At 38.2% G+C, this 72,089-nt stretch overlaps 2 protein-coding genes and 2 long non-coding RNA genes across 6 annotated transcripts; 2 read left to right on the top strand and 2 right to left on the bottom strand.

Annotated features, from left to right (window-relative positions):
- Positions 1 to 15,913: 15,913 nt before the first annotated feature.
- On the top strand, positions 15,914 to 42,656 carry LOC121328152 (interferon alpha/beta receptor 1a-like). Of its 2 annotated transcripts, none has more exons than XM_041272671.1 (7): positions 15,914 to 16,232; positions 18,289 to 18,406; positions 22,153 to 22,328; positions 22,904 to 23,058; positions 23,544 to 23,706; positions 24,585 to 24,733; positions 42,571 to 42,656. In XM_041272671.1, exons 1-7 carry the CDS (start codon positions 16,178 to 16,180, stop codon positions 42,589 to 42,591), a joined length of 837 nt encoding a protein of 278 aa, XP_041128605.1. In that variant the 5' UTR covers positions 15,914 to 16,177; the 3' UTR covers positions 42,592 to 42,656. The 2 variants fall into 2 exon arrangements, with proteins under 2 accessions (XP_041128605.1, XP_041128604.1); XM_041272670.1 differs by lacking the exon at positions 42,571 to 42,656 and adding an exon at positions 30,149 to 30,461 and having other exon boundaries at positions 15,919 to 16,232.
- Positions 34,781 to 44,822, bottom strand: LOC121328153 (transmembrane protein 50B). Of its 2 annotated transcripts, none has more exons than XM_041272672.1 (7): positions 44,734 to 44,822; positions 42,610 to 42,790; positions 40,153 to 40,265; positions 39,597 to 39,664; positions 38,884 to 38,976; positions 38,020 to 38,077; positions 34,781 to 35,278 (listed from the first exon to the last, which is right to left on the bottom strand). In XM_041272672.1, the coding sequence occupies exons 2-7, from the start codon at positions 42,706 to 42,708 to the stop codon at positions 35,233 to 35,235; spliced, it is 477 nt and encodes a 158-aa protein (XP_041128606.1). In that variant the 5' UTR covers positions 42,709 to 42,790; positions 44,734 to 44,822; the 3' UTR covers positions 34,781 to 35,232. The 2 variants fall into 2 exon arrangements, with proteins under 2 accessions (XP_041128606.1, XP_041128607.1); XM_041272673.1 differs by lacking the exon at positions 44,734 to 44,822 and adding an exon at positions 44,540 to 44,687.
- A 4,299-nt stretch (positions 44,823 to 49,121) lies between these two features.
- LOC121327556 lies at positions 49,122 to 52,309 on the top strand. The gene is made up of 3 exons (XR_005951578.1): positions 49,122 to 49,553; positions 50,615 to 50,707; positions 51,857 to 52,309. It is a non-coding gene; the product is annotated as an uncharacterized LOC121327556 (long non-coding RNA).
- Positions 52,310 to 57,943: 5,634 nt separating this feature from the next.
- On the bottom strand, positions 57,944 to 68,290 carry LOC121327653. Its single transcript, XR_005951588.1, has 3 exons — positions 68,041 to 68,290; positions 67,729 to 67,815; positions 57,944 to 58,391 (listed from the first exon to the last, which is right to left on the bottom strand). It is a non-coding gene; the product is annotated as an uncharacterized LOC121327653 (long non-coding RNA).
- Positions 68,291 to 72,089: the final 3,799 nt, after the last annotated feature.

The following is a 72,089-nucleotide window of genomic DNA, read 5'->3' as shown; positions in this document are numbered from 1 at the left end:
GTCAGTCAATCGGGGAAGCAGCTGATTGGTTATTGACAGAAGAAAGTGCAACGCTATCTGAAATATTTCTTTAATCATTTCCATATAATGAATGAAAGTGCACAGCAGCTATAATCACTTTAACCAAAGAACAATAGTCCCTAATACTAATTCCTGAAGAGAGCCCATGGCAATCAAATATTATTGGAATCTACACGTGCAAACGAAACTCCAGTCTTCACACATATCAAACAGGATGTGTGTTCTGCTGCTGGGAGATCCCCTAATGAACTATCGTGCCCTTACCAATTATTCTTCATTATTCCTCAATGGGAACTAAGGGAAGAAACACATCTTGACGTACACACTGTAAATTTAACCCAAGTTACTAAAATGTGGCACAGTGAGTCAGACTGGGTGGGAGAAATGGAAGCACGGTAATTTTTAGATTAATAAATGCATACAGCACAATAGTTTACTGTAGCTGTATTAGATAAAACTATAAAACTACACTGGGGCAAATGGTTTGCGTACAGGTCTTGGTAGGCCATAATGTATGAGCACTTAAACCCAAAATGGCTGCTATTAGATGTAAAGCAATTTGCGTGGGTTGCAGGTTAAAACGCAAAGATTAGGCATAAACAACAGCTCTTACACTTCTAAAGCCATTGTCTTGGATGAGTGCTTTTAAACTTATATCCCTGGGGTAAGCATAAACTGTAACAGGGGTGCATTCCACAATACGACCCTTTACCTGGATGGGACCTTCAAATGCCTTAATACCGCTGGTGTGCATTAAGGGATATTACAATAGGTTATAGAGTAAAACAATAACTCAATTAGGAGCGTTCATGAGGAAATTACGTGGAGTATGATTATAACATATGTGTGTGTTAAATGTGCTACAAACAGATGCTTTGTTTATTTGAAATGGAATAATGTCCCATGTTCGTACATAAATATATTTTAATTAATGACAGTTATCAATAGAGATGAAACAATAAATTGGAATATGTATTATTATTATTATTATTATTATTATTATTATTATTATTATTATTATTATTATTATCATTCAGCTGCCTTGGGGCCTCCTTCTAAAGTCAATGTTGAATCCAGGAATGGAGTTCTGAAAGTGAACATAACTGATCCATTGACTCATAAGAATGAGTCGTAGCGAAATCTATTGAAAATTTCTTACTAGATAGTTTACTGGAAAAACACACCCACAGCCGAGGTATGTCCTACATAGTGCATTCCTGTTTAGCCATCACTTGTAATTCTCTTTTGCTTTGTGCAGTCTATTGTGCTTTTCTCATAATTCTACCAGTTTGCCATGGTTTACTTTTATATGTGCTATACATGTACATTTTTTAAATGGATGGACTCTGCCTCTCAGTGCTTAATTTGTACAGGGAGGTGTCATGGTGCAAGCAATGACAATAATACTGTTCTCTACACATTCAAAATCATAACAAGTTTATTTGTATTGTATTTGTACTGTATTAGTGCTTACAAGTTTACAATCACGTATTCCGGATCATATATTATGCCTGAGTTAAAATGTTGAATTCTCAGACAGCATGCAAAACATAGTATGATGTGTTTAACTTAATAATGTAAGAGGTGCCAGGGCTGTGCCCCGTCAAGCCCCAGAGGTACCTGGGCTACGCCCCGGCAAGCCCCGGTGTACTGCCACAGTATGCCTCCCTGTCAGAAAAAGCCAAGCCACCTTTTCAGAAATTGCCACCCTTGTATGTTTTATAGGAAAGGAAGATAGTAAATGATGGTAAATCATACTGTAGTGTCATAAAATACCACCCTTCTATATTTTGTCTTTAAAAAAAAATAGATATTAAATTGTGGCAAGTTGTATTTTGGCATCAGAAAATGCCAATATTGTATATTCTGTAGGATAAAGAAGGTAGTGAATTGTCTATTTTTAGTTTCATTATGTGGTAGTTAATTGTGGCAAGTAACCAACATACTGCTAGACCAAACACCTTAATTTTACAATAACACAAATGGTTATTCAAAAGGATGTGTATAAGCCTGCCTACTTTTTACTATCCTGTTCTGAAATAAGTTTAGTTATGAACTATATTAAACAATTTTTTCTATCTAAAGAACAGACACAAATAAATTGTAAAACTTAACATTTATTGATGGTACTCTTGACAATAACAATTTTAATAAGTGGAGTCTTACAGGGTTCGGTACTAGTGCCATTATCTAATATACATAAACATAAAAAAATATATAGCCTGTTCTCATTTTTTATTTCTTATGTTCTAATAGGATAATAAAACAATGTTGAGGATAAATTTTGCAAACACTTAGCACATATAAACACATCAACGTTTTTAAGGTCCTTGGCTGACACAGTTGACATAGACCCATCTTGCACACCTGAAACACCATCTGTTTCAGGTGTGCAAACAACTTGCAAAGACAATGGAGTGTGGCAACGGTTGCAAAGACAGGCGGAGAGAGAGAGAGAGAGAGAGAGAGAGAGAGAGAGAGAGAGAGAGAGAGAGAGAGAGAGAGAGAGAGAGAGAGAGAGAGAGAGAGAGAGAGAGAGAGAGAGAGAGAGAGAGAGAGAGAGAGAGAGCTTTTACATTTTTTTAAGTTAATTTGTCAATGAATTGTACGCATTTCTTTTTACTTCTTCAAGACATGAGTGGACAGGACTTGTACTTAAAAATTTCTCAAGGAATCTGTGATTTCCTGCTTCCCCATTTCATGTGCACAAAGAGCAGATGTGCATTTTTAGGGTTTGTGTCAGCTGGTTTCAGTTCCAAAATCTAATCTTTGTACAGGATGTTTATCTATTGCAGTTCTATTTTAGATACATATGAAAAGACACTATTCAAGACATATTGCATTGTATGCAGTCCATACAAAGTAATGCCCAAAACAATTAATCTAACTGCTGGTTGGTGTGGAAGGGGTGTGGGTAATTCACTGACCAGGAGACAGACAGGTGTAATTGAAAACACTACACAGGTGCCCAGTTTTATTTCAGGGCGCATTGGGTTTCTTTAGCCCACAGAGGGCGCTGTTGGTCCGTGGTCTGCTTACCAACTATGGTAAACAGAACCACGGGAATACCAAGCAAGGGTAAACAATTCAGGTGCACTCGCAGGTGCTTCAAAACAATACTACAAAAATCGAAGGCACAAAGAAACAGGAAAAATAAAACAGTAACAAAACTACAAAGAAAAGGTGCTGCACTCTGCAGCAATATCCCGGTCGCCACTGCCCGTGCGACCCGGATCACCGTCCTACGCTGCCGGATACCTAGCCTGCTCGGCTATCCTTATTCAGGGATCTGCCCAAGGGTTCCCCTCCCTCACTGTCTAGCTCTGAACCTCCGTTCCGTTCCGTTCCGTTCGGTCGTGGACCAGCGTTTCAGCGCACTCTACGCGTTTAAAAGGGCAGACCTGAGGAAACAACAGATCGTTAATTTATAGGGCTAACAATCTCCCAAGATGCACCTCTCAGCCATTCAGAGAGGGGGAAAGTCCACACACCCACTTTCCCACCTCCCTGTGTCACTGCCATGACTCACAGGCAGTTGTTGGACGACTGCCGCCCTCTTCCTGCAGCCCGTGAACACGCCAGCAGAGTCAGCACAGATCTCTCCCTGTTACATATTCTTCCCCTCAGAATGACACCACCGGTTCATTCGAAAATCTTACACCCCCATGCCTTTCCGAGAGAAAAAGTCTGTGTTTTGATGCAGCTTTCCTGCTCGGTGGACTACCCTGAAGGCATAGGGCTGCAAGGCCAAGTACCACCGTGTGATTCTGGCGTTGCTGTCTTTCATCCGGTGAAGCCATGCTAAGGGGGCATGATCTGTAACCAGGGTGAAGTGTCGCCCCAGGAGGTAGTACCGGAGTGACTCGACGCCCATTTTACCGCGAGACACTCCTTCTCGATGGTGCTATAATTGTTCTCGTGGGGAAGGAGCTTCCTGCTGATATACAGGACTGGGTACTCACTTCCCCGAACCTCCTGCGACAACACTGCCCCGAGACCTGTCTCTGACGCATCCGTCTGCAGGGTAAACCTCTTACCAAAATCCGGGCTGCATAGTACTGGCTTACTACACAGCCTCCGCTTCAAGGCGAGAAAGGCCCTCTGGCACGACTCCGTCCACTGAACCGTATTTGGGGCAGCCTTCCGGGTGAGGTCTGTCAAGGGAGCAACGAGCATAGCGAAACTCGGGATGAACTTTCTATAATAACCCGCTAGTCCCAAGAAAGAGCACACCTGGGTTTTGGTTGTAGGAACCGACCAGTCAGCCAAGGCTTTCACCTTAGCAACTAGCGGTCTGATCTGGCCGCCCCCTACTCGATACCCCAAATACTCCAACTCACTCTTCCCAATGGCACACTTCTTTGGGTTAGCAGTGAGCCCCGCCTCCCGCAAGGATTGCAGCACCACCTCTACCTTACACAGATGACTCGGCCAATCCTCACTGTGGATAACCACGTCATCTATGTAAGCAGCGGCGTACTGCTGATGGGGCCGCAAGATGCGATCCATCATCCGCTGGAAAGTGCAGGGTCCAACACATACCGGACCGTATTGGTCGAATTGTCCTGCTGCTCCTCCCACATCTGACCAGATCGAGCAAGCCCCGGAGTCTCTGCCCATACAACAGCTTGAATGGTGAAAACCCCGTAGAAGCCTAGGGAACCTCTCTGATCACAAAGAGAAGGGGAGGAATCAGCTGGTCCCAGTAACGCACATCACTACGAATAAATCTGCGCAACATGTTCTTAAGGGTCTTATTAAAGCGTTCCACCAAACCGTTGGTCTGAGGATGAAACACCGAGGTCCTAATGGTCTTAATTCCCAAAAGCTTACATGTTCCGCGGATTAGCCGGGACATTAAATTGGTGCCTTGATCGGTTAATATCTCCTTGGGAATCCCCACCCGGGAGAAAACCTTCACAAACTCATTGGCAACAGACTTAGCGAACATAGATCGGAGAGGAATTGCCACTGGATAACGCGTAGCGTAATCCAGAATGACAAGTAGGTGGGTGTACCCTGCCGCACTCCTTTCTAGTGGCCCAACTATGTCCATCTCAATACGCTCAAACGGAGCTTCCACTAGGGGCAAAGGCACCAGTGGGGCTCGTGGAATGGCTCTAGGGCTGGCCTTCTGACATTCCCCACAACGCTCACAAAACCGCTTAACATCGCCATCCAGCCCCAGCCAGAAGAACCGTGACACAAGCCTTGCTTTAGTTTTATCCCTTCCCAAATGACCAGACAGGGGAATAGCATGAGCCAGCTGCAACAAATCCTCCTTAAAGGGCTGAGGAATGAACAACTGATGACGCACTTCACCGGTCTGGGGTAATTTATCAACATGGTACAGTAGGTCTCGATCAATTTCAAAGTGGGGGTAAGTGGCGGTGCATCTGGGCTCGACCATCCGACCATTAACCACCGCTGCTTGGTCAAAGAGCCTGCCCAGCATGTCGTCACGCCCTTGCTCGAGTCAGAAGTCACGGGACCGAGCTAAGAAATCAGCTCCCATGGCTTCCAACTCGGGGTCAGGTCGGTCCCGAGCAGAGGCAGCCGAGCCAGACCCCTGCGCTGGCTCCGCAACCTCCCCCCCAGACTCTTCACCAACCACCCCCACCTGAAACTTTTCTGACTCCCTCCATTGCCAGCCCTCATTCTTAGCGATCCGGCACTCCCGTTTAGTTTTACGGGGTTTAAATCTATGGCAAAACCACTCTGGATCGCGAAAGGGAAAAATCTTTCCAATTACTTCCTCTTTCTTAGCCAATAAAGAAGACGGGGCTGTCAGAGCAGCCAACCAATCTTCAAACTGCTCACAGTCCCATCCCAGAACTACTGGTACCGGCAATCGAGGACATAATCCTACCCACACCTGCGTCACCTGCTGGCCAATAGTCATACATTGATCTTGGGATAAGAGCGGACATCCTCATGAATACATTTAATATGCACCCGTCCCAATATGCGTTTATGCCCCGGTGAGAGTAGGCTCTCCTGTACCAGAGACTGACTACACCCTGAGTCCAGGAGAGCCTGTGTTTTTGTACCATCCACTGTCACAGGAATAACAAAACCCGGGTGCTGAAGTGACTGAGGAAATTGAACGCGCCTACCTGGTCGGCTGAGGTTACACTCCATCACGGGGCAGTCCCGGGAGAGGTGGACCACCTCCCTGCACGTCCAACACCTCGGCGGGCTGGTTTCTCTCCCCAAAGTTTTGGAAAGAGGGGGAAACACTGGAGCCATAAAAGGGGCTCGCCGATAAGGCGTCCGCGCGAGACCCCGGCCGACACTGCAGCAGCCCGTGGGTATCCCCACCCTGCCCCAGTATCCGGGCCGGGAGCTCCCGCCGACACCCCCCGACCAAATCCTGGACTGCCCCTTCCCCCCAGTCCCTTCGCCCTTTCCGGGGCCAGTTGAGGGGACGATCCAGAAGCTGCACTCCTCCCGGGCAGTTTCGCGGGCGTTGGTTCCGCTGCCTGGTACCGCTCGGCAAGTTCGACCGCCTGGTCCAGCGTGTCTACACTCCAGGAAGCGCTCCACCATGATCATCTCCACCACCCTGGCTTTGGTGTTCAGCTCCGGGTTCAACCAACCCAGGGCGTAATCCTTCAGACGGTGGGCGATGGCTCGTGGGTGCTCCCCTACCACAAACTGCTCCTCTCGGAATTTCTTCCGATACCCCTCCGGTGTGGCCCCCACGCGATTAAGGATGACGGTTTTCAGCGTGGGGTAATCCATCATCCGATCCGGGGACAGCGTTCTTGCTGCTGCTTGCGCCTCCCCCGTGAGCTGAGGAAGCAGGTAACTAGCCCGCTGGGCTGGATCCCACCCGGCCAAGGTCGCCATGGCCTCAAACACCTCTAAATAGGCGTCAGGTCGATCCTCGGCCGTCATTTTTGTGGGGCGTTGTAACTGGGCGTCTAGAGCTGCGGGTCTAGCTGCCCCCTGCACTGCTGCGGTGAGCATCTGGCGCAGGAGGTCCATCATCGCAGCAAACTGTGTAGCATCCATGGCTCGTCTGCTCCTTCCGTGGACGCACTGCTTGGGGCAATGCCAGTGAATCTCACTTCTCACACCATGTGTGGAAGGGGTGTGGGTAATTCACTGACCAGGAGACAGACAGGTGTAATCGAAAACACCACACAGGTGCCCAGTTTTATTTCAGGGGCGCATTGGGTTTCTTTAGCCCGCAGAGGGCGCTGTTGGTCCGTGGTCTGCTTACCAACTATGGTAAACAGAACCACGGGAATACCAAGCAAGGGTAAACAGTTCAGGCGCACTCGCAGGTGCTTCAAAACAATACTACAAAAATCGAAGGCACAAAGAAACAGGAAAAATAAAACAGTAACAAAACTACAAAGAAAAGGTGCTGCACTCTGCAACAATATCCTGGTCGCCGCTTCCCGTGCGACCCGGATCACCGTCCTACGCTGCCGGCTACCTAGCCTGCTCGGCTATCCTTATTCAGGGATCTGCCTAAGGGTTCCCCTCCCTCACTGTCTCACTCTGAACCTCCGTTCCGTTCCGTTCGGTCGTGGACCAGCGTTTCCACGCACTCTACGCGTTTAAAAGGGCAGATCTGAGGAAACAACAGAGCGTTAATTTATAGGGCTAACAATCTCCCAAGACGCACCTCTCAGCCATTCAGAGAGGGGAAAAGTCCACACACCCACTTTCCCACCTCCCCGTGTCACTGCCATGACTCACAGGCGGTTGTTGGACAACTGCCGCCCTCTTCCTGCAGCCCGTGAACATGCCAGCAGAGTCAACACAGATCTCTCCCTGTTACAGTTGGTATTATAGATTTATAGCTGGTAGTCGCTATAAACCCATATCAGTCTTTTGGCTGATAAACACAATCATATGTGGAAGCATTTAAGCAGCATTGGAGGAATGATAATCTTTATTAGAGTGTGATCTAGTGTACACATCCCTATAGTCTCTAATCAAGTCATTATTAGTGTACTACCAATTTGTATAAACATCTAATCCCCTTTCTTTGGTTAAACTTTTGAGCAAAAGTTATGAAAATCCCAAAGGTCTATCTGGATTTGCCCTAAAACCCAATATAGCTTCCTGGCTTAATAAATAATAAAATAAATAAAAATGAATCCCAAGCTTCTACAAACCCAAGTAGAATATATATATATATATATATATATATATATATATATATATATATATATATATATATATCAACTACCTCATTAACATGTTAACAAATGCTGTTCATGATTTATTAATTAGCAGTTACTTATATATCACTATCTTGCATAATACACTTTTAAAATATTCTCCATTGCAAAATATTATTAAAGCAAATCAGAAAAATACCTTTTTATTTTTTATTAGTTTATAAATAGGTTGCTATTTACAAAACAACCAGTTAATTACTTCATATTATCCTCCAGAATGGTTAAATATTGTTTTGTTAAAACTGAACAATTTGTATGTATTATTGTTTGAAATAGTGTAGTATTTACTACAGTATACCACTTTCCTGTTGAAACATACAGCACCCTAATGAACTATTTTAACAACAGTAAATACTGAATACTACACAAAGTATTAACAGCACAGAACTACAGAGGGGGCTACCTAAAAGCATATTTGGGCTTTACCAATGTACCAGTTTGGTAAAGTTTCAGCATACAAAGTAAAACATCTTCTAACTGCAGTGGTTGCATTATTATGCCAGGGATCTGTACAAACACACACCCTGTTCTGTGTATTGATGCCAACAGTTCCAAGAACTCACCTGTGGTCACATGAAATTATTATTAAACACACCTTGCCTTTGCCCTGTGTGCAGGTTTCCCGTTAACCACACCTCATTTGAGATTGTAACAAAAAGCCCAGGCATGTCTGCCTGATGAAATGTGCAAAAACTAATTACAAGGAAATGTGTTCTAAGCTCTTGTGAGTAGGTTATCTGTAAACTGAAGTCATGTGAAAAAAAAAAAAAAAAAGTTAAATGTGCCTCCAAAAGGTGGCATGGTTGCTTGATTCATGTTGTGGGTATGTAAGTATGGAGTCTGCCTATGTCACGCTAACATTTCTTTCCTCTATTCAGGGAATTAAATCTGCCAAGGACATTCTTTAGCACAGGTCATGTATTGTACATCTAAATGTCACGCTTACGTTTTTACATGTGCAAACATAAGATCCCTGATAGATCTGATTTTGTGCAGCATTTACAGCTCTGGCTGGGGATGAGTGTTACAGACATGCTTGATTAAGCTGCAGTGTGTAACACCTAGATAACCAGATTTGCATGTATAGTTTATTCTTACACAGTTTGGCATTCTGTGCACTACATTCAGAAAGCAGAGTAGTTGATTTGCATTCCTGTGTAAATGTGTTGATAATGCATTACCTGGCTGTACAGACATGTGGCTCCTCCTCTTTGAAACCAGCTTTCCGTTATGTCAATTCTGAGTCAAGTCAGGTATGTTGAGGATATAAACAGAGCCTCACTTCAAACCCCAGAGAGATGTACCTGCTTCAGATAGAATGCTTGATGCTTTATACTTTATTGAGTTATTTAAGACAGGCCTAATCATGTTCTATTACGTGTTGCTTACTTGCTAAATGTGTATTTACATTTAAAAGAGAAGCATTTGTTTAAAATGTGCTGTCAGGACACTGCCATGTCTGTATTTGCCAGTTTATGCCCTCCACCTTCTTTAAAAGCAGGGTTTTTCATTAACGCACATTTTACCACATTGTTTCATTGTGGGAGGATGTTACATCTACTAGATAACAAGCAACAGAAAACATATTTGGAAACCAGCTGCTGTGCACAGTATACTTTTCTTTCTCAAGCAGTGTCTAAAATACTTTCATGGAAAAAATAACCCTGTTTCATTATAATAAAATCCCACGTCATACAGCTTGCAGTGCCTCTACTTTCTCACATATTACTCAAACAGCACCGCAAACCAATGTGTCATGTAGTGGCCAACCAGCATGTGACCTGAAAGTAGGCAGGCTACAGGGGATTAGAAAAAAAACAATCCAGCTGATTGAAATTACTCACTTCCTTTTTTGTTTGTTTGTTTGTTTTTGGGTGCTGAATGAAGAATGAAGAATAAAACTCAAATAAAAAAAAAAAGTTCATTTCTTTATTTTTCTGTTGTATATGTTTTTCATGAAAATATCTTCTGTCTTTATGACTGAGTTGCTTTTCAACCCTGACATGTAAGCTGCAGTACTTGCATTTCTAATGTAAGCCTGTATCATATCGGTAAATCGCAGTAACAAAACTGGTTCAAAATTACAAGCTATTTTACTTGTTAAACTGGGGCATAACAAACTGGTCTGCTGGTCTGAGTTATTTTTTTTTTTTCTTAGCTCTGTGTAGAGGTCTGTAGTATTGAAAAAAGTTAAAAGCTAATAATCTCTGACATCATATGATCCTTGTAGCCAGAGTCTGATAGCCAGAACTACTAACCCAGTGATTGGCACGCTTTATATATAGTAGTGCAGGCTATAGTGGACCTTTTTACATATACAGGACTGGCTATCCAGGTAATGCTACAGACACTGCTTTTACATCTACAGCACTGCTTATCCAGTTAACACTAGGACTGCTTATCCAGGTAATGCTATAGACATTGCTTTTACACATGTTTTTCAGTGTATCAGAATCTGGAGATATAAAAAGCACCTATCAATTTGTCTGAACACAAGTATGTCCCACTTTTGCACACTGTCAAGAGAAGGGCTTGGCGATCTTCTTTCAAGATTTCTAGTTTACTTTTAAACACAATTTTACTGAACCGATGAAAAACTCACAACACCACGAGTTGCCTTGGTAAACCACAAAAACAAGTTAAAGTGTGCTAAGCTTACAGGAACACTGCTGATTGATCATACAGATTATTAATATAGGTCAGCTTCTGTCTGTACCTCACAGTCATTTGATGTATCTTTAATTTGCATTGACACACAAGCAAAGACATTATTTTAAAACAAAACTAGGATGAAGCTGTGATGGTCCACACACAAAAATTGAGCTGAAGGCACATGTTTTATCCCATGAAATATAAGGCATGAATATACTTTTTTAAAAAAAATTAAATACACTTTCTCTGTTTTCTACTATTGTCTCATTCTCACACTTTATTCACAGAGAAAGCCACTAACACATTAGACTACGAGACGCCCACAATGTGAAGTGATTTTGTTTAGAGTCAAATCAACACATGCAATGTTTGTTGCTACAAGATTAAACAAATCCTGATACTGTGTCACTAGAATAGCCCTGTCTTACACCAAGCTATTGAATGACACCCTTGCTTGTAAAGACAGTGGTCTAAGAAATTGATTTTTAAAATGTTGTCATTTCAATTATGACTGAAACCCCATGCAATTACTGGCAGGTCCTTGTCTTTTTTGACAGCCATGGGTAGATATTTTATTCAGGATTATGATACTTATAAAAAAAAAAAAAAATAATCATTTTTACTGTACTGTGAAAAATCCCCGAATGCTAAAACTGCAAGTGTGAGTAAAGATAAGATGTGTGACGGGTGCTTCAAACGCCCCCCACGTTTACTTCACTTTTAATCTGATAGGGATTTCCACACGAGGCAATACAGACTTTAGTTCAGAAGCAAACGTATAACACTAGTTCTGTTATATGAACACCACAGTTCCTGAGACTGTGAGTAAGGAATACCCAACCTGGCTGGTATTGATTTGCTGTTGGGCGCCCTGGCTTGAGACATTGGTTAAAGCAGGTGTCAGATTTCACATGAGAAGGCATACTGACAAGGTGGGTAGGATGTTACTGTTAGTACTATTGCAATGGTTAGACTGCCCCACATGGGAAACAAGCTGTTAGGATCCAATCTGAAATGGTCACATTCATTTTACACAGATTTAAATTATACTATTGAGGTTTATCGAAATGTAGCACGCTGATATATAATATACAGCTTCCACTTCATTCTCGATTTGATGGGATAATGATTATTTGCAGTACATGGCCTTTTTTTCTTCTAGAATGTGGTGGCAGATACTTTGTACTGTATTTCACCACTAATGCGGCTACACATAGCAAGCACTCTTTCCAGTATCAGTGGCAATATATATTGTTAGATAACATTTTCTAATACTGAATAATCCCTGCTTTAAAATGGTGTATTGATGAATTCACTCATCTTCTGTCAAGTAATTTGCCTTTCTTCACTAATACTGGTTTTAAGTTGGTCAGAGTTGGCAAATGCAGGGTTTTCATGTTGGAGGCTGGTTCAAAAGATGTATTCAAGAAAAAAAAAAAGTTTAGTTATTTAGACTGTAAACTTACTCTCTGAGGATCAGATTGAGGTTAAATAAAAAATATAAAAAACAGTTTTGGTAACTGCTGTAAAAATTAATAATTGTCAAGAAGCTTTTTTTTTTAAGTTGGTGATTTTGATTTCACACTATGACCTTCTTATATTCACCTTAATGGGGTCTGTATTACACGTCAAGCGACAATAATTACACAGTGTAACACATTTTTTATTTATTTTTGGTTCCTGGGTAGTAAGTGTCTTTAGTATCTTTTATTAACATTTTTGTTTTTGCCATTGACCTTGATGTATTTATGTATTTGGCTGAGCTACCTGGTTACATCACTGTTATTCAAATTGGTCATTAAAATTGTGGTCCATGGGCTAGATCTTAGAGAGACATTTTTTAGTTAACACCCCACCCCCCCCCCCACCCCCCTATAAAAGGATAACACTATGTAATACAATTTTTGTTCCTGGGTAGTAAGTGTTAGTAAGTGTTATTTCCTAATTGCTTATGCCTCAAAAGTATAGAAAATGGCTATTATTCCCCACAAACTTTGCTTTTGTGACCAGGATAGTGATATTTTGAAATTGATCTATTTTCCAGAACATTCCAGATAGATTCAGTGCTGAGTAAACTTGGAGTAACTTCTAGAACTTTCTAGAACTTTCCAGTAATATAAATAGTAGTATAAATACAGGGGCCTTAAGCCCACCAGTTCAGTTTAATACATATCTGCATTTTTCTGAGATGGCATCAAGATGCTGCAAGCATCCGGCAGACGCATTTTGCTACGTCTGCGGCCAATTTATCAAGACAAGAGCGAAAAAGTACTCCGTGGAAGCATCTGCTAAGATGTGTGAGGCCTACAAGGCATATTTCGGCTGCCTGTCGGGGATCAAGACAAACCCTGGGCACCTCATTTCATCTGCGAGCACTGCAAAAAACTCTGGAAGGTAAGATGGACAGTTGTTGCTTGGAATTTTGTGTTATAAAATGTGTTAAAATTTTTGAAGTTCGCTATCCCAAGAATTTGGCGGGAACCCACTGACCACTCAAGCAACTACTACTTCTGCATGGTGGACCCTTCCAAACGTCGGACTGGCAAGAATGCACCTGTTATCACGTATCCGGACCTTCCTTCATCCATCGCCCCGGTGCCACACTGCCATGAGCTCCCCGTACCCACTCCTCCGGAGAGAGAGCAGCTGTCTTTAGAAGAGAGCAGCAAGTCAGAGAGCGAGGAAGACGTTGTAGATCCAGATGACAATTTCAGAGGTGGAGCTGAGGAGAGAAACCCATACTACCCCAACCAAAAAGACCGCAACGACTTGATTAGAGATCTTGATATCACCAAGTCCAATGCCAAGCTTTTGACGTCTAGGCTCAAGCAGTGGAACTTGTTGGATGAAAGTGTGCAAGTCGCAGATCAGAGGAAGTGTCACCAACCTTTTTCCAGCTTCTTCACCCGTCAAGATGGGATCTGCTTCTGCCACAATGTGACCAGTCTGTTCGAGGCAATCAGAATCGCCTGTAACCAGAATGAGTGGCGCCTCTTCATTGACAGCTCATCCAGGAGCCTCAAAGCCGTGCTGCTCCATAATGGTAACAAGTACCCGTCTCTTCCCCTGGCTCACTCGGTGCACCTCAAAGAGGATTACAACAGCGTCAAGACCTTGCTGGATGCCTTGAAGTATGATGAGTATGGCTGGGACGTCATAGGAGACTTCAAAATGGTGGCATTCCTGATGGGTCTCCAAGGCGGTTTTACCAAGTTTCCCTGCTATCTTTGCCTTTGGGACAGCAGGGACACCAAGGCGCACTACCACAGGCGGAACTGGCCACAGTGGACCGAGTTCTCTGTGGGGAGGAACAACGTCAAATGGAAGCCACTGGTGGACCCCCGGAAGGTGCTGATGCCACCACTGCACATCAACTTGGGCCTTATGAAACAATTTGTCAGAGCTCTAGATAAGGAGTCGGCAGCCTTCAAGTACCTTCAAGACTTCTTCCCTAAGCTGTCTGAGGCAAAGGTCAAAGCCGGTGTCTTCGTCGGACCACAGATAAAGAAGATCCTGGAGTGCAATGAATTCCCCAAGAAGCTCACTAGTAAGGAGAAAGCGGCTTGGAACAGCTTTGTCGCAGTGGTTGGGGGCTTTCTGGGCAATCACAAGGCCGAAAACTATGTGGAGCTGGTTGAGACTCTGGTGAAGAACTACGGCACAGTGGGCTGCAGGATGTCCCTCAAAGTCCATATCCTTGACGCTAATCTTGATAAATTCAAAGAGAACATGGGAGCGTACTCGGAGGAGCAAGGCGAGCGCTTCCACCAGGATATACTGGACTTTGAACGCCGCTACCAAGGACAGTACAACGAGAACATGATGGGAGACTACATTTGGGGGCTGATTCGTGAAAGTGATTTACAGTATAATCGTAAATCTCGAAAAACTACTCACTTCTAAATCTTTTGTAGTCATTTTTGTATTACTTTAGTATAAATACATGTTAATTTGGATTCATATGTTGTTTTTTTCTGACTTTATGTGACCGAAAAGACACAAAATCGCCCGTTTTCTCATTGGAAATAGGTAAATTTCAAAATATCACTGTCCTGGTCACAAAAGCAAAGTTATTGGGGAATAATAGCCATTTTCTATACTTTTGAGGCATAAGCAATTAGGAAATAACACTTACTACCCAGGAACAAAAATTGTATTACATAGTGTTATCCTTTTATAGGGGGGTGGGGGGGGGGGTGGGGTGTTAACTAAAAAATGTCTCTCTAAGATCTAGCCCATGGACCACAATTTTAATAACCAATTTGAATAACAGTGATGTAACCAGGTAGCTCAGCCAAATACATAAATACATCAAGGTCAATGGCAAAAACAAAAATGTTAATAAAAGATACTAAAGACAGTCCTCCCATAATTCACAAAATAGAAAAAGCCTGAACTATACCCCTTCCAGCTGCCTGGTTCTTTTACCATATTTTAACAAACACTGTAGCCTACTGTATGCAGACATCAGCCTGTTTCACATGCTACATAAAAAAAAAAAAAAAAAAAAAAATGGTTTTAAAAGCATTAGCCTTCTCTGCACACAACGTATAATGTCTGGCATATTTCACGTTAACATTAAATATAATACTTTACAGCTAAAGATAAGACCTGGAGTGATGAGGTGGAATTCTGTTTTGTTAGAAATGAAGCCTATTCGTAGCCCTGACTGAAAGACAATTTGGACTAACATTTGTTTTCCAGCATTAACATTTTGATTTTCACAGAAAAAGGTGCATATTGCGTTTTAGTTTTAAAATTTTATAGGCTCCATTGCCTCCTGTATATATTCGTAAGTTTATATTTTTTGTAAATAAACACAAAATTGCTCACAAACATAAAAAGTGTTTATCTGCTCAAAAGAAATGTGATTTTTAAAGAAAAAAAAAGTTTTAAGTAAACTACCCTATAGCACTACTAATACTATACACTAACGCAAATGAAATATGAGAGTTCATAATTGACAGTAGCCTTTACGCAATTTCTTGTTACCAATAAAGATTCTACACATGCGCGCGCCCGCGCTGGGTAATATACCAGGCTTTAGTGTTTTTGGATTAATAATAATTAAGACGCATAATGTACAAACCACTGTTTTAACACTATCAAGCATTTTTTGTTTTACTTGCCTTAAACGGGGTTCAAAGCAAGACATTATGTTAAACAGGCCTGGCCGGCTCACCAGTGGTTAATCCTGAACTGAAGTGTGACTGGAAATAATAGGAGGAGACAGAAGTAGTTGGGACTGCTGAAACAAGATGGAGAGCGAAGACGCAAAGGGAGGCAGTTGAATATAACCAAGAATGATTTTACACGTTATTTGCACCGTGGTATTGCTATTAGCAGCAATACGTGAAGGTAAGGGAATTGTCATGTTCTTATTTTGACGTGTTCTGCTAGTGTCGGGATCGCAATAAGTGATTCACAGCCCGTATAGGGCATACAGTGCTGGCCTGATTCAAAACCTTGTTATTTGATGTAATATCGACATCCTGTTCTTTTTTTTTTAAATCACAATTGGTGTACTTGCTGTTAACTGTATATTTATGTAATGGTTTATTGTGGACTTAGATACGTGGCTAGGTAGAATTGCCTTTTGTAACGTTGAATAGTCAACTTCCGTTCTGGTTTGTGGTGCCTGGTGTAGGGTATTATTTAGGGTATTGCAAATTTTCCAAGAAAGTCATGATATCCCCTTCGGCTTGTCATTTAACGGCACGAGGCGTTCTTCTCAGACGGTAAAGCCGCCTTCTTTGGGTTCCATCTCTTGCTTAATGATTATAAGCCATTTTGTTATTGCCTCCTCTGTCTAATATTAATCTTTGACTAATATCTGTGCTGTATAATTGTTGTCAGTGGTGTAATGAGACATTACAACTGATTGAGATTACACAAACGTATGTATGACGCTAAATCCTATACTCTTTTTATAGTTTGCTGCAAATCTACACTAAATGTTTACCAGAACACACAAATATTTGCCAAAAGATTACCAAAAACAACTTTGCCAGAACATCACAAGTTTTCAGTAAACTTGCCACAACAGTTTGCCAGAACGGTGTACTGGATACGTTGGTTGGGGTATCTAAACCAGGTTTATAAAAGTCCTTATTTTAAAAGATAACCATTATCCATCAGACCAGTGTCAAACCATATGGATTAGTATACCAGTGAACAAAGTTATTTAGAACTTCTGCTTCAGAGGAGTAGGGCTTAATGCATGTTCATGGGTAACTAGAACGTGCGTGGGAGCAGAGAGTTTCCAGATTTCCTGGAAAATAAATGTTATGATTCAATTTCCTGTACATGGATCATATTGTACTTTATTTGGCTGATTGGTTGGTGGGATCTGAAACAAAATAACAAATTTGGTTACACAGGATAAATCGGTCCCGGCACTTGGCAGACTTACTGTAACGAACAATAGTAATTTTAAATTCAATTTCATTCAATAGGTATAACTGTGATTTAACCATGTAAATGCATAATGTGACCTTAAGTAGACCGCAGTGTGATTTTGTTTATTATATAAAACAAAGATTTACACGGGAAATGCGGGTAAAGGTGTGAAAATGAGATCACTCAATAAGGCAATCTCGATGCAATAACTGCATCTCCCTCAGAAGAACAAAACAAAACATACTGCTATGTGCTAGGCTTCAGAGGGGGGAGTCATGTAACAACCACATCACCACAATGCTGTATAAAGAAACATTCTAAATAAACAATACGTATTTCATGTTTTACAGGGGAAACCAACTCCTCTTTAGTACAGTACTGGCAGTTTCTAACACTTGCTCAGTTGAATAGAGAAATCACAAGCATGTCTGTGAAATCAAGTGATTTGAATTAAATCAAATCATTTCTAGTCACATGGGTCACTAATTAATTTGGGTGAATATGTAATCACTGTTGATACTCTAAATCTACATTTAGATGTATCAAAGTATAATGTTCCATTGTGTGTGGTTGTTTTGGCTTCAGTTTAAGACAGCACAACTATAGAATTATTTATCCCACGGCAGCCTTTATGTAAAGTTTATTCATAACTATAAAACACTTAATGGTGGTACTGTACATGTGGTACTGCTGAAAGAAAGTTATGGACGACATTCTGCCAAGTCTGTGGACACGTAGTCCTTCTGTAAATTTACTTTGTGCCAGGTGTTGCAGGGTGTCTCCCTGCTTGAAAAAACACATGGATGACAGGGCATCCCTTTAATACCATACGTACAGTAGCTGGGGGACAATCTTATATTTTTCACCTGACAGACTTGAAGAACAACTGAAGGATAGTACAGTAACTCAGAGCTCACTGTTTATGCTGATTTTGTTAGCATTGCTGAATCGGACAAGTGAAGTGATATGAATGTACCAGACTTTTTTTTTTTTTTTTTTTTTTTTTCACATGCAGGTGTTGCAGGGTTGCCAGAACCTCAGAATGTGAAAATTAAGTCGGTCAACTTTAGAAGTGTGCTGCACTGGGATCCTGTTAGCAGCGAAGCTACAGCTTATGATGTGGAATACAAACTGTAAGTTTATCAGTGTGTGTTGTTTATCAGTCGGGGTAAGTGTCACACCCAATCAAATGGTTTGTAAACATATGTGAAAAAAAAAACAACAACAAAAAAACTCTATGCCCAGTGATGTGTTTCATGAAATTCAGCATTAAATCCACCATGTGGCACTGAAATGGTTAATATTCACTGGGCACCACAGAACACAGACAGGATGGCCCCCGCCTTTATTAAGTGTCAAACATGAAAACCAGGTAGTAAATTATTTATCATTTGTTACCCTTCTGCACAATCATCAGGTAAGTGCAGGATAAACGAAAGGATTCATACGTATTCTTTCAACATGCTTGCTTCCAAAGTGTTGCCTTTCCTAACAGCATTAAATCCACCATGTACTGAAATGGTTAATATTCACTGGGCACCACAGAACACTGCTGTGTAGGCCTACCTGGGCGGAAATAATTCACAGTTTGTACTTTTGGTACCATCATTTAATAGATAAACAATGGGAAGACGTGTAGTCCCATTCACGTCCTATTCTTTAGAACATAAGAAAATAAGAAAGTTTACAAACGAAAGGAGGCCATTCAGCCCATCTTGCTTGTTTGGTTGTTAGTAGCTTATTGATCCCAGAATCTCATCAAGCAGCTTCTTGAAGGATCCCAGGGTGTCAGCTTCAACAACATTACTGGGGAGTTGATTCCAGACCATCACGATTCTCTGTGTAAAAAAGTGCCTCCTATTTTCTGTTCTGAATGCCCCTTTTTCTAAACTCCATTTGTGACCCCTGGTCCTTGTTTCTTTTTTCAGGCTGAAAAAGTCCCTTGGGTCGACACTGTCAATACCTTTTAGAATTTTGAATGCTTGAATTAGGTTGCCACGTAGTCTTCTTTGTTCAAGACTGAACAGATTCAATTCTTTTAGCCTGTCTGCATATGACATGCCTTTTAAGCCTGGAATAATTCTGGTCGCTCTTCTTTGCACTCTTTCTAGAGCAGCAATATCCTTTTTGTAGTGAGGTGACCAGAACTGAACACAATATTCAAGATGAGGTCTTACCAATGCATTGTACAGTTTTAACATTACTTCCCTTGATTTAAATTCAACACTTTTCACAATGTATCCGAGCATCTTGTTGGCCTTTTTTATAGCTTCCCCACATTGTCTAGATGAAAACATTTCTGAGTCAACAAAAACTCCTAGGTCTTTTTCATAGATTCCTTCTCCAATTTCAGTATCTCCCATATGATATTTAAAATGCACATTTTTATTTCCTGTTGGCAGTACCTTACATTTTTCTCTATACTGTTGCATGATCTTGGTTAGCAGTTTGTAAATAACTTCCTTCATTTCTTTGAGTACTATTGGGAGGATCTCATCTGGCCCAGGGGATTTGTTTATTTTAAGAGCTCCTAGTCCCTTTAACACTTCTGCCTCGATTATGCTGAAGTTATTTAAAACTGGATAGGAACTGGTTGACATGTGGGGCATGTTGTCCGTATCCTCCTTTGTAAAAACTTGTGAAAAGTAATCATTTAATATATTTGCTATTTTTTTCTTCATCTATGATTTTGCCATTTGTATCTCTTAGACATTTCTCTCAGACAAAGGCTCCAGTTTACACATGGAAAAATAGGGTGCTACTGTGATATAAATATGCTATAACATTTCATTTCTGTCTGAGTCAATATCATAAACTTTTTTTGTGTTTGTTTTATACATCTAAATGTTGTTTTTACAGTACATAAATATATCCGATATAAAGAATTAGGTGCTTGAATCACAAGGCAACTTTCAGGCAACAGTATTGGAAGAGGAACATTCAGATTTGAGCAACCTGATAGTAATTGCTTGAAATAGCCAGTGAAGTTGAACTCCTCACAGGTGGCAAAATGCTGGGAATGCCCCTACAACTGAGTGGTTGAAAAGTTTAAGCATTGATCCATCAATACATTCTATCGTTTGAACACTATCGATAGTCAAGTCTGTGCATTGTTTCTATGTAAAGGTTTTAAGCAAAGAGAGTATGTATTTATTTTTTTTTTAAATTTGGAATCAGCAATCATTTATTGGTCTACCAAATGCATTGTACGGTACGGTATCCCAAGTAAAATGTACTGTTCAGTACTGTTACTGAATGCTATGGACAGTGTTCACTTTCTGTAAATGTGTTCTGTTCTCTGGATTCGTTGTTAAACCTATTTGTTCTGGATTTAAACTTTTTGAAATTTTATTTTTTATTTATTTTTTTGGTTTGATCTCCCCAACTGGCACAAAAGGTATGACTAAATTGTTATATTAATCCTATACTCTTTTTATAGTTTGCTGCAAATCTACACTAAGTGTTTACCAGAACACACAAATATTTGCCAAAAGATTACCAAAAACAACTTTGCCAGAACATCACAAGTTTTCAGTAAACTTGCCACAACAGTTTGCCAGAACGGTGTACTGTATACATTGGTTGGGGTATCTAAACTAGGTTTATAAAAGTCCTTATTTTAAAAGATAACCATTATCCATCAGACCAGTGTCAAACCATATGGATTAGTATACCAGTGAACAAAGTTATTTAGAACTTCTGCTTCAGAGGAGTAGGGCTTAATGCATGTTCATGGGTAACTAGAACGTGCGTGGGAGCAGAGAGTTTCCAGATTTCCTGGAAAATAAATGTTTATGATTCAATTTCCTGTACATGGATCATATTGTACTTTATTTGGCTGATTGGTTGGTGGGATCTGAAACAAAATAAGAAATTTGGTTACAGAGGATAAATCGGTCCTGGTGCTTGGCAGACTTACTGTAATGAACAATAGTAATTTTAAATTCAATTTCATTCAATAGGTATAACTGTGATTTAACCATGTAAATGCATAATGTGACCTTAAGTAGACCGCAGTGTGATTTTTGTTTATTATATAAAACAAAGATTTACACGGGAAATGCGGGTAAAGGTGTGAAAATGAGATCACTCAATAGGGCACTATGAACACTATCGATAGTCAAGTCTGTGCATTATTTCTATGTAAAGGTTTTAAGCAAAGAGAGTATGTATTTATTTTTTTTAAAATTTGGAATTGGCAATCATTTATTGGTCTACCAAATGCATTGTATTTTTAGTTATGCATAAAGTGATAGGTGTAGTGAAATCCATATAATAGTTTTTAAACTTTTATTAGCAATGTTGCACAGTAACCCACAGCTTCACATGTATTACTCCTGTTTTTTTTTTGTTTTTTTTTTCCCTTTTATAGCGTTGATTTAGTTTGCTTTTTTATAGCCTTAGAAAAGTTGCCTAAAAAAAGTTGCATGAAAGTTGCTAGGTGTTTGACTGTTTGTTTTTTTTGGCTGTACAAAAAATAAGTAATATTGACTTGCTCAAAAACATACAATTTGTGATGCAGGTTTTGTTCCTCTTTTTCCAAAATATTGACAATGTGAGAACTTGATAAAATGTCACTATATGTGTTTGAACAGTGATACCAGGAATAAGGAAGAACCACTGCTTAACTGTAGCTGCTGAAAATATTAATGCACAAAACATTTGTTTGTGGACAAAACATTCACTATCTAACAGTAAACACAACATACCACAGATATGGTTCAAATTGAACAGTGTTTGTTTGTTTTTTATATTTTTCCCCCCATCCTTTCCTTAAAGGATGCTCAAAACAAGCGTGCCCTTTAAAACCTGACAACCCTTCTGAGATGTCGTGAAACTCCTGTCATCCATTCTAATGCTACTTTCTTTCTTGCATCAGTGTGAATGTTCATCAATGGAGTGCCATTAAAGAATGTGAATCCACAGACAAGACAGAGTGTGACTTCACAGGCATTATCGATCACTACAATGACGTGAAGCTGCGAGTGAGGGCGCGGAGTGGGAGCAACACCTCTGCATGGGTGGAGACTGAACATTTTAATCCCCTAAATAACAGTATGAAGCTTTTATATTTGCACAAAATAGCTACATCTTTCCACTAGAAACTGGGCTGAGACAGTAAGGTCCATATTTTCTAAAGTATAATTTGTACTGTTCCTTGTTAAAGGAAAATAAAACAACAAATAATCCCATTGTCTATTTAGTGCCATCAATATTAGGTGTACTTTTGGCTGAAAATCATCATAGTCCAGTGCAATGTGTTTTTGTGTTAGTCTTTACTGATTAAGCACTGCTAATTAATTTTGGATGGTTGTAAGGTCCAAAGGTCAGTCTTGCTGTGGTGAACAGACACATTTGTATTAAGTATGAACCAACCCATCATATAACATTAAACCTACCAGAGGGACAGGGTTTAAGAAATGTAAAAAATAAATAAATAAAAATAATAATAATAATAATTCTCATCAAGATCAATTCACTTTCAGTTGCAACAATGCATGAGCTAACGGCTGTCTTGCCTGTTAACAAAAATCATGCAAACAAATAAAGAAGGATCTGATTCATGTGTAAAAAGTGTGACAATGTAGCGACCGAACCATCAGCTCTCTTGTGTTTATTTTGTCTGTCAGCCGAGTTAGGACCTCCAAGCGTGAAGTTGGAAGTAGAGTCCGGTGTGCTGTATGTTTCCATCTCCGACCCCCTGGAAAACAGAACAAACCAATCAGTGAAGCACTATTATGCACAGCTCAAATATCAGGTTACCTACTGGAAGGAACATGAAAAAGTAAACTATTTTATTTTTACCATTTGTTGTAGATTTACTGCAAACACTGAGAAACTGAGTTATTAAAACAAAAACCTCAATTAGAACTTGGAATGCTAATAGTTTAGAGTTTAAACATTGAAACGATTTCCAAGTGTTAACCATTGTTTTATGCATGTCAGATAGAGACCAGCTCTAATGTGTATTGAGTAGGATGTGAACAGTGTAAGGTTATTTATTCACATAGCTTTTTTTTTTCTATGTACGCATAAATGTTGTGTGCATGTTGCAGTGCTCGAATGGAGGGCTTTCAGTTAAAAGGTTTAGGAATTAAACACAATCTAACTTCCCTAAATCAGAAAACACAGCATTAGCAACTTTAACCACTGTATCATGAGATGAGACTAACACTAAAATTGAAACTTGATTTTAGTCAAACACAGCAACCAGAAGAATCTTTGACTGTTACCATGTCTTTCTGTTTCTTTGTTTTATTTTGATGACAGATGATAGAGTTAGATCCTAGTCCAAGTACATCAATCAGACTGGAAGAGCTTGAACCCGGTGCGTTGTATTGTGTGGAGGTGAAAGCTGTTGAGGACTATTACCATATCAATAACCAAGTCGGCAAGCCAAGCAAAGTTGACTGCAAATACATTTATGATAATGGTATGAGTTTTGACATAGCTCTGTATCTACTGTTTTAGGTAAAAAACGTAATGTAAATATTTACCGGTAGCTTGTTAAAGAGTAAGTAGCAGGGTTCGAAAAAAATATAGCGTTATAAGTCCCCATGTGTTGCTACATTTAAATAATATACCTGTAATTTCTTTTCATTGTTAACATCCTGACTTTTTACACTTATAACTTTAAAGTATGTTTCAAAGCTCTTTTCAGAATGTCCACCGATAGTGTAAGAATTATTGGCAACATTGTCAAACAGGTAACACAGCAATAACGGTCCATGATGTGGTACGAAACAGAAAAGCCACACCAGTTTTTTTTTTTTTTTGTGTGTGTGTGTTGTGGCCTGTAAACAACAAATTACAGGTGTGTTATTTAAACAGTTGTAGCAACATGTGGGAGGTGTAATGCTATATTTTTCGAAACCCTGCTACTAACTTTATGCTAAGGGAAGCTTGTACTGCATACATTTGCAAATCCACCCCAGCCAGTACAACAGGTAATAGCTCATGAACCATATCACAGCAACTTCATATTTTCAAAATCTAACTGCGCCCTTAACTTCGAGCTGTGACAATATTGGGGGTCATTTTGGTTTCCAGACAATATAGACTTGGTACACAACTGTATTCTGTGATTCTATTGGTCACCGTGATCACGTTTTTTTTTTATTTTATATATTTATATATATATATATATATATATATATATTATATATATATATATATATATATATATATATATATATACGATACATGTGCACTGATAGGGTAGCTAGGCAATATATAATAACACTGTACCCACCTGGCAGCTGATGGCTCAGGAATCTTTATCTGTCAATTATGCTTCTTTTTTCCCTCTAGATCCAACAAAAGTGGTTGTCTTCGTGGTGCTGGGTGCAGTCGTTATCTGTCTTTTTGTAATTGGATGTGTCTTCCTCGTGCGCAACACCCCTGGATATGTCAAGGATTTGCTGCATCCAGCCTGGAATGTCCCTGGCCACATAGCAGAGGTAAAGAACACAGTTTTATTAATATTTACTTGTTATTTTCCCTCTGGGGAGGCTGTTTGACAGTCCACAGAATCATGCATTTCTAGATCGCATGCAAATATGATAAAACTCATTTAGGAAATTCTGTTACACCCATTTTAGACCAGTCACTTTTCCGAAATAGTAAACACATTATCATAAGAACATAAGAACATAAGAAAGTTTACAAACGAGAGGAGGCCATTCGGCCCATCTTGCTCGTTTGGTTGTTAGTAGCTTATTGATCCCAAAATCTCATCAAGCAGCTTCTTGAAGGATCCCAGGGTGTCAGCTTCAACAACATTACTGGGGAGTTGATTCCAGACCCTCACAATTGTCTGTGTAAAAAAGTGTCTCCTATTTTCTGTTCTGAATGCCCCTTTTTCTAAACTCCATTTGTGACCCCTGGTCCTTGTTTCTTTTTTCAGGCTGAAAAAGTCCCTTGGGTCGACACTGTCAATACCTTTTAGAATTTTGAATGCTTGAATTAGGTTGCCACGTAGTCTTCTTTGTTCAAGACTGAACAGATTCAATTCTTTTAGCCTGTCTGCATATGACATGCCTTTTAAGCCTGGAATAATTCTGGTCGCTCTTCTTTGCACTCTTTCTAGAGCAGCAATATCTTTTTTATAGCGAGGTGACCAGAACTGAACACAATATTCAAGATGAGGTCTTACTAGTGCATTGTACAGTTTTAACATTACTTCCCTTGATTTAAATTCAACACTTTTCACAATGTATCCGAGCATCTTGTTAGCCTTTTTTATAGCTTCCCCACATTGTCTAGATGAAGACATTTCTGAGTCAATAGTATTCATAGATTCCTTCTCCAATTTCAATATCTCCCATATGATATTTATAATGTACATTTTTATTTCCTGCGTGCAGTACCTTACACTTTTCTCTATTAAATGTCATTTGCCATGTGTCTGCCCAGTTCTGAATCTTGTCTAGATCATTTTGAATGACCTTTGCTGCTGCAACAGTGTTTGCCACTCCTCCTACTTTTGTGTCGTCTGCAAATTTAACAAGTTTGCTTACTATACCAGAATCTAAATCATTAATGTAGATTAGGAATAGCAGAGGACCTAATACTGATCCCTGTGGTACACCGCTGGTTACCACACTCCATTCTGAGGTTTTTCCTCTAATCAGTACTTTCTGTTTTCTACATGTTAACCACTCCCTAATCCATGTACATGCGTTTCCTTGAATCCCAACTGCGTTCAGTTTGAGAATTAATCTTTTGTGCGGGACTTTGTCAAAAGCTTTCTGGAAATCTAAATAAACCATGTCATATGCTTTGCAATTATCCATTATGGATGTTGCATCCTCAAAAAAATCAAGCAAGTTAGTTAGGCACGATCTCCCTTTCCTAAAACCATTTTTGACTGTCTCCCAGTACCCTGTTACCATATAGGTAATTTTCCATTTTGGATCTTATTATAGTTTCCATAAGTTTGCATATAATAGAAGTCAGGCTTGCTGGTCTGTAGTTACCTGGTTCAGTTTTGTTTCCCTTTTTGTGGATCGGTATTACGTTTGCAACTTTCTAACTTCCTTTTTGACTTGCGTTTGCAGTTCTGTGTACTCTTTCTGCGTACTTTCTTTTTGGTCCTTTTTTAATGCTCTGTAAAGTGCCTTTTTTCGCTGAATATTTTTTTTAATTGATCTAGTAAACCATTTTGGCAATTTAGTTTTACATTTAGATTTGTCTACTTTAGGGATATAATTGTTTTGTGCCTCTAGTACTACATTTTTGAAGAACAACCATCCTTTTTCTGTGGGTGTTTTCTCTATTTTACTCCAATCTACTTCTGTTAGTCTCTGTTTCATACCTTCATAGTTTGCTTTTCTAAAATTGTAAACCTTAGCTTTAGTCATTTCTTTTGGGGATTTAAAAAACACTTCAAATGAGACCATGTTGTGGTCTGAGTTTGCCAGTGGTTCTCTGACCTCTGTTTTAGTTATTCTATCTTCGTTATTTGAAAAGACTAAATCAAGGCATGCCTCCCCTCTAGTGGGTGCCTTCACAAATTGTGTTAGGAAGCAGTCATTTGTCATTTCCACCATTTCTATTTCATCCTTCGCGCTACCCACCGGGTTTTCCCATTTTATTTGGGGGAAGTTGAAATCCCCCATTAGTATGGCTTCTCCTTTGCTACACACATTTCTAATGTCATTGTATAACAGATTATTGTGCTCACCGTCTGAATCTGGCGGTCTATAGCATGCTCCTATTATTATGCCTTTTGAATTTTTGTCCGTTATTCTGACCCATATTGATTCGGTTTTATTTTCTTTGTCCAGGTTTAACACCTGGGCTTCAAGACTGTTTCTTATGTATAGCGCTACCCCTCCTCCTCTTCTGTCCTGCCTGTCTTTCCTATACAGTGTATACCCACAAATATTAAATTCGTCCCCATCACTCTCAGACAACTACGTTTCAGTAACACCTATCACATCATAGTTACCTGTTAGTGCAGTAGCTTCAAGTTCTAGAATTTTGTTTCTGATACTTCTAGCATTTAGATAAATACATTTAATGGTTGTCTTACCTGAGTTGTTGTTCTTGTTTTGATGCGGTCTCCCTTCTGTTTTTTTGTTGATTTCTCCCCCCTTCCTTTCTAGTTTAAATGCTTCCGAACCTGCTCGAGGATCTTTTCTCCGAGTAGACTAGTTCCCTTGTTATTTAAATGCTTGTTATCATGAATGCATATATTTTAAACAAACCACCTAATATTGTGCATTGTTAACTCAAGGAGGTCTAGTGAAAATTACAACTTGAAACAAAACTGCTAGTGCAGTCTGGGAGAAATAATGCAACTCAATGCAAGACTTGTGTATGCTCCTGCAGAATTTTTACATAACTTATTTCTGTATTATACATTGAAACTAAGGTAAAAAATTAGCTATAGTAAGGTTGTGTTTTTGCAGAGTTGCAGAGTTAATGCTGAAAAAAAAAAAAGACTGCATGAAGTAGAAGTAATGGAGATGGAAATAGTCTGTCCTTCTGAGGCTGGAAAGCCCCAATGTAAACAGTCTTCTGGTCTGTTTTTCTTATGGAAATTATTATAGTCCAGAATAATGTAGGACTGAAGTCTGTCCCCAAACAGTGTGAAGGGTACATCTTCCAATGTACATGGGTTAAAAAAGTAAAACAAAAAACAATGTGCATGTTATATGTTAATTACATGTTATTGGATAGGACATTAAATGACAATGTTTCGGTTATTTTAAAGGCCAAGGGAACTTGAATTGACTTGCAGTCGAACTCGCCAAGGTTTCTTCTTTATTGTGTAGGCTGTGCAACTCACAGAAAATAAAACTTGATCAGCACACTGTATTTGTAGTAAATCTACTAAATAATCTATATTCCATGTGCTAGTTCCATTTCCAACTAGCCTGAAAGGTGGTATTAATATAGATGGATACTCAGTAATACAGTGCAGTCCATTTATAAGAATCATATCCATCCCCAATGTTTTGATTCTTGTAAGTGGTTGATTCTTAAAAGCAGACCGATATGATTACTGTGGTGCAGAAACAAACTTAGTATGAGAATGATAAGAGCTTGTTGCCTGGCTGCAGTGTAATGGGTTGACCACTAGATGTCACGAGTTCCAGCATGTATGTTCGTCAACGCAAAATCCACAGCTGCTTTTCCTTAACGAATTATGGATAATAGTCAATTGATTAACTGTTTGTTAAAGCTAATGACGCCTCGATAGAAATGGCTTAGCCGGTAGCTTTGTGATGGGGGTATAGAGATGTAAGGAAGCAGAAGTAACAAAGAAACCAGAACTTGAGTAAGAGAGCTAGTTAGTTAGTGCTCCAGCTGAGAGCTAGGTTTATTTTGTTTGTTTATTTTTGTTTGTTTTATTTTGGTTGTTTCGCCACTGCAGTGTAAGAAAATAAAGCCAACAAAACTGTAAATCTAGACTGCAGCCTGATAATTTACATTCTCCTCAGCCACCCTGTCACATTACAATTAGCAAAAGCACGCCATCAGCAATTTAAATACAGTATACAGATGTCAATGGTGGTCAATCACTGAGGACAATACATCAAAACAAGTCCTTGTGGGTAAACAGCTTATTATATGATCACAATTATGTTTACTCAAGGTTGCAGAATCCTATTTTCCTACAGTATACTTGAGAATCGATCACCTCGTGAGGGTGCCTAGTTTAACTGCTGTGCAGTGTTACTTGCAGTGGCCTTTGAATTAAAATGACATTAGAGTACAGTATTTTACTGCATTTAAGCATTTATTGCTTACTTGTTTTATGTTGCGGTGCAAATCACAGTTCTTTCATTAAGCGGAAATGCAAAGCTCCGCAATCCCACCCCCAATGTGTCATCATAACAACGAAGTCCCATGTCCCATATGCAAGTTCATAACCCCTCAGCTCCAAGCTAGCGCCATTGGAAGCCCACATTTTTACTTTTTTCTCGCGGTCAATTCTCAGAGAATGTACAATTGAAGAAATAGCCAGTTTGGATAGAACTATGTTGTACTTTAACCTTACCAAAGTGGCCATAAGCAATGCTCGAATGCACGACAAATGCAACTTCAAAAATCCAAAATCCATGGATACCAAAACATTTTGCTTGATGCTTGTAGATCTCATTAACATCTAACCAAACATATCTTTGGGTGATTTTTTTGGAGTCCCCCCACGCAAGTTATTACGGCCTAAGCTTGGTAAAAATTTGCAACAATTCAAATTTCAAGGTGGTTTATTGACCATTGGTGGAACTTGAAACCAAATGTTTTTCACAGAATTTGGAAGACTGGTACCTAAGGGTCGTACAGCAATACTTACATTTTAGGAACCACATCCCCTACAGGGTAAAGGGTTAGGGTGAAGTTTGAATAAAACTTGTCAGTTACCCTTCAGAGTGCTCCTAGTATTATTTTTTTTTTTTTTTAAAGCCTTATTCAGAAGGAGTAGAACAAGTAGCTACACATGATGGTAGCATCTAAATTGTACCCAGGGTGATTTTTCTGGTCAATATCCCTTTCTCACTTTTAGGTTGATTTTTGCAATGTCACAGGTCGAAGGGGACATTTAAAAAATAATAATAATGGCTCTCATTTCTGAACTCTGCGTGTCTGTAAACCCCCAGGTGAATTTTTCTAGGAAAATCTGAGACGGGCGGGCAATGGCATTGGTTGAGTTGGCATGGAATGACCCATTGGTTGGTATAGGAATGATTTCGCCCCAGTGGTTTTGATCACTATATGCAGTTGATACTTATACCAGTGATTCTTATAAACAGACTGCACTGTATCTGGTTGATTTTAAATCTGCTTGAAACTCTTCTATATTAACACATTTAGATTACCCTCAACCTCACTGACCTTTGAACTTTTTTTTTTTCCCATCCCAGTTCCTCAGTAGATCCTCCGAGGGGCTGAATGTCAGAAGTATCTCCGAAGAAAAGTTTGACACTGTATCTGTCCTTTTGGATGACAGCAGCAGAAATACATCTGAACAAAGCAACATCTAAACAAACACTGAAGAATTAAAAAAAACAATTTGTATCTACCAATACTGTGACATTTGGGTCACCACAATAACTGGGGGGGTTGGCGGTTAGTGGTCAGCGTTTGTCAAGCGTGTCATATCCAATTTATTTTCACACGCACTGTTTAAAATAATTTCTTTTTCATGGTAAAACAGGTTTAAAAGGCACTGCAGAGCAAAGGACGCTCGGTGCTGCATCTCCAGCCAAGCCCCACCCCTTGTTCGCTGTATTTTTCACATACCTCTTCATAGTCATGCATACTGATAAATCCTCTCCTGATCAGTCGTTTTATCACCAAACTCCTCAATAATGCGATCCAAGTCATTATTTTATTACTATAATATCTCAAAAAGCTCTGCAAATGTCTGTGATATTCTTTGAGCGCTTGTGTTTGTGTTATCTCTGTGGTGCAGGGGCTATGTGATTTCTCATGTTTTTTCTCCGGAAAAAAAAAAACTAGAGACCTGTGCTTGACTTGAAAGGGAAAATTGTAATGTCGGACCTAGTCCGACGTAGGACCGCAAAGGGTTAAGTTTGGTGGTGTTTTGATATCAGCCCTGCTCACTTCCATTAGCCACAGGCTGACGTTGACCTGTGGAGAGACTCCTTCAGCTAGTTAAGATTACAGGCTGCCAGAAATCCCTCCAACTCTCTCTGAACAAGAGGAAAGACCTTTAGAATCTGACCCTGGCCTCTGTTGGAAAGGGTTTGTTTTGAATTTTTATCCCAAATAATGCACTAAAACATTTTTTTCTTTTTTGTTAATTTCTTTATGGACATTGAAAATGTGTCTTGCATTAGGTGTGTGGGGATTGATTTTAGAATATCTAACGCTGCACATTAAGAACAGAGTTTTACTTCAACCTCATCCCACTTTTAAAGGACTTTGTATTGGACCTAATGGTATTGGTTGGGTTGCCTTAAACTTGTAGAAAAGAACATGATATCACAGCAACCTACTGTCAAGCAAAATCATGACATAACTTGGAACTTGGTTCTTGGAAAATCTATATTGACAGGCATGGGAACTGTTAAAAGAAAGAAGTCACCACCAGATAGATGTGTGTCAATAAAGCACCCAAAATAATGAATATTGCTACTTATTGTGGATTTCACAACTATTCATACACCTTTTAAAAAATTGAGATGGATGTTTTTTAAAGTTGTACTATTTCTATTTAGGAATCAACACACACTCACAATTTTATTAATCCAGTCCTACACCCTCGATAAGCCAACCATGCATTCAGTGGCCTTTTCGGTGACATGCATGACAAAGCCACCTGACTGTTTTCCAGCATGACTGGTTTGGGAAGGAGCTCTTTGTCAAACTAGTTAGATTTTCCCACGCAAGAGAATAATTGAGACTTCCTTGATTTTTTTTTTTTTTTCTTACTTAAGCGGACGATTGTAATTGCTTTTCTAGAAAGGTCTCAGAAGCTGTTTGCCTTTGTTCCCCTTTGTTTACCATTTCTTTGACAAAATGTTTACCTAAATGAATTGTCTTCATCACCATACACTGAGCTGTGGCTTTCGGTAGTCTTAGTTTATTGAAATTAAATAGCTCTGTGCTAATGCATGCTGATTGTCCTTTGATTTTCAGTTTCACACCAATGCCACTTCTCTACCTGGTGTTCAGACTAATTTAAGATTCTGACTTAACTCAATCTACCAATTGACCATATCGTAGCACATGTAAGGAATGCTTCGTGCTGTAGGGGTAATCTTCTTATTACAATAGAACGTGTCACATGTGATTTAACTGATTCCAGGGGTCTATAAAAATATTGTTTCTCAGGGAGTAGTTATACTACACTGTAGTGGCTTTATATACAGCAGGGCATTCTAAATTAACAATGTCAGGTACATCAGTGTATCTAATACACCAAAGTCTAGTACTGCACTTAAGCTATACAATGAAAATTAATGTAAAACAAAGCACTGTAATCCAGTAGTTGGCAGTTTATAAAACAACACTTGCTGTGCTTTCTCTGCCCATATCAAACTAATCCGACAGGTCTGTTTTTTAAATTGTGCTTGTTAACCTGAGACAGAAACAACATGAAAGCATGCATACAAACACAAACTGGCTTTGGATTTTGCAAAAAAGATCTAGCTTAAGACTTTTAACAGTACAGTAACCTTGTTAATCCCTGGGCAGCAGCGTAAAGGGACAGCTAGTAAAAGGTGAAACTGAATTCCCAAACAGTCTTTTCTTTTTTATCTGCAGCTGTCCAGTCTGTCCTGCTAAGAGCTGTATTTACCGATTTAGACCCATAAAAGAAAAAGTGCATTGATCAGTACCATTCCGTTGGTAGAGTAACACACGCCAGCGGTCCATTGGTTAATAGGGGTATCATCTTACAGGATCGGATTCTGGATGACAGGTCCTACTGTATTTAAGATACTTATTTTGTAAGATTTGTTACGTTCTGTATCTAGCTACATTTGTACAACCATTGCTATTAAATGTATTAAACAGTTTAATACTTTATGCATTTGTTGTGGGGAAAAAAAATGTACACAGTAAAAACCGCTACCACCTTTGCCACATTTTCTGTGTTTTCAACACAATAACCAACAAAGGTTTCTTGGTTGATAGAGGTTTAAATCATCTGGTTAAAAAGCATATGTGCTGTTGTCTTTCATTGGAAAGACATCATTGAGCCTTTAAACTAAAATCAGAACTTAATGCACAGCACATTTCCCCCTCTTATGATGCACTTACCCACCTCGAGACCACAAGATATGTACTGTACATAAATCTTGAAATTGGTCATAAGAGAAAATTCCCTTCACTGGGTTTTTAAGTAAAGAAAGAAGAAGCTTAGCCCCAACCCTTGCTTGACTTATCAACTTATCCATTAATAAAATGGAGGTAAATGTATTTAATATTCACATCACACACCAAAATCAATTCCGATTTGGATAGTGATCCACCATGTATTACGGAATTGATCAATACTCCTTTTACAGAGATTGCAGGTATTATCAATGATATACTCTGAGGCATTCTTTGTTAAGTAGGTGCTATATGGTAATATTCACATTTAGTAAAAAGAAACAATCCCTAGACCTAGACCTACATGTTGGTTAACAGTTCTGTGTAGGGCTGTCTTCAAAGCTTTTATAGGCAGCAGTCCTTTCCCTGTTCACCAGCAGTTCTACATGGGCAAAATATTTGTTCTGCCTACTACCAAAATGATCTCCCTGACCCTAATTTTTCAGCATGCCTTTCACAATACAATTCTATCGTGTCGTAATAACCCAAACTTACTTCATATTATTTATTTATTCTCTTTATCTACACAGGAGTACAATATCTTTCTTAATAATGTACACAATAATCACAAACCCTTTTTTTTTTTTTGTTAATGGCATCCTATTTACAGCCGATTCTTTTCAACATAAAAGGAGGATAAGATACATATATTTCAAACATAAAAATAAAGCAGCTGAAGGGAAGTAGCACCTTTAACTACGGTGTTAAAAGCAATACATAAGGCAGGACAATATGGCAATTTGTTCCCTCTTAAAAAAAGAAAAAATACAACTTATAAAATGACCTGTTGGAAGAATATGAAACACTGGCTAAGGGATTGAGCTGTACAAGATAATATTGTTCTCAGTTTGGCAGTATTATTATTACCTGCCTTTCGGTGTCCTCACCAGGGTCCGGTTTTTCAAAACTTTGAATTTCTGCGTTTGATCTGGATTGTATTGCGCAACTGGGTTTTTGAAAACATCAAAATGCGATCAGGATTACTGTGATCCGGACTTTGTTTTGGTAATCCGATCGCATTTTTAATCACGATTAAATGTTGCAATTGGGTTTTTAAGAATTTAAAGAAGAGGTCAAAATTACTTTGATCCAAAATACCAGGACTATTGTGATCCTACTGCAGAGGTGGATTTAGCTTTTAAATTGTCATAGAACAGCGATATTTTGTTTGAATTGTCATAGCAAACACACACTACATGTCCAAATAGAGTGTTAGAATATAGTATTTACATATTAAGTATCCATGCAAGCAAAAATTAAAACACGTATTTAGTGGTATAGCTTTAATAAAAAAGCATACGCATGTGCTATATATATATATACATATATATATATATATATATATATATATATATATATATATATATATATATATATATATATATATATACACACACACACACACACACACACATAAATTCAAAATTAGCCTATTCAGAAACTGGATTTCGTAATCGTGATTATTTCTTATGTGGATAAATTTAATCCAGCAGTGACACTTTCTAAAAACCTGGATAAAAACGATCACAAAATATAGGACTACAAAATCCGGATCACTTTTAGCCAGATTACATGTTTTGAAAAACCAGCCCCATGGCGCTGAAGAGCGGGGGTCATTACCTTTTTTAATACCTGTATCCAGACTATAGTACAGTGCTGTCACCAAGATCCTAAAAGCACAGGGAGGTCCCAATAATTTTGCTATAATCTTGTACCCCTCCGTCCACTAAATAAGAAAGAGTGCCTCTGCTGCTTTTAAACGGCACCATCAATAATCTCCAGTAATATCCTCACTGACTCAGGTATATGCGACAGAATAACAAGCTTAATATTAGACACACTCCCCTGCAACTGATGGTATCATGCCACGGTGGAGTGGTTCAGTGGACAAAAGGGTAAATAAAACAGGTCTTGCAGCAATGCTAACTGCTGTTATTATTTTGTTCATTGAACTGCCCTCTAAGGATTGTGAAAAACGTGCTCACGGGCTTGCTTTCAATTAGTTCCATTTCGCTTTTTGCAAGGAATTGCAGGGCGTGATAGCATTTTGCTGGAAGTATTCCTGCAAGTCATTATATTGAACCGGGTTACCCTCTAGAGTTTTTTAGAATCTTGGTGAGAACACTGAAGAAAGGGTATCTTGGTGCTGACAGATAGGAAGGGGCTATCCCCACAGATCTTCTGTTCTTCCAAACTTGTAGATCAGTGTACTGTAAAACAGACAAAACACAATGTAAACAGGTTTCATTACTTTCACAGAGTCAACCCTTAAAAAAAGTAATAAAAAAGGAGCTGGTTGAAGATGTGAGGCGAACAGTAACACATTTGATGATGTACAGGAGATAATGAAGGTTCTGATTCTGTCAGCAAATTCAAAACCATAAAATAAAGGTGCAGCTTTTGTGACTATGGACTTTACCAATATGTGTGCTCTTGAATGTATCTTACAAGAGTTGCCCATGTTGTCTCACTGTAACATTAGGATTAAGGAGAATTTGAAAAAAATAAGTGCAACATGTACTATAGTAGTCTACAAAGCTATATATATATATATATATATATATATATATATATATATATATATATATATATATATATATAGAGTGAAGGATTGGCTAGAAAGGAGCAAATTGTGAAAGGAGAACATAAACTAACAGGAGGGTAAACAAATAAATTAAATAATATAATGTGCTTGAGGTTAAAACTAAAGATGGGATAATTGATTAACTACTAAATGATAATGGTGTGACAAATAAATGAGAGTTAAAATAATTAAATCTGGTTTAAAGTAAATAGGCCTTATGTAGTACAGACCATACACTGGGGGAGGGGGCATTAGGACCCAGTAGAGGTTACTGGAGTCAGAACCAATTACAGGTTAATTCAATTAACTAATTAATTATGTTTTAAAGGGTGTGAATGTGTGTGTGTGTGTGTGTGTTTGGTGATAGTAGGAGTTTGGTTGGGAGAGTAAGCTTGTTATTGTGTGTATTGTGGAAATGGGACAACAAACTATTGGAAAGGTATTTGGATTACGATTTGGTTTTGGTGAAAAGGTAACAAGGTTAGCCTGCCTTGTTATTAGTTAGGGAAAGATTTGTTTAGCTAGGGCCTGAGATCGGGTTAGGCTTTGTTTTGTTTATTTTCTTTTTGTTGTACATAATAAACACACGCTATGGCGTTTCCTGGCATTCTGTGTCTAAAAGTGTTTATTTGGAGAAGACAAACGTGTGACCAGAGGGCAATCTGTCACACACACACCCCCATCACACACATATATAATGCTTTCAAAAACAGACATGTTAACAGATTATATTTATCAATTAACTAAATGCAAAGTGAGTGAACATATTTGGTGTGACCACCCTTTGCCTTCAAAACAGCATCAGTTCTTCTAGGTACACTTGTACAAAGTCAGGGATTTTGTAGGCATATAGTCAGGTGTATGATTAAACAATTATACCAAACAGGTGCTAATGATCATCAATTCAATATGTAGGTTGCAACACAATCATTAACTGAAACAGAAACAGCTGTGTAGGAGGACTAAAACTGGGTGAGGAACAGCCAAACTCAGCTAACAAGGTGAGGTTGCTGAAGACAGTTTACTGTCAAAAGTCATACACCATGGCAAGACTGAGCACAGCAACAAGAGACAAGGTAGATATACTGCATCAGCAAGGTCTCTCCCAAGCAGAAATTTCAAGGCAGACAGGGGTTTCCAGTTGTGCTGTCCAAGCTCTTTTGAAGAAGCACAAAGAAACGGGCAACGTTGAGGACCGTAGACGCAGTGGTCGGCCAAGGAAACTTACTGCAGCAGATGAAAGACACATCATGTTTACTTCCCTTCACAATCGGAAGATGTCCAGCAGTGCCATCAGCTCAGAATTGGCAGAAAACAGTGTGACCCTGGTACACCCATCTACTGTCCGGAGAAGTCTGGTCAGAAGTGGCCTTCATGGAAGACTTGCGGCCAAAAAGCCATAACTCTGACGTGGAAACAAGGCCAAGCGACTCAACTATGCACGGAAACACAGGAACTGGGGTGCAGAAAAATGGCAGCAGGTGCTCTGGACTGATGAGTCAAAATTTATTATATTATTCAAAATATTTGGCTGTAGCAGAAGGCAGTTTGTTCGCCGAAGGGCTGGAGATGGGTACACGAATGAGTGTCTGCAGGCAACGGTGAAGCATGGTGGAGGTTCCCTGCAAGTTTGGGGCTATAATTCTGCAAATGGAGTTGGGGATTTGGTCAGAATTAATGGTCTCCTCAATGCTGAGAAGTACAGGCAGATACTTATCCATCATGCAATACCATCAGGGAGGCATCTGATTGGCCCCAAATGTATTCTGCAGCATGACAACGACCCCAAACATACAGTGAAAGTCATTAAGAACTATCTTCAGCGTAAAGAAGAACAAGGAGTCCTGGAAGTGATGGTATGGCCACCACAGAGCCCTGATCTCAACATCATCGAGTCTGTCTAGGATTACACGAAGAGAGAGAAGCAACTGAGGCTGCCTAAATCAACAGAAGAACTATGGTTAGTTCTCCAAGATGTTTGGGCCAACCTACCTGCCGAGTTCCTTCAAAAACTGTGCGCTCAGAACTGTACTCAGAAGAATTGATGCTGTTTTGAAGGCAAAGGGTGGTCACACCAAATATTGACTTGATGTAGATTTGTCTTCTGTTCACTCACTTTGTATTTTGTTAATTGATAAATATAAACTATTAACATGTCTATTTTTGAAAGCACTCTTACTTTAAAGCATTTTTTCACACATGCCTAAAACTTTTGCACAGTACTATATATGACATACACATTCTAATTTGAGTAAGTCTCTCCTCAACAGAGATAAGTGATGAGCCCAAACCCAAAGGGGGTACTATACATAGAATAACACTTATAAGTGGAAGAAAGTGTAAACCAAATCCCAACAAGCTACTTACCTAAAAAATATTAACGCATTTTGGAAAAACACAGCAAGCCCAGGGTACACATCCTTCTCTGCAATAAAGATCAAATCATGAAGAGAACTGGGTCAAATTGTTAACAGGCATCTAACCCAACTACAACTACCAGCAGAAGTCCTGGATTATTACCTGCATGATTTAACTCTGGGGTCAAAACAGCAGTAATACAAATGAACAGAAATCAATTAATGTCATGTTATTTTACCAGCAGTTACAAACAGTTAGCAACTTATATACAATGAGGCTCAAGAAAATAAAGTATTAGAAATCTAGGGATCTATTTTATGATACAAACAGAAGTGCAACTGTTAATTTCTAACTAACGCTGGTACTGCTTTGCCTCAGGGGTAATGTATAGACTTGCTTATTAAAATAATTCAATTACATTTAAAATCCAGTGGAAAGGGGTTTACAAAATAGAAGGTTTACACATATTAGGGTGCCGGTATTAACATCATGATGTGGATCAGAACCTTACGAAAGAAAATAAAGCATTCATAACTAGAGTATAAAACACTCTATGGTTGTACATGTAGTAGTAATAAAATAAAATCAATTGGTAAATGACAGTAAACTGTCTTCAGCAACCTCACCTTGTTAGATGAGTTTGGCTGTTCCTCACCCAGTTTTAGTCCTCCTACACAGCTGTTTCTGTTTCAGTTAATGATTGTTTTGAATATGTATTCAACATTAACATGTGTTTTGGGGCCACAACAAACATAGGAATTTAAGAATGTGAACAAAAACTAATTTTAAAATAGATACAGTCTAAACATTTGTCTTTTTAGTGTTACTAAACATAAAAATAACAGACAAACAACAACTCTGATAAACACCTACTTGGAACAACATAGGCTCCGAACAGAATCCACATAGATGCAATGAGGGATCCGAACATTATCATAAAGCCAAGAAACAGCCAGATTCTTGCACCTGTGGACAAACAGCAAATATTAGTAATTGCTGCACGGGGGGTAAGGGGTCGACTGTTCCAGGAAACCTAGCAACTTAAATTAATATTGTATATTAAGAATGACCCTCAAATAGGTTGTTGTGCCCAATATTACTCATTGGCTATGCTAGGCTTACAAACTAGGTCCTCTTGATCTCATGTCTTCATCCTCAACCACCACTAACTGTATGTTCTCCCAGTTAAGCTAGTGTCTCCAATAATAGCTCATTTTAAAACGACTACATTCATCTCCACTCATACAAATCAGCAGCAGCCCAGATTATGCACCCATAGCAGGATAATAATGATTTTCAAACACACCCTGAGGCAGAGTTTTTCCACTGTTTGTCATCACAAGAATTTAAGGAGTGCATGACAGGTAAGATGTACTCACTATTTTGTCAGTTACTTTAATGTATGTGTTTTGATAGTTTGTTGAGGACAACACAAGGGAACAGCAACATAATTCTGTACACTGCATTACTGGTGGTGGAAATAGACAGAACTGTAGTAAAGAATGGAGGAGGATCCAACAAAGTTTTCACACCAGTACTGACAAGTCCTGATACTTTTTGGATATGAGGCATACGTGCATTCTTACCTGTCCTTCCAAAGCAGCCTTCCCCGTAACTGTCCCCTCTCACCTGGCCGTTAGACACGGCATTTATCCTGAAAAATAGAATACACAGTGAGCTGAAATGTATAAATTGCATATAGCGTAGTAGGACCATAAACTCGTTACTGTATATTGTGCATGAACACAACTACATTCACTAAAACAAAAAGGGGAATATGTATACAGGGGTGACGATACCTGGTGGAAATAATACGTGCGTCCAGGTCTTCCTGTATTTCTTCCTGTGGCCTTGTGGTCTTTATACTGTAGAAATCTGTACCAGCAATGATTCTAACAAACCTGTATCTCTGGTAGTTTCACTGAAAATGGGCACCCCACCCTACCCAGTTTCCTTGTCACACAACATCATTTATACAGAGCAAACCGCAGGGAATGGAAAAAGCGGATATGTAGCAATTTTGGTTTTGGGGGGGGGGGGGTGATTCAAATAAGACACAGATCCAGAGTAGCCCCTCCCCTCCACAATACCCTATAAATAGCTGTTATGCTGCAAACTGAAAACAAGCAAGGAGAGACTCACATGAAGAAGGCGATTGTGGAAAAGACACCACAGGTGTGGAAGGCGTGATTCAGCTGCTCCTGGCTTGGATAAACCACAGCAGCATCAATCATTATCCACCAGCCAGTGAAGAACTGCAGGGAGCACAAGGACAAGGGATGGGTTGCAACACGGTTTGGAAAATGTTACGGTTCATCACTTTCAATTGTTATCAGCACTTCATGAGCAGCTACACCGCTTGTGGCAGGATAGCACTGTGGCCCATGTTGTTACTTGCAGTAAAGGTGACCCAGACAGGGAAGGTGCAGTGAAGCGCTGTTTGCGCATGTTTATTAAACAAAAACTAATTAACAAATGCACAAGGGCCAAAATAAAAGATTCAAACAAAACAAACACATACATTTCAAAATAAATGTTTGCTATTGTCCAGGCTGGGCAGAGTCTTCACTGCAGTTTTTCAAAACACAGGTCAAATACTCACCCCAAAATATCTCAGTTTTTTTCTCTCCTTTTATATATCATATGGCCATTCCTCATTTAACACTCAATTACCCTATTAGTGAATGGCCACATTTGTGGTTGCTGGCGTGGATAGATTTAACCCCATCCCTGCCAAACTTACATTCATACAATACTACTTGCACGACAGGGCTTCCACCCTGCCACACCATTATTTACCAATTTAGTTAAATGATCTGAAGAGATGGAGAAAATAACGGGGACCAAAATACCAAAAAATGCCATATTTTAGCACCTAAATCCAGCAGCACAGAATGTTTAATAAAATCTTATAACAAATGCCTACGTACAAGCCCATTAAAACCAGATCAGAGGTTTCCAACGTGATTTGACTTGCAATTACAGTGCGAGTGATAAACTACTGTAGCAAATCAAATGTCCCAGTTTTTTCAACTACAACAATTCTCAGGATATTGCCTTTATAAGCTGTTCAATGAATGTATTATTTTACTTTGCAGATGAAATGTACATCTTTTAAAACACAGTAAGTTAATAATTTAGGGGTCTATTCAATCAGTCTAAAAAGTGGCAGATAAATACAAACAGCGCTAAAATACTAAATGAAGACCAAAACCTGTCATTCCACAAAATGCACTTTCAAACACACACACACACTGTTAGAGATGCTGGTTCAAATCCCCTTCTTTTTAATGATTTTGACAACAGTTGTATTTAGATCTGGCACTGGTTCGATCCACTGAACAGACCTCTTAGCGTTTTAATTGTTGTAATGTTAGTGCTCTCGGACAGACAATGAAACCTCTTCATCAAGTCCCTGGCTTTCTGTTTTACTCTTGGTGAATGCCCCATCCTTCAGCAACAGAACTTGGTGCCAAAGGAAAAGGAGAAATCACCTTATTTTTTGATTGTTTGTTAGAATAATAGCCTGTCGATGTTTTCATTAAAATTCTAACATTTAAATTGTATCTAAATAGATCACTGGTTGCTGCTGTTTGTCTTTTCCATGCCATGAATTGCAACAACTGAGGCTAATAAATCTGGATCTTCATTTCTGAACTTACCAGAAACGTACAAATTATGAAAACGTACAAAAATGGGATGCATTTGGTGCTAGACATCAAGATAAGAATGATCTGCTTTAACTATTGTGCCTCCGCCTCATTTACTGTAATTTGGCATTGCCAAATAAAAACTCCAAACTTCCTTTTTCATTAGAATTTGCAGCACTGCTGTATGATTCATGAAAAGTATGATTCAGAAAAAGTAGTAGCATGAATACATTTGATTCCCATCCAACTCGGATCTGCTTCAAGATAAAAACCTTATACTTTTTTCAACGTAGACAGATAATAAACACATTTTATGGCAGGTAGATGAAGTCTACTAAACCTTCAGCAGCAAACCTAGGTACATGGTTCTCTGTATATAACAGCAGAATTGCCATTTTTGTGTATTGAGTCTTATTTTAGTCTGTAAAAATGTTTTTTTTTTTTTTTTTTTAAACCTTAGGATGACCAATAAAATTGTTTCAAAGTCTTATACTGCTGGGACTAACAGATGGTCTGTAAGTAGGATACTTTATCTAGGTTCTAACTGACTTTACACCAAGATTGTTTTTGAAAAATGTACTCCTGAAGAATATCCGGAATGAAAACAGAAATATTATTTGTAAAAGAAAACATTAGGTTTGCACGCCTTATTTCCCAGAACTCTGGACGGCATCTACTGTAACTCCAAAGATTACTTCCCTTTATGAATTTGCCACAGATTACAGTGTATGTGCAGTATAAGTATTTTTGAGAGAGGGATGAAGCAGCAATGACATTGGCCCTAGCAAGAGGTGTACATCTTGTACAACTTAATTGAGGTGTTTTCAATTACACTAAATGATCCTGCAGGCTTTAACTGACTGCACAGCAAATAAGACATTTACCTTTTGTTGTTCCCCACACTTTCCAGAACAAAGTACGACAAGACTGACTGAAGGAGAAGACTTACCAAGACTCCCGCCACTATGGAAGCACCAGCATTCCTCCTCTCTCCCCAGTCGATGCATTCACACTCGGACCAGCGAAAGTTATCCAGGAACCCTGCCATCCCAAATTCAGGGTGTGATCTCCTTGCTCTTTACCCGTAAGTTTTCATGCACTCATCCACTGCTAAAAATGTCTCTGTATTCCTGATCCAGACAAATGAAAATATATATATTTTTATTATTAGTATTTTGGTTCAGAAATACTGTCAATCCTGGCAGATGGATTTTACAGATTCCTAAACTACAGTGAAATACAAAACATATCAGCACTGGGGTGATTACAAGCAGCCAGAAAATACAAATAAAAAACGAAATAAAATATAAAATAATTGTATTATATTATCTATGTACAAATGTTTTGCTTCACCTTATAGAATTAACTAATTTTGCTTCATAAATTCAAATGAAACCTGCTGAATAATGTTATGTTAACATATTGTTCCATACCACCTTGCAGTTTCTCACCGACAATAGAAAACTGATAAATTGAAAAATGTGACATTTAGAAATCTAACATGAAATAATGTAGTACTATTATGACTTCTGATATATCATTTTGTAGTTTCTTTGATTACATGATGTTAAATTAAAGATCTACATTTTATTCATATTGTTTGTATATTATTTTTGTTAATCCTAAAATTATACGTGATGCTAAACTTTTGTCCATAGATGTTTTTATTTGTATTCAACAATGCTTATCATTCATATAAAGCATGTACGGCACTGTATGTCCTTAGGGTGACTTCTAATACTGTCCAGTCTGGGTTTGTGTTTAATGTCTGCTAATGTCTTCTTCTCCTTCATGAAAGTGAATCGGTTTCCTTTTAACAGGTTTAATTGCAATGTAACAATGCACTTTAATTCCCATTAGAAGCACATTTTCCTTCCTGGAAATGCAAGTATAGCAGGCCTGCAGATCCAGGAGTCAGAATCTGTCCAGCAGAGTAGCAGGTGTTTAACATTGAGGGATCAGAAGAATTCTCACAGGGACAGAGCCATCTGAGCACCACCAGGGGTCAACAAGAAACTGCACCTCACTGTTTGTTTGCCCATTTAAACTAAAAGTAAAAGTAAAATATGCAATCTTTGATTTTCATTTTCAGTTTATACGTTAGACTTTACTCATAAGACTCTCAAAGGTCATGAAATTTATGAAAAACAGTTGTAAGCAGAGGTTTAGTATATATTGTCATATATATATATATATATATATATATATATAATATATATATATATACAAATATTTTGTTAATGTTATATTCGTTTTGTTTTAATTACAATATAAGCAACACAACAAATACATGCCAACAAACTTAGCCAACCGCCTACAAAAAACAAAACAAATAAACAAAAAAACAACATCAATAACACACATATATATGTTAATGTGGACTACGGGGAAAACAACAAGATCTAAGCAATTCCCAAATACGATCTTTACAGCCAGAAAAGCAGGCTGTCAAATGCCATCGTTGTACTATAAGTATATGTTAAAATAACAAAAGCACTAGGTAGTTTCACTCATGATTTGCAAAACAACAACAACAACAACAAAAGGTACAATGCCCGTTTCTCAACCTTGGAGCAAATGGCAATGATGGCAGTTAATTATTTGTACATGTTAATTATATATTATTAATATTATATATATATATATATATATATATATATAATATATATATATATAATATATATATATATATATCAAAAGTTATAATACATATAATCGCATATCGTATGTATGTGTGCGCTAAACTACAAGGCATCAAAACAAAACAGAACCATATAAAATGCCAATAAAGGTGTTTGCCCGCACGAAAAACCTTGTATACTACTGTTTATTAAATGTTTACTAAAAAGCCAGTAGCGATGGAAATATTGTGAACCTACTGTATATTTATGTATGCATGTTCTTCCCATGGTGCACCACCGTTACGTCCTTCAATTAACTATTTGTTTTTTAATACATGTAAATTACATGCACGGTGCTATATTCAGGTTAATGTTAACAACACTGGTCAGTTCTATTTTAATACGATCTTTCTAATATTTCCAAGTTTTGTCGCAGAATGTGTTTTCCTTACCTCTAGATGTGTTGCCCTCTAAGTTCCTGTATCAGATCCAGTGACGTTGGGCTTTGAGCGACGTCATTCTGGCCAATCAGATTACGACGTGCCCACTCACGGGGGGGGGGTGGTTGGAAACAAAAAACACAGAAACGAGGCTTCGGTGAGAGGAAGCAGAAGTAAAGCGTGAAAGTTGATTTTACTGCTCTCTGAAATGTTCACAGTGACATCTGGTGTTGTGGATGTCATGATTATTATTATTTTTTTTAATTGCTTTATTAAATAATGTTATAAAACTGCGAGGTCGTCGCGTCGAGTAGGAAAGATATAGAGCTTGAACCACTTTAAAATGATTTAGTTTTTAACCTATCTGAATGGAGCAGTGAGAGTGGTGGCTAGCAACATCTGTTTAAATGTATTATTTACTATGTCTGGACTGTAATTTATATAATGGGAGCCCTTTTTTGGGGTGAACTGGAACCAACCAAGTAACTTAGTATTACAGCATGCATATTAAAATGAACCCTTTGAAACTACGAACTATGTGGACAAGAATAAAAAGGGTAAACTGACGTCATTTCTAAGGCAAACTCATGCTGGCAGATGCAGTTAATTGGCTCAGCTCCTCAAGTCTGAAGGAGCTGATGTCCTGCAAATCACCAGCTGTGACCAACAGCAGAGCTGGTCATACATGTGAATGCAGACCGTGCCCTTTGGGGTTTGAATCTCTCTTCTAATTGTATTTATAAAAGCTGTATTTGAGTTTTTGTGGTGGTGGTAACATAATAAACGAAATTGCATGTCTAAGGGCGCAGCTACTTGTTTTGTTCAGATAACAGCAATTTGACACTTCTCAATATAAAAATCAAGGCAACTGTTGCTGGCAATGATTGTGGCAATGATTGCCCTAAAAAGTTACCAGAGTATCATGGCCTTAAGGCGTACACATTTCTGAGGTGAAACTCTAAAGTTCAAATTCTGTCGGTTTTGACAGGTGGTGATTGTCTGTTACATAATATACACAAAATAAAATGGAAATAATTTTCCTTTTCTTTTTTTAGAATGACTTGGTGACATTTGTCCGATTTGTGAAACATATTGCTTTGGTAAATTATAATTATTTTCCTGCAATATTATCCTTGTGTTAGTAAATAAACCTGTTTTGTTTTGAAATGTTTTGTTCTATTGCTTTCTCTCAGGGAATTACAAAGGGCTGGGACTGTTAGGTGCGCTGGTATGTTTTTGTTCCATGTCTTGAGTGTTCTTAAAATATCGATACAAAGAATACTTCCTGATATTTGACAGTGAGGAAAATAAGTTGGGCTAATCTGGTTGTTCCCAGTTTCAAGCATGGGCTATGGCAAACCATTTTAACATTTAATCCTCAATTGCTGATATCAGCAATTTTAATACTGATATCAGTAACATATTGTCGATATCAGCAATTTTATTTTTTATATTAAATGTAGGTGCCCACTTGAAGACCCCAGAGATGTGCCCTATTTAGCTCAATCCAGACGGTTGTCATGCTGATGCTCTGGGGAGACCGCATTGGATTGCTCCCCAGAGCCAGCATCACAGCCGTTGTGTGTGCTGATGCGCTGGGGAGGCAAACTGAGCTGATCCCTGGAACCAGCATTACACTTCAGCAATCAACACCAGACAGAAGGATACTACATCATCAGATGGAAAACAACGCAAATGGATGGAGATGCAGATGGAGCACATTACTTTACTGCAAAGCTATGTCTTAGTTGGTGCTTATCTTGGTGAGAGCCGAGTTCAAATCAGCATGAAATTCAACATTTACTCTCATGTAATGGAAATCTAGAATGGTTGATATCAGAAATACAATTGTTGATAACAAAAATAGTACCTTTTATTTTGATATAAACAATTGTATTTCCAATATCAACAATTCTATGTTTTATATCAAGAATGGCGTTTTTTAAATCTAGAATGGCATTTTTATATCAAGACTTGTATTTGATATAAAAACGTGATTACAATACTGATATCAAAAATACACGTACCTACCAGTGCCCCTTATGGTGTTTTAGTTACTACAGTAAACGTTAGGTTACTTACTGTAACCCTGGTTCCCTGAAAAAGAAGACAACCAACAACATACTTATGAGATATGCCTGCCTATTGCGCAGCTACCCTCCCAGGTGGGGGCAAGCTGACACTATCATAAGCAGTCGAGACTGTGTCCACAATCCAGTGTGACAGTCGCTACTTCGAGAGGGGCTGTTCTAGGGTCTGTATACCTTGACAGACAAAGAGCTGGTCAGACCACGTAACAACTCAATGTCCGCACTGGGCAGAAGAATTTCAATCTCCTATCCTCCTTCAAAGAAAACAGGTGGATGGAAAGCCACCAATTCCACAAACTGATTCATGTGGAAGTCTTTCTTAGGGAGGAAAGTAGGGTTTGTACTTTAACTCTATAGAGTGGAGCTTCCAGTTCAATATGAAGGCTCCATTTGGGGAGAACGACCCTCCTTGGAGGGCGTAATCGCTGAACACCCTTGAAAAACCAGGTTGCCAAGAAATGCACACCCTGAGATACTGAATCACTGGGCAAACAGAAATGACCGCCAAGTACACCTTCAGTGTAGAAGGTGACCTACTGGCATCAAGCAGTTCCTGCAGAAACTGCAAGATAACTGGCATATGTCAAGAAACTGGGTCATGACCCTTAGTCAGACACCAGTTCTGAAAATATCTCCATTTGTAGGCAAATAACGACCTAGTGGAGCCTGCCCTAGCATTCTGTAATGTACCCACTACTGCATCAGATAGCCGTAATGCTGACCAGCGGTCCCATTCAGGGGCCAGACCATAATTGTAACCTGCTCGTTCTGGATGCCTGAGAGTGCCTTCCATCTGACTGAGGAGATCCAGGCGAAGCTGGCACAGGGTCGAAAACCAGATTCTCCTGGGCCACTGGGGAGCCACTAGAACTGTTAATTTCGATAACTGGATCTTCTCTTTGAAGGCCAGGAGCAACGGTATCGACGGAAACACGTAAAGGGGGCACCCTGGGCCACTCATGGGCTAAGGCGTCGACACCGAGTGGACAGTCTAAGCGGTGGAGGGAGTACCACAGAGGGCAGTGTGTCATGTCTGCCGAAGTGAAGAGTTAGGGAACTGATTAGAATCATATTGGTTATTGAAGGAAAACATTGCTTTACCACAATTCACAGTGATCAATGAATAGACAGACAACGATAATCCAGGTGCAATAATATTTTATTTGTAAATCCAAAGTCTGATGACAAAACGGTAGTAAACAATAGCAATGAGAACAAGCAATATAGCGGCGTGTATTGCTGTTGTTGGTCCCGTAATAATAATAGTCCCGTTCCTAAACACCCACATGTAACACAAAACACAAACACGTAAAACAGTGAGTGCTAAAGTGCTTGTGGTGTAAATACAGTTATTCATGAAACACTGTGCAGTGATGTCCCGGTAAGGGCTGGACTTTGGCGACAGCTCCGGATCGTGTTTCAGACAAAAACAAACAAAAAACTCAAGATAACACACAGGTTCACCTTCCGGTTAAATATAAATATACAAAAGAACAGATCACTTCGCTATACCCCCTTTCTTGATGACCGACTTCCTTCTAACCCTGGGAATGAATGGTCTGTCCATCCATTCCATGGCACTCTGTTCCCTTTGCACAGCATTCTCACAGGTCAGGAGATTTATCACCAAGAATCATTCTGTCTCTGTCGCATGAACCCATTAACCTCTACCCAGTAGTTAATTATCAATCTTTACCTCTTAACGCTAGATATAGAATTGCTTTCCAGGACTGGGATTGGACACCCCTGCTGTGCCATTTTGACATTTTTGGAGATGGCTGAAATCAGTGATCAAAGAATAAAACATTATTTGTAATATGAAAAATAAAACTACTGTGTGATTATGAAAAGCTTTTTGGGGGTGAAGTTTGGGGCCCCACTATAGTATCTTATGGGATTAAACTGTCTTTCATTATATATGTAACAGTATTAAAAAATGAAGACGGAACAGAATGCATTGTACAGATGACATTTACATTTAACAAAAACAATGTTATTTTGATTCTTGCACCTTTGCATGTGTGTATAGACGTTATCCTCTGGGCACTGCAGCAAACCACAACTCAACTCCCTCTATGTTATTTGAAAAAATGTCACACAACTCTTGCTGAGATGACGCAAATAATATTTAAATTAGTATATTGCGGCTCTCTTCATTAACGTATTTTTTCTTAGTACATATGACAAAATGTGCACTTTGCGAATTGTCGTAAAGAAAATGCAAATTGTGGTATGTTTGCGCTGCGACTGGCCCATCTTAGTATATCTACCCCTTATTTTTTAAGAGAAAATATGTTTCATTGTCACATGTATCTAATAAAAAGTCCTTATTTAGACAAAAATTAGAATGGAAGTACTATATGGTAGTCAATATACATTAATTATTTGCACATTTTAAACACAGCTGTTGTCAGTCTGACTTATGTTTCTATCTTAGAATAATACATAACAAATGACAGATTAATATAAAACTCAGTATCCTCAGCAGTCTTAGCAGATTAAAATCAAGTGCACTTTCACTACAAATGCAGGTCCCAAAAGCCCTTTGCACTTACATATCATACACATTCAAACCACACCTCTTCTCTCCCTCCCCAATTAAACTCCAGTGTTATTATTGCTAATTTTGGTGCCAGTGTTTGTAACCGCTGCAGGGTGTGAATCAGCAAAACCTGAGACAAAACATTGAAGTAAGCCTTCCAACAGAAAACCAAGTGGAGATGGTCTTATTTATCATTAACGGTAAGCTCCTTTTGCACTGCTATAACAGAGCAGATTGTTCGTATTTCTGTCTGTATTCAATCAAAGCATTTAAGAGTTTTAAAAGAGAATGCTTCCTGTGCAGTTAGAGTGTCACATAATGTGGGAATGTTCAATAAAAGAAAACAACTCTGAATCATACCATATACAACTTTGCAGTTTTGATTAAATGAAACATATTGCTTACAGTGAGACTCTAGCTAAGGCAGACTGAGATTCCAAAAAATTTGGAATTCATGAAATTGTTATAACCTGTTACTTTGGAGACCAGCAGCATTCTGGAATGAATTAGTTAATAATACAAGGCAGTCCTCAAATAAGTAGGTTAAAGCTCTAGGCTTGTATATTTCCTGTATTGCTGAAAACATTATTTTGCACTTTTCTTGTCTTAACCTGGATTATACTATGATTGAGAAAAAATTTTGCATCATTCTCGGTATCACATGAAACTGCAGAACTACTTTCATTTGTTTCATCATAACATTCAGATTTACAATAAACCGCTTGTCTATGTGAAACATTATTGTTGGGATCATTTTTGGTCACCATGGTGATTCAGTAAATAACCTCTATTTAACCAATTTAACAATATTTGTCATATGTTTATTTATTTTGATGAAGATGACATCAAGACACCATGAACGGGTTAAATGCCATTAAATCAAAAAAGAACATACTATTTCCACAGCAAAGTTAAATGTTTTTTTTTTTTTTTTTTTTTTTGTAATGGTATAAAGCAGCGTTGTTCAATCCAGGTCCTAGAGGTCCCTCCTGGTTTTTGTTCCAACTGTGCCCTAAATTACTTAATTAGAATAATAATTGGTCCAATTAAGTAATTTTGGACACAGTTGGAACAAAAACCAGGAGGGACACTGGCCCTCTAGGACCAGGATTGGCCACCCCTGGTATAAAGGGAACATATGTCAGATTAAGAACCTGTATGTTTTCATCAATGTCTTATTATTATATTATTTTCAGTATGCACACATGCAGGGGTAGGTCTCTAGAAAAACCCATTTATCTCTCCTACTCCCCTCCCACAGCCTGCAGCTATGTGGTGAGGAAGATCAGAGCTGCCCTCACCAGTGCTGACCAGCCAGTCAAGCCTTCCAAAGCATCATGTAGCCAGGCTAAAGGTGAGCGATTGATGACTGGCAGCTTTGGCTACATTTATTAAGAGGTTATATCTGTCCAGCAAGAGATCAAACACTTGGTTTATTAACCCACATACAGTCAGCACTCACATATCCAACCTTGTAAAATTTTGACTCCTCTGACTGTTAAAGGGGTGTGAGGCATATCTGATTATTTCATTTTGGCCTGTTCCAATCCTTGTCTGTTTTTCAGGGAACACAAAAAAAGATACAATATCAAAAATACGTAGCTGAAATGGCTGTGTTTTAAAATAAACTGGCTTTCATTTAGATGTACTATACTGGTTTTGTTGGTACAATACTATATTTTCAAGAGAATTAGTATTTTAATTCAGCACGAGAGGATAATGAAAATATCACTTGCCAAAAGAGCCGACACGTGGATTGCAATACAGTGCGTACGTTTAAATCTGATACCTATTGTAGTAGTATATAGCCTCCAACTCCCATTAACGACCCCACAGCAAAATTAAGTAAAAATGTTACCCATGCACATAACTGCACACAACATAAATCATAATGTAATTTAGCAAAAGATTAACAAAAACCCGACGCAGTTTCCAGAACTGAAACTTTATCCAAAGTCAATAGTCAAAACTGCAGAATACAGAGCTCGTAAGGCGGTAGTCGTTTACTTGCAAATGAAAATGCACAAAAACATATAAATATATATTTTAATATAAGTATATATATATATATAATATATATATAAGAGATACTATATATAATATATATTATATATATATAATATGTTTTAAAAGATATATATTTCACAGTATCTAAAACTGTTTAACAATTAACTTTTACATTACCGCAGATTGTCTCTTCGCTTTGTTTTGGCGGCATTTTTGTCAGACGAAACTGGAGGAAGCGCTTTGTAACTGTACATGGGTCTCACTATTTGCCGCAAAAAACGCACAAAATAAATCGCAAAAAAAAAATATAAAGAAATTGCAACTGTCATGTATATTCATGAGCAGTGAAGACTGGGGCGTGGTTTGGTAGCTGACAGCGTTATTGTCTATCTATATTAATTAATAGCAACTGCTTCAGACTGATTTGGAATGCAGAGAAAAAAAAAAGTGTTAATAATACATATTAACTAATTCCTAATTTCTTAACGTCCCACAGAACGAAAGGGAGTCGGGGAGCAGTATAAACAAGTGCCAGTCATGAGCAGGGAACCTCCCAGTGGAAGAGCTGTTCAGGAATGCGGTTCTTGAAGATAAAGGTTACACACTGTCCGTGGAGGAAGGAGGGATAATGATACCAGAACATGAGTCATGTCAGCAAGCTCAAAAAAGTAATCCTGCAAAAAATAAATAAATAAAGTTTAATGATATCATAGCTTTGTCAATTTTAAATAATATAGATTTAAAAAAATCTGCATTTTATTTAGGGAAATATACCCGACAGAGCCCCTTCCATCTCTCCTCAACCAATGCCTCCCTCCCTTCCTCTCTCCTGCTCAGTGTAGAACCTCTTAATTAAAAAGCTCACTATCTCTGCCCAGCAAGTGAATGAAGACTTGATCATAAACTCTTTGTTATGGGAGGTGATCAGGTCTGAAGAAATAGTTTTTGCAGCTTGTATACCTTTCAATAAAGTCTATCACAGAAATTGTTTTGTGTCACCCAGTATTTGTGCATCATTAGTGACTGTAGGAAGTGATTAACATTAATGAGAGTGTGGTCTTTTGTATCCAAGAAGTAAAAGAAACAAAGAAAATGTGTAAATTGTTCATCCCTAATGAGAAAGCGAGTTTCACTCAGAATACCTGGATCACAACTTGATTATTCCTCTAAAGGGGCACTCAATGACTGCTGGATCTAAATAGTTTTTTTCTCCCATATTTTCATAGACTGGAATAAACTAAAGAGACAATTATACAGTAATGGATTTTTTTATTGGATTCATAGGGCTCTTTATATACTATTCAAACAAAGAAATATCAATTGAATACACTTTTGTTTTGACTTGTATGGGATACTTGTTTGTCAGGATCATCAATACAATATCTGTCATTCCTTCATCATTTTTCTATTTGATTTAAAAAACAAACAAACATGAACATTAACAAACAATTGCATTCACAATTTGTTAATTGGAATGTTTCGTAATTTAATTTTTTAAACGTGACGATGATTACTTATTTTGTATTTTGTATGCATAACTCTTTGCATTAGGGTTACATGCATAGACCTCAGTGACACGTATTTACTAGTGTGCATCAATGGTATGTATCTTTATGGACAACATTTCTCAAAGATGCATCTAACACATTTTCTAGCTGCTGAAAAAAAACCTGGAAATGTACTTATATGTTATGCCACCAGGTGGCAGTACTAACCAAGGAGTTAAATGTTTTATATATATATATATATATATATATATATATATATATATATATATATATATATATATATATATATATATATATATATATATATATTTTATGTGTGTGTGTGTGTGTGTGTGTGTTTGTGTGTGTGTGTGTGTGTGTATATATATATATATATATATATATATATATATATATATATATATATATATATATATATATATATATATATATATATATATATATATATATACACACACACACGTTGTCATTTTGTATTGCAGGCTAAAATTCTTGACAACCAAGAAGGACAGTTATTATAGAAATCAATATATTTTTGTATTTGCATACATTATCTATTCTTTACAAAGAACATTTTTTATTATGACATTTACAATGTCATATATTCTTTTGAAAAGGGGATATATATCGTAACAAATATATGTGGCACACACATATTACATATTTTTTATGCAAATTATACATACTTTTATGTCAGCTGCTGGTAAACAAGCAGCAATGACATGGCTACTAAAACCATGCCTATGGAAATCTGAAGAACTCTGTCCCCTCACAATGCAATGACAACTATGTTCTGGAAAATTCTAGCAAATAAAAAGCAATAACATTCTCAACCAAGGGCTCATTTGTTATACTAGCTCTCCAAACTCTGCTTTATTAATAAACTACAAAGTGATCTATCTCTCTTGATTAATCAATAATTCATGCTGCTGGTGCTGAAGGCAGTATAAAATTATGTTTTTTTTGTGCAGAGAAACATTTTTTTAAAGAAAGAAAATGAAAGTGTTTTTATTGTTTATATAACATATGTCAAACAAAAAACATTGATACCAATAAAAGGTAAACCATTTTGATACAGATTCACCAAGGAACAATTTATAAAGAAAATACTAACATAAAAAAAAGCTAAATTAAGCAATTCAGCTAAAAAAGAATGAATCCCAATACGCATGTTAAAAAAATAAAAGACTTGCAAATAAATGAATACATCAGTCTAAATAAATTGCAGCCATTCTTGTATCACAAAGCCTTATATCAAATATCAAATAAAAATTCTTCAATGTGAATGAAAAGCTGATTGAGTCCAGCATAATATAATAGTGTAGTGGGTCTGGTTGGAAAGATAATTTAATTCCTGAAGCAGCAATGCAAAATGCCTAATCTTAGTTCTAGAATTTCAACATTCAATCAGGATTCTTTTCAGATCACTGGGTATTGTCTGATTCATGTCACCAATATTAAATGTCAGATTGTTGTCTGCTTTCCACTTTTAGCTCACTCACTACCCTGTACAGAATAACTTGATTTTCGTTTGTTATGCATAGAATAGGTTACCATTTGACAAGGACCTTCAGTCTGAAGTGTATAGATAAGACACATTTTCATGCAAAAATGTACAACCATGGCCAAAAGTTTTGCATCATCTAGAATGTACAATCCTAAGACACATACTGTACCCATATATATATATATATATATATATATATATATTTATATATATATATATATTATATATTGGCATTAAATATATATATGTTAATATTTAACATCATGCAATCAAAGAAACTATCAAAATGATATCGCAAAAGTCTATCGGTTGATGCAAAACTTTTGCCCATAACTGTATTAATTGGTCATGACACGGTTTCTCATTCTTGATTCAAACAGTAAAGGATCTGCAGGTAATAAAGATGTTCATCATTCTATATTACGGTATGCAGAATTCCAGAATACTGGTAAAGTCAGGTTGTGTAAGTGTCATACAAATGCAAAGTGAGTATAAAACTCTTATGCACCTGTGGTGGGGTACTCGATTGCTAATTAATCATTTACTTGAATCCCGTCACAGTCTGCACATGAAGTGACTGTGCAATCCCCGTGCCTAAATACAAATATACATTTTAAATCCCCCATGCTACATAACCCACTCTCTGTGCACCACTGCATACATACATATAACATAAATTACACACAGGAGTGGGGTAACTGCATTCCTTATATTTAAAAAAAAAAAAAAAAGTGCCCTTGTATATGTCACCTAGATACTAATTTAAATGATATGTACTATCACAATGTACTCAGTCATAACTTGAATACATTCAACTGTATTAGCATTCCAGCATTTTATTACAGCATTGATGAAAAAACCACTCACATTTGCACTGTATAAATGTATTACAGAAAACAGTAGTTTTTAGTATTCTAACAGACAAAAAACATAACAGCTTTGAATACTGTTTCACCTAATTTAAAGAACTGTCTGAAAGTGACCATTCAAGAGCATGTAGTTTCAAATTACTTTTTCAAAATGTTATTTCCTTTCCTCTGCCTTTGTGTGAGAGTCTGATTGTTAGTACCTGTTCACTATATGACTCTGCATCCTTTACATATGTAGAACAAGCAAGTAGAACTGAAAACACTGCAATTGAATATTTGCTGTAAGAACTGCTGAGGATAATTGCAAGCATAATAAACTTAATTGTTCCTCTTTCACAAAACTATTTACAAAATAGTACTCCCTCAAACATTAACCCATTATGTGCTAGCCAATTGGATCAACTATCTTAGGCTATATCAGTTTATATCCTTTAGTCACATACCATCTGTTTTCTGTTCTTTGGCAATTGCAGTATGAATTCAATTCACCCTTAGAATATTCTCTAAAGATTGTGCACACGTTCATCTTGTGAATAAAATATGATGAACATGGATTGTGTTCCATCATGAGAGTGTTTGTAGTTTGTAAGGTTTGATTTCTTCTTAAAAATAATAAGCCAGTTTTCTTCAGCTAGTTTCAATCAAGAGAGTTTATTCAGGAACAAAGAAAATCAACAAAGCAAATCACTTACATACACATACACATACATGATACATACACAAGGCGTCAGCTGATTGTATTCTGAGCTGCCCTGACATAGAGCTGGCTTCAGTGTAGATTTAGTTTTCCGAGCCCTGAAATTACTTTATACAGCACAGATATAAAGTTAGCTTATGTAATTTCCTTGACCAAAATTGATTTTATTTGCCTAGTGTGATGCATGGTGTGAGACAAAGCACATTAACAGTTAACATCTGCATGTCTTCTTCACTTCCCCAAGGTCAGCAGAAAGAAGTTACACTTAAGAATAACTTGATATGATATGAGTTCTGTTCAATTCTCACAGACAGCAAAGCGCCATATCGGCATATCACAAGATTGAACGACAAGGCAGATGATTGCAAAGTGCTGATGTAAACCAGTTATATATTTTTAAGAAGACTTCATTGACCCTGTGTTGATTCAGAGCTTACATTAAACACAGGAAAATCACAGAATGTTCAGAGACAGAATTTCAATGATTTCTCACTTCTTTACCATTAAAGGGGCACAAAAAATTATTACAATTTATATAAAACCCTACAAGTTCATAGAGTGACCTTGAGCTGAGCCCCAGGATAGGCTGCAGGGATCCAATAGCTCCGTAGCAGAGCCTTGCTTAAATAAAATCCTTTTTGGCACTTTAGGCAGGGACAGATTAACCTATATGCTGTAGCGTAGAACCCCCAGCAGAATTGGGGCTCACATGAGGTCGACGTTTCTGGGACATTTTACAAAAAGTGGATGTGGGCGGCCAGGCCACACACACACAGGAAGAGAGGAGCACAGAAACTTTCGGTTAATTTATTTTATTTTATGACGACTAGACATTCCTTCTCGATTACAGCATACCTGGTCTGAGTCTCTCATGTAAGCAGCTTCCTGTTAACGTATAATACCAAATCTCCACACCGTCTACGTCCTGGGAGAGAGCTGTCCCTAGTCCTACATCACAGGCATCAGGCTGCCGGATAAAATGTATGAAACATGCTCAATTTACGCATTTATTTATTTCAGTTTTAGGTAAATGTGTATAATGCGGGAGGCTACCCTTCTGCAACTGGCAGGAAGGGGTTAAGTCCACATATATGTCCCTTTATATACTGTACGGAAATCATGAAATTAGCCAAATACCGTGATTATTTCAATATTCTTAAGAAAGAAAATATATTATTTCATAATTATTTTTATTTCAATAAAAAAAAATCACATTAACTAAACTGTACAGATCTGCTGTGTGTCTGTGTGTAATATTTGCCATGCACATAGTGCTGTGCAGTGATTGTGTAATGTGACTACAATATATGCAACCTAGGCGAGAAATTAAAATACTACACACTGTAAACAAGAAAATGGATGTCTCTAAAAATGTGTCTGCAGCAGATTGCATAAAGCATTATCCAGCAGGAGTTTTACACGGTGATGGAGGAAGATCTTCTCTACATCCTGCAATGTTACTGTAGATCACTACCGAAAATCATCTGTTGACAGGGATTTAGGTTCAAGTATTCACCAAAAAAAAGGCGGAAATCCAGAGTAGTACCGCGACAACTTTACTTGCAAAGAAACAAAAAATGGTTACTTCCATGTTCCAAAAGTCCATTGAAAACCTCGAAGCACAATACATTTTCACCTGACAGAGAAGTTTGTTTACGCAAATATCTCTCTTGAAAAATTGGACAACTAAAAAGTAAATTAAATTCTCCAGACTGAGTGTAGCAAATGGTGTAGTGATTCCTTTATCATCCCAGCTGAGACATGAATACTTACTTAATCGTTGCCAAGTATCACAAGCAGGAGATTATGGAATAGGTAAAACAGTCTGGTTACTTGTCAGTGGTCACTGACAAGTCGACTGATGGCCAAGATCAGTATGGGTTATACATTGTATTTGTTTTGCAAGGTCTGAATGGTGAACATGCACCTGACGTACTAGAACTGAAAGCTGTCCTTGCAGATACACTTTACCTACAGGCTGTTAATTACAACACTGTTTCACAAGCTATTGTGCATAGGGCCCCCAAAATATGGGTTTGAGTAGGGCCTCCTCGTCCTTTAACCCAGCCCTGACTTTAGGTTGCCAGTTCCACGCAAAACTTCACAGATGAGTCTGCTCCAGAACTGAAGAACACGACAATAAATGCTTATAAAGAAACAAAGAAAACATCAAAGAGTTGTTGTAGCTTCATTAGGAATCTGCAGAACAGAAACAAAAAGCTATACTTGTTCTTCTGATTTGTTTGGGTCCATTCTTGTCACGGGTACAACCTGTGTGGATTTGCAGCATCCAGAACAAATATATTTCAGAAAACACAGGTAGGCACTACCTGATACAATGACAGTTATAATGATTATCACAGTTGCCCCAAATGCAGCTGACACAGTGTTCTCCAGAATGGAATGCAGTCCTCTATTTGTTGACAGATCTGGTGGATTGGTGCTTTGACCTTTGGAAAAAAAAAAAAAAAAAGAATAATAAATATATTTAGTATTTATTTTAATATTCAGTTTTAGCACAAATGATAAGTAGAGCATAAACCATGGAACACCTTACAGTGTTAAGAAAGATCATTACAACAGAATGTTATGTACACCACGGTATTAGAATTTGTACAAGAAGTGATTATTCTTATTAGTACTAAAGATAATCATTATTATTTATATTAGCTCTGCACAAAAGTGGATGAAAGAGCTGAAAATCAAGTCTTAAACTAGTTCTGCCCTTGTTTAACAAGTTATATTGTATTTTGCTTTGCAGCATCTACAATTGAAAATACTTAGAATAACAAAATAAATATCAGTACGTGGCATTGCAGAAAAACCCTGTGTGCAAATAGGGGGCTGGGCAAAGCCCTGCTGATGAATATGTTGTATTGTTGTGTATTATTTGGTGTTTATTGGGAACTGGATGAAGTATTGGTATGATTTAAAATGTACTGTTTATGTTCATTTAAATGGGTGATGTGATTGGTGTTGTATTTAAATGTGTTTTGTGTTTATTTAAAAAAAAAAAAAAACTATGAATGTGGCATGTGTGTTTGAGGTGGGGGTTCAAGAAGGAGGAATGAGAGCGGGTGTTTGAGAAAAAATGAAAATGAAAACGAGAGTCGCTGCCACACAGTCGTAGTCGAATGACAAGTGCAACAACTGGAACGTTTCTGTAATATCATTTTAAAATCTTACAAAGTTGTTGTAAACACACGTTTTAAAGCATTGCATGTTTAATTAATTGTATGGTCCTTATGATATGTGACATCCAAAATGTTTGCATAGTCTCTACCAATTACCATAAAGACACCAACTGACACGGCACTTAGACGCGTTACAAACCCATGCCATATAACAAAAAGGACAGGACTAAGTGGAATGCTTTCAAGGAATAATAGTGCTACTATCATAGAGTTCTGACTCATTTTGTGTTGTAAACACAGCCATTCTTAAATGCAATTTAGCAACCACACAATTGTGGTTTTGGATTATTATAACGCCCCTTTTATTACGTCAATTAAATCGCTGACGTAAATGACTACTTATGCCATGTACAGTTTTAATATGCAATACAACAGCTATACTGTATGCCCTTCATTGGTTAAAAAAAAAGAGACAGCAAATAAAGGGTTAAAGTGATATTGTGCTCAAAATAGCACAACTTTTGTAATCCTAGTCGCCACCTAGTAGTACCTTGTTAAATGGAACAATCTGACAGTATTCTGAAGAAGGTTTCAATGTGTGAATGATTGGAATAAATCTAACAACACATACTGTGAGTTGACTGGTCTTGACAGTAACTAATTGGGAACACACTGTAAAAGCCACAAAAAAATGGTGCTTTCAGATGTAATCTTCAAGAGATTCAGGAACAAATCCATATGGCACACATGTTGAAAAATACTCCCCACTGAGTTTCAGTGTGCAAAGGGACTTGGTTTTTTCTCACCAAGCAGGAGATGCTTGACAGAGTTGCAAACATTGCTTGCCATTAATTTCCCTTAAAATTACAATTGATTCCTGCCTATGAAGAGGTGGACTCCTGCCACAATGCTTTCATTCACAAACCTGTCCTAACAGGCTTAGAGGTATGGAACAATGAATAATTTAATTATAAATAAATAATTAATCAATAATAATAATAATAATAATAATAAATAATAATAATAATAATAATAATAATAATAATAATAATACAACATCTTCCATTTTTATTCACAACATAACAGAACCATTGTGTTACATCTGTTCCCTTTCAATTCGAAGACAACCACCACCAGATAGGTATGGGATATTCCTGCCCTTCGGGTAGGTATTGCTGAGCTCTCTATGCCAGAGCTGCCGGTACACAGTGCACGTAGTGTACGTTACTCAGTGCCTCTTGGAACGCACGGTGCAAGCAGTGCACGAGCTGCACGTTGCACTTGTTGCGTAGTGTATACCTTACATAAGGTACTCGGCATACTATATGCAGTATTACTGCTGTAACGCTAGTGATTTTTACACTACGCTAACGCTTCCAGTGTTTAACGCAGTGAGAGCAGTGCTTTGGTGCTATGCACAAAGCCAGGCCCATGTTGGGGTCCCGTCCCTGTACAGCCTGTAACGCTGTCATCCCTCAAGAGAATAAACATAGCCTCTGCGTGTGGTGCTTGGGCGTTCCTTTTGCCACTGCTGACCTTGAAAGAGACATGGCATGTAGTGTATGTGCAGCCCTTCAGCCTCGGCTGAAAGAGGCCCGCTTGGAAAGAGACAGGAGGGCGAGCTTCACATCCCTTACAGCCAGACCGTCAGTGGCTCTGCGTGCCTCAGGCAGCATGTCCCAGGACTCTCTGCTGGACATTGCCAATGCGCAGGCCTTCCGCAGTCACTCCCCATCTCCACAGTCGAGATGGGTGAAGTGTTCTAGGCAGGCGAGGGACATTATGGATCTCAAGGCTCAGATGGCGTGGGTCCTAGAGCTCTTGACCAAGCAGGCGCCGGAGGCCCAGGCCCCTGGGATCGCAGGTCTCACCCAGAGCCTATTGTCATGTTCGCTGAACCAACCCGAGCTGAACCTGAGACTGAAGTGGAGTCTTGCTGGGAGCGAGCTGAAACCCTTGACATTGTGCCTATTTAAAATGAAATGTATTAATGCAATAATATGTGTTATAATCCTTTGTATTGTTTGTATAATCTTTGGTTTGGAAAATTATGTAAGTGTGTAATCAAAAGTAACGCTTAATGCTGTTTTAGTCAGTAATTGTGAAACTTATGTATTTTCTTTATATAAAATCATGCAGTAGAAACTGGTATAGTTTAATACAAGTGGCCAGTTTTTAGGCAGTTTCTTATCAAGATGGGCTTGATTCCCAAAATTGAATGCTAAATCTCTACAGCACCTTTTTAGCCTAAGAAGATGTTGTTAAATGTTGAAATAAGGTTTAATATGCTTGCTTTTTACTAAAAACAATTTGTGTGTGTAAGACCATATGCTTAACACTGCCTATTATAATAATATACATGAAATTGTTTCTCGTCAAGAAAGGTTCGCATTTAAAATAGTTAATAATCGTGTTCTATAGGAAGTAAACTGTTTGGTTTGACTCTGAGTTAAAAGATGCAGCAGAAAGAGATGCTGTTTGAAATATAAAATAAGAAGCTTAAACAAATAATAGTAAATAATAAAGTAAATAATAGTAAATAATTAAAAGAATAGAAGATGGGTTTTAAGAAGGTAAAACTTTATAACTTGCTGTGAGCCTGTCTTAGAGTCGTGCCTGAAAGGGATAGGATAGTTGGCACGAAGAGTCGAGTTCTCTTATCAAACAGCGTCAAGGTTAGAGTGTCTTCTCACTATAGAAAAATTTGAAAAAAACCTTAACTATCGCTGAAAATTGGAAAACTAAGTGCACAACTAGCAAACTGGTTTTAGCTGGTTTTTGTGCAGCTAAAAAAAAATAGGAGGTCATCCGCAGTTCAGCTGAGTACGTGCTGTTAGGAAACTCATAGGACAGAGACATCACAATCTTACACTTAAATAAAAAACAAACAGATTATCCATGAAGAGAAACTCTATATTGAAAAAACATAAGATGGAAGTTCCCTATAATATCTGTTAAGCACACGCCTGTAAAGAGAGAAGGAAAACTAATTTGAAGAATAGAATGGCATGAGGGAATATATACTTAGACATTAATACATATAATCAATATAATCATAACTAATAGTGTTGTATATATTTTAAACAACACTCATATATTCAAAATAATATTATTCTCTTTGTCTGCACATATGAAATAAAGGAACAGCAAGGGTCCTGTGGGGACAACAAGAGTCCAGTGAACTATGTTTCACCTAACTTTTTAGATAAAGGAGGGGTCGGAAATGAACGGATGAGATCATGATCGGATGTGTAGACCAGGTGTTATATTTTAATTAATTGTTGGCACAAGGCTCTACATTTTTAGGCTGTTGTGTGCCAAAGAGATAAGATTGGACTTGATAAAGATTCTCTATGTATTCCTATGGAGACAAATTCTATAAAACCTCACACCTTTCGCAAAGGGACACCACAATCAAGACCTTTGCTTGACAGGGTGAAGTGGTCCATCACTTGCAGGTCTCCACAAGACAATTCTGATTCCTTTGTTCACGCTAATTTTCCTTATAATAGGAGGTAAGCATATTACTAACATTGTTATATCTCACATGTATTGGTTGTACTGCTATGTTTTGGTTTTAAGAGAGTATTATATTGAATGAAACTGAAATGTAGAAGTGGGTGCTTGTAGACTGAGTGTATTGGAATTTGGTGGTCTGATCAACCTACCTTTCCAATATTAAAAGCATTTTAATAAAGCGAAAGCATTGCTCTGATTCGTAAAACTTCAAATGAACGAGTCTTGAGTGCCTTTGTTTCCGATTAAATAGAGGTTATGTGGACATACATACAGCTTTTTCAGTGCTCGAACATAAAACCACTAGAAGTTTATAACATCTCTGTCCTCCTAACGTCTCCCCTGAGTTAAGAGTGTGTGCAGAGTAAATAGAAAATAAATAAGACCGAATAAAAAGAGTACGTGAAAATCTGCGAAACGCAGCAGACGTGACAGTATGTCAACCAACAGGGTGGCCTATGGTCCCTGGGGTTGCATCGCATAGCTTTCAAGCTACTGATGTGGGCTCAAAGGAATCTGCTGTCCCTACGGGAAACGCACTTTCCCGGTGCAGTGAATTGGGCAGCGGACCTCCTCTCCAGGAGCGGCCCGCATCTGTCGGAGTGCCGAATCCACCCTCAGGTGGTGGAGCGCATTTGAAAACGGTTTGGGAAGGCACAGGTCGATCTCTTCACTTTGACAGAGACGAAGCATTGCCCCCTGTGCTACTGCCTCCACCACTCAGTGGATCAGTGAGCTGCAGATGCTGTCTGTACACAGCTCCTGTATGCGTATTTGGGAAGATGGCAGTAGGGCATTGCTGCTCACCAACACCGCTTTCCTCCCAAAGGTGATTACAGCCTTCCACATTAACCAATCTGTGGAACTGGAGTCTTTTCATCCCCCTCTGTTTGCTTCTACGGAGGATGAGAGATTAAATTTCCTCTGAGATGCTACGTGCATAGCTCTGCATCAATCGGATCAGCTCTTTGTCTGTCACGGGACACGGACCCTAGGACAGCCCCTCTCTAAGCAGTGTTTGTCACACTGGATTGTGGACACAGGCTCGACTGCGTATGATGGTGCTGGCTTGCCCCCTCCGGGTATGGTAGCTGTATACTCCACTATAGCTGTATACTCCCTTTTCAAGGGCGCCTCGATGTCTGATATTTGTACTGGAGCTAGCTGGGCTATGCCGCATACTTTCGTCAATGTGGTAGACCCTGCATTGCCTTCTGTAGGCACAAGGGTCCTTGAGGGTCCTTGAGTGTTGTGTGTCCCTCAGTTGCTGCTGTTCCTTTTCCCTTGTGACGGCTTTGGTATAGGTTATCCCATACCTATCTGGTGGTGGTCGTCTTCGAATTGAAAGGGAATGTTAGGTTACCTACCGTAACCCTGGTTCCCTGAAAGAGAAGATGACCACTACCCGATTCAGTCGCTTCAGTCGCCCTCACAGGTTTGATGGAAAAAGAGGAAGATCTTCCTGTGAGTGACGGTTTTACTCCCTCGGTAGGTGGGACAGAGTGCGTCATCACGGGAAGGGGCCTTTCGGCAGCTCTGCTATAGAGAGCTCAGCAATACCTACCCAAAGGGCAGGAATATCCCATATCTATCTGGTCGTCTTCTCTTTCAGGGAACCACGGTTATGGTAGGTGACCTAATGTTTTACATTGTTATGTTTGGAACTGGTTCTGATTGTTTTACTGTCAACGTCAATTCAATCTACAAGAACCCTCGGAGTAAATGTAATTTATGTCACCAATATCCTTATAACAAGCATCAAGATAAACAGATTTTTCTCAATTACTGCAGTGATTGCCTGTAGCATAAATAAAAAGGCTGGCAGTTGAGAACCATGACAGTTGTTGTTAAAGTATACCTGTAGGTGCTAGTCTCTGCAGTCTGGAAGTTGATTTATATTTCAGTAAAGCATGTGTTGCTAAGCCTACATTTTCAAAGTCAAACATAAAAAAAAAAAAAAAAATCTGTAAGATGTTGTGGCAGAGCAAAGCTCTGCCCTTTAGAAATTGGCAGGGGTGGGGTTAAATTCCCCTACCTTCCTGGGTTTATTGTGTTCAGGTGGCTGGGGTTGATTAGTTGATTAGCATAATTAATGATCAATCAGCACCCAGCCACCTGACATAAAAGAAGGCCTCTGCTTCCCATTCGGAGGAGGGAGCTGAGGAAGTAGGTTGGTGTTTGCTGTTTTTGGTTTGAATTTTTTCTCACCAGTGAAGGCTTTGCCCAGCCTGGAAATCTTTATTTTTGTAAGTTTTGCTTTTTGTTTGGTTATTTGTGTTTAAATATCTTTATTTTGGCCCTTGTGCCCTTTTATTTTGTGCTTATTTATAATTAAAGGATTATTTTTTCGAACTGCAGTCTGTCTCTGGGCCTCTATCCACTCACCAGCCTGTCACAGATGTATTTTATGAAAATCTAAATAGTAACTTCATATTGGTCATATGATAAAAACATTCAAAGGCAGACTCATATTTATTTCACTCATTTTCTGGAATGGTGTTCTCAATTATAACATCACGAGAACTTTAAATAATTGATATAACTACACATTCCATGAAATCATTAGTGCTAGGACAAACATGGAATTTTCATGCTCTGATATCCCTTCAAGATTCAGACACATTTGCAAAACCTTATCAAAGCCATTATATGTAACACTGTATTAAAGTTGAAAAACATCCCAAAAGCAAGAATAGGTTGTGAAGGCCTTATTTTTATCTTACAAAACAAAGGCTGCCATACTGTTACTGTTACCATTACCCACAATACAGATCACCAAACTCCCTCCACCACACAAAGGATTTCTCCTGTTTTATACAGCAGTTACCTAATTGGAGAACGGCCACAACTGTGACTATTGGCAGGATCAGATTTAACCCCATCCCTGCCTGCCTTACATTCCCACACGGCACAATAAACAAAGCTCCAATAGGTGCATTTGCATAAAGTAGTAACACCTTTTAACTTGAACGAACCCTTTAAATAAAATGTGGAAAAGGGGGCATTGTACAATGAAAAAAAAAACAATAACATTTACTCACCATCTTATTTCTCTTTTATCACATTCCACATAACAAAAACTAAGAATGGAAGATCAAAGAAAAAAAAGAACTTTGACTACACCAGACATTAAAATCCAACAGTGCTATCCCACACTTGCTAACTGGTGCAAGGAAAAACATGCTGTGATACATATTTCTCATTTCTATCAATTCTATCTTCACCTTTGCTCACACAGAACTGCAGCAGTATCTAACCTGTTCCAAAATGCCTCTTATAATCAGTGCAATTTTGTCATCCTGAAATGGAACATTATATATCTGGTTAAATACTGTATTAGCTGCTCTAATTAAGGACCCTATTCTCACTTGGTTTACGCGCTACTAACACATTCTCGGCATAGATTCAGAGCTGCGCATCTGGAAGAATTTATTTTGCCATTTATTTATTTAGTCATTTATTTTTCAACTTTGCCTAAAAATATCCTCCATAAGCACATAAGTAAAGTACGTTAAGTGCTCTCTTGAGTCAAAATAGGCCCCTAAATGAATGAAAATATCACCAGTTCATCTCATTCAGAAGGAGAAGTAGGACCCAGAACCTTTTGTTTTTCAGTAAATTCCCTTGGTTCTGATTGCATCAGTCCATTGTTTTCAACAAAGAGAAAAACAATATTGAATGTAAAGTATTTTAGCAAGAAACAACTTTGGTTAAAGAAGACTCAGTTAAATAAGTTGTTTCTAACTACTGTTGCTTTGTTGCAGTTAGAGCAACTTGGTAGAGGTCTGAAATGTCTTAAACAATGTACACTTATTGTTATTTAGAGTCACTTTGTATATCATTTCCAGATACACCAGTAGCCTGTTCCCCTGCAACACTGTCCAGATTGAATGTAAGAAATACTGTACATCAGTATGAAATAGCACTGTGATAGGACGCATGCCTTTTTATGTATTGTTGTTCCAGTTTGGCAGAGATAGAGTTAATTCTATCCCTGCTAAATACATGTGCAGACTGTGGCTGGGACTGAATTGAATAAATAACAATCAATTAAGCTCAGTCCTGCGACCTGTACCATGCCTGTCAGAGAGCCCCGTTCTTCGACCTGCGCTGCCTTGGCTGGAGAGTCAGTTACTGCTAGCTGTGCTGCCTCTGCCAGGGTTCGCCATGCATTAAAAAATTTCAGGTACTCATGTTCCCTTTGTGTAAACTGCAGGGGGATTGCACTTCATTATCACAAATATGGCCATTTAACAACCCACCCAGGAACATACACTAAGTGAATAAAAGGAAGAGTTGAAAAAACCCTCTATTACCCATACCAAGTTCACAGTTATACTCCTTAACTTGACATTAAAAAAAAGGTTTGTATTATAATAAAAGTCTATGTTTAAATTTTGATTTCGGAACCATATGAATCCCTTGCTCATTTTGTCAACAAAATTAGCTGCATAGTTATTCCACCTCTGATGTAATTGGTTACCAGAACAAATAACTACCTCTATCAAAAAAACAAAACAAAAAAAAACAAACAAACAAAAAAAACCTTTATTATGCTTACATTATTAAGCAGTAATTTTGCACCATGACAGACAAAGAGTGTTACACTTTTTATTTATTTTTTAAATGTTTTATTACAGCATATTTAAAAACAGACTCCCTTTTCCTGGTCATTCCAGCTCTGTACTCTTGTCCAGCTAGGTCATTTGTGTTAGAGATGTCACAATTTACAGAAAGGGGTTACATCTTACTAACAGTGTGTGGAGACAGATACAAAACTGGATTTTAAATGTTGTTGCATTAGCGCAATGTTTATTCTACTTTACAATTCTGAACTCTGAGTTTCGGGTAAGATGTGTCTTGTACCTGCGTGTTTTCTTTTTTCTCAACAGAAAGCTTAAGTGTGATCTATGGGTGACATCGTGCGTCTTGTCAGTGATCATGTAAAACTCGTTATTTTACAATACCGTTTTACCGTAATAACATTGCAATGTAAAGAGTACAGGATGCCTGAAATAGTGTAAGTACTGTTTGAAACCAGTTGTCCAAATGCTCTTTAAATCAACTGTTCCTGTACAGACACACATTTGTGATAATACAAACACATCAACTGTTTGTAAATTGGAAAGTATCTTACCTTTAACACAAGTCAAAGTCACAAAGGCTTGAATAATGTCTGCAAGAACAATGACACTGTTTCCTGGCATCTTTGTTGAAAAAGACCCTATAATAATAATAATAATAATAATAATAATAATAATAATAATAATAATAATAATAATAATAATAATAATATACTCGGTATGTAGTTTCAGTAAACAATTTTATTGCAATCAAATACATATTCCTATATAGAGTTTCTATTTCTTTATTTTATGTTTAGGTACAGTTATCTGCTTCCCTACATCATTACATTCAAGTTCTTGTTAAATGCAGAAGCATATCTTACCTGGCGGTCGTGTAGGTACCGTAGAGTGATGAGTTTTGTAGAAACTTAGCTCACAGGTATTCTATACCCATTTCACCGAGAGTTAATGGCATTGACTGCGAGCTGGATCTACAGATATCCTTTTCAATGTATTTATTTATTTATTTATTTGGCTTGTTTATTTTTGGTTTCTGCGAATGTGCATGAGTGGGAGTGAGGAATTACAATTAAAGCAGAAAGCGAACTGCAGCAAGCGCCCGCTCACACAGCAGGTTTCCTTCATTACACTTCCAAGAATAAAACACGTCATGTTCGACACTGAACTCTTTTGTGACGCACCAATGATTTCCATTGGTTTATTCTTAATGTATTTTTCTTCTATAATAGAAAGCGAGAGAACGCCGACCTCGATTTCAAGACATTGTGAAGAGAACTGTTACATGATTATTTGTATTTGGCTGCAGTGAGACGTTTATTACTGTAAATATTTAAGTTAGTATAAGTTCACTTTACGTATTCTGGGACCCTTTTTATAGTCATCATAGTTAATACACATACAACAAAACACATACACACACACACACACACACACACACACACACACACACACACACACACACACACACACATATATATATATATATATATATATATATATATATATATATATATATATATATATATATATATATATATATATATATATACACACAGTATAAACTAATTTATACTTGACCAGTAATGATATTATTGGCCTATAATAAAGATCTATAGTTTAAAGCCATCCAGCTGTGTTTCCTCCACCAGACTCTATTTACATTCATTCTGCTGTAGAGTCCACCTCGGTGAGTTGGGCCTTGTAAACAAACAACAGTTTGTTCTCCATCTCTTCTACTGTGTATTTGCTGTCTGCCTTCAACTTGCTCACCTCGGCTTTGGGCCTTGTGTCTCCCAGGAAACGTTTCCAAAGTCACCGCCCTAGATAGCCATCCCAAACTTCCCCCGCCACTACCTCAGCAGCCCCAGCAGGGTCCCTGAAGGCTTGCAGCCTCAGACCCCCTACAACACTACAGCTGCAGTATTGGCGTGCTTGCACCTCAGACATCTGGGTGCTTGCCATCGTGCACAATGGTTATGCACTTCAGTTCTGCTTGGGACCTCCTCCCTTTTAAGGAATCACGAATGCTGTGGGCTGATTGCTACAGGCTAGTCTCTGCAGTCTGGTCTGCAACGAGAGCGAGAGCAAAAGTTTGGACTAACCCTGTTTTGATACTGATTGTGGTCAAGCTTAAGAACTGTATGGATCGAGTGTGTACGAGCTAGGACCACAGTTATACTGAAGAAAAGTGTACTGGACTTGACGGATATGATAAATGAAAGGATTGTTTATTTCTGCCATTTTGTGCTGCTGGGAGCTGACTGGAAAGAGTGTTCAGAGCCTTCAATGTGTTTATACATGAAGATTTGTAAAGTGCCCTTTCTTTTGCTTCTGGTAATGTCCTTCTTCTTAAATCAATCTCTGTGAATGTTTGTATATGCTTTTCATTATTGTATTCACACGAGTTTATGATTAATTGTATACATGAATTGTTTAACAATCAAATAATACGATATTATAGTCCCAAGTGTGTGTGTGTGTGTGTGTGGGGGGGGGGGGGTGGGGGGGGGGGGGGTAGAGCTGTATGTACATGTTTTAGAAGGGTAGAATGTTCTTGCTTTTATTATTTGTCTTTTAGAGTTTACAGGGTGTGGTTTATTTTACTTTCACGAGTGGCACGATTTTAATGTTGGTTCTGCTGAGTTACTTTTTTTAATTTTGTTTGTTTATGGTCTAACACTTCAGATTTGAGTCCCCTTCTATAAAAACACGGAGGCTGTATTTCCCCACCTAGGATGTCCTCCCCCTTTGTATTACTGCTATACTTATTCTAAAATTGTTAGAATTGCCTAGTCTGTATTTTTATGGGGATACTGTAAACTGTGTGTTGTAATAAACTTTGGCTTTTATTATTGTGACTTCTGTTCCCAGACTCTTTTGTGTTTGAACCAGTGCTTTCCCCCTCTCATTTTAATATCTGCCCAAGCGTACCTAAAATTAACCCCTGCCCCTTCCGTGTTATCAATGGTGGTGGCAGCGGCTACGCTAACCAAACCCAGCGCTTGTTACCGTCGGTTCGCTACAATCATACAGCACCATAGATATACAGTGTGTATATATCTATCTATCTATCTATATATATATATATATATATATATATATATATATATATATATATATATATATATATATATAATAATATCTACATTTGAGCGCTGACTGATTGTCACCAACCAGGAAGTGGTCGCAGTGCAATCGGGGGTGTGGTGAGGGGAGATTCTTCTGGGAACATTTAAATCAACAGTACAAAAGTCACTCTTGAAATCAGGACTTAAAGGATGTGTTGCAGTAAGAATACCTCTGTTAAGAAAGGGGAACAAGAGTTAAAAGGCTAAAATATGCACACTATCTGTCTTGCTAATATCCATTGTTCCTGTGGTGTTTCCACTGACAATAGACATCAAAGATGCTAGCATAATAGAATTCGTCTTGAACATTAGTTGCATGTTTTTCAGTGAGAACTTTGTCCGGAAAATTTCCTCCCACGTCATGTTAGGAGAGCAATTTCTTTCCCACCTTGTTCTCTAAAAGGCTAAAAAATTGAACTATGGAACAATGGTCAAAGATGCTTTGGACTGTTGATGGATGGACAACGGCACCTGTGCCTTCTGACAGTTCCGTTGTCAATGCTTGTCTTCTTTAAAGGATAGTATCTTCAAGTATTGTTCATCCTTGTTAGACAGCTTTATGGATCTTCCAGTCCTGGGTTTGTCAATTACAGATGATGTTTCTCTGTACTTGTTGATTATGCTTCGGATACCATACCTTGAAAATCAAGTGATGCAAGCTATTTCACCTTCTTTATGCAAGTCAAGGCTGTTATAAAAGTAGAAAACACTAGTGGAGACTTTGAGTAAATTGTTGATGCTCATAATGCATCAGAGTAGAGAAATGCAGCAACATTATTTTGTAATATATATATATATATATATATATATATATATATATATATATATATATATATATATATATATATATATAATTACTAAAACAGTAATTTACTGTATGATTGGTCCATATTATTCTTTGCTGAAACTGCTTTTAACACATCAAGAGGCATGCATTCTACTTGAGGGAAAGCCATAAATAGCCCAATTAAGTGACAACAACAGGGTACTTCAAGTGTACAAGGAGATAAATGGATACATCTGTACACCTAATACATATCCTAGTTCTAGATACTATGAAACAAGGAATTTGGACATTACATGTTTAATGTTTTAAATATTAATAACCTCCCTTCAATGGTACTAGTGATTCTATATCAGGCTGTTTTGTTATTTGGACAGATTTTTTTTTACCTTCTGTGTTTAAATAAACCCCATCCATCAACCCATGTTGTAACCCACAGAAGCATTTAGTGGAAAACCCCCACAATGAGGGTAATCCCAGTATTTAATATACAGTTGCATGCATATATACTACTCAGCTTCTGCTAGGGATCAAGATTTTCTACAAAGAGAAGTTTCATACTATATAATGTATTGAATGACTGAATGTTTTAGTACAGTTTATCTTGTAGGAAATCATATATGTTTTGCATGAACATTGGGGTCTTAAGGGATTTTCAAGGTCTACTATGCTTGACAAGGCAGCAACTTGAGCACTCAAGTCTTCAATAGTATTTCATGTGTCTTCCTCTCCTTCCTGCCAAGCTTGTAAATCTATAATTTCTTTCTCCTCCTTCTCCAGGATGACTCTGAACGCTATGTCAATGTTTTATTTTGTGAGAGACTTGGACAAGCCTTTGCTGCCGGTCACTTTCGTCACTTGTGATCTTAATTACATGTCTCAGCAGTACTTCATCAGTGACTGTTATATCGGACAGGTGAGGTTTTAAATCCCATGACAGTACCCTCTTATACACCATTAGAAATGCTTCCCAGGTTTGGTGGAAGTGGCAAATGATTAC

Source organism: Polyodon spathula, chromosome 15, assembly GCF_017654505.1.
Source record: "Polyodon spathula isolate WHYD16114869_AA chromosome 15, ASM1765450v1, whole genome shotgun sequence".
Lineage (NCBI taxonomy): Eukaryota > Metazoa > Chordata > Actinopteri > Acipenseriformes > Polyodontidae > Polyodon > Polyodon spathula.
This window is presented reverse-complemented; position numbering and strand designations above follow the sequence as displayed.

What these genes read in the sequence shown, in the direction of transcription:
- LOC121328153 (XM_041272672.1), bottom strand. Translation starts at nt 42,708, where the DNA reads ATGGCAGGGTTCCTGGATAACTTTCGCTGGTCCGAGTGTGAATGCATC. An exon ending in CCATAGTGGCGGGAGTCTTG is followed by an intron (nt 40,266 to 42,609) that starts GTAAGTCTTCTC and finishes TGCTCCCTGCAG; the next exon opens with TTCTTCACTGGCTGGTGGAT. An exon ending in AATGCGTTAATATTTTTTAG is followed by an intron (nt 35,279 to 38,019) that starts GTAAGTAGCTTG and finishes TCTGTTTTACAG; the next exon opens with TACACTGATCTACAAGTTTG.
- LOC121328152 (XM_041272670.1), top strand. Translation starts at nt 16,178, where the DNA reads ATGATTTTACACGTTATTTGCACCGTGGTATTGCTATTAGCAGCAATA. An exon ending in TTTTAATCCCCTAAATAACA is followed by an intron (nt 22,329 to 22,903) that starts GTATGAAGCTTT and finishes TTTGTCTGTCAG; the next exon opens with CCGAGTTAGGACCTCCAAGC. An exon ending in CAAATACATTTATGATAATG is followed by an intron (nt 23,707 to 24,584) that starts GTATGAGTTTTG and finishes TTTTCCCTCTAG; the next exon opens with ATCCAACAAAAGTGGTTGTC.